This window comes from Solea senegalensis, linkage group LG10, assembly GCF_019176455.1.
Source record: "Solea senegalensis isolate Sse05_10M linkage group LG10, IFAPA_SoseM_1, whole genome shotgun sequence".
Classification (NCBI taxonomy): domain Eukaryota; kingdom Metazoa; phylum Chordata; class Actinopteri; order Pleuronectiformes; family Soleidae; genus Solea; species Solea senegalensis.
Window position 1 is genome coordinate 8,446,814 of NC_058030.1, and position 60,835 is coordinate 8,507,648.

General features: G+C 38.9%; 1 protein-coding gene across 4 annotated transcripts; it reads right to left on the reverse strand.

Moving 5' to 3' along the window:
* Positions 1-9,604: 9,604 nt before the first annotated feature.
* On the reverse strand, positions 9,605-59,297 carry LOC122776081 (copine-8-like). 4 transcript variants are annotated; one of them, XM_044036442.1, is made up of 21 exons: positions 47,716-47,797; positions 46,758-46,798; positions 42,993-43,174; positions 42,818-42,864; positions 41,867-41,970; positions 38,734-38,773; positions 33,893-33,969; positions 31,132-31,195; positions 29,948-30,051; positions 29,221-29,325; positions 28,544-28,585; positions 27,759-27,834; positions 26,812-26,868; positions 26,014-26,075; positions 25,706-25,752; positions 23,985-24,166; positions 20,830-20,957; positions 18,740-18,842; positions 16,466-16,523; positions 15,672-15,751; positions 9,605-15,395 (listed from the first exon to the last, which is right to left on the reverse strand). In XM_044036442.1, exons 3-21 carry the CDS (start codon positions 43,000-43,002, stop codon positions 15,183-15,185), a joined length of 1,599 nt encoding a protein of 532 aa, XP_043892377.1. In that variant the 5' UTR covers positions 43,003-43,174; positions 46,758-46,798; positions 47,716-47,797; the 3' UTR covers positions 9,605-15,182. The 4 variants fall into 4 exon arrangements, with proteins under 4 accessions (XP_043892377.1, XP_043892375.1, XP_043892374.1 ...); XM_044036440.1 differs by lacking the exons at positions 42,993-43,174; positions 47,716-47,797 and adding an exon at positions 58,978-59,297 and having other exon boundaries at positions 15,678-15,751; XM_044036439.1 differs by lacking the exons at positions 42,993-43,174; positions 47,716-47,797 and adding an exon at positions 58,978-59,297.
* Positions 59,298-60,835: the final 1,538 nt, after the last annotated feature.

Sequence of the window (60,835 nt, forward strand, 5' to 3'; positions counted from 1 at the left end):
CTTCAATCTCACAAGCTTATGTAACACGGCAGCAACATCCGCACTCAAGTGTATTTTTAGATTTTAAGAGTTAAAAAATATACAGAGAATCAAGCAAAGGCAAGCAGGAACCTTCTAGAGCACAAGCTCCCGGAGGACCTCATGTGTCTGACTCAATGCTGGGAGCAAGATGTAGGGGTTAAAGGGCAGTTCTCACAGGAAACAGAAGGAAGTGGTGTTTGTGTTCACATGCTGTGACTCAGCCTTTCGTTATAATTGTTAAAACCTTGTAGACATCAGTCGCATTAAGTTTGAAACAGTTGTGACCCTCTCAGACACGTCTTCAGTTTATCATAAGAGCGCAACAGCTTCACAGCCGTGGCAGTCAAACGCACTGTGACTTAAAAACACACAAATATGAACACAATGCTTGTTTCTCTTCCAAAAGATGGAAGACTTTGTCAGTACAAACAAAGGGCTTATCTGTCCCAGATGTGTTTGTTGGTGTTACACATCAGAAGATGCTGTTCATACACAGATGTGCCTTGGACGGGTCACGTTGAAACATATTTTTTATCTCCTCTATCAGGTGTGGTGAAGTGTTGGTTTAGAAACATACTTTAGTGAAAGATTTACAACATTAGTGAACTTGTTTTCACTCCAAAAGTGAAGTAGCCTCCTATTGCCAGCTTTTTTTAAACAATTGACACATCTATTGGAGGTCCCTGAGTGAGAGCCTTGTGGGATGGGCTTGGAGACAACCGTGGGGTCAGTGGCAGAGCAGACCAACCTCAACCTTGTCCGACACCATCTGGCATGAACTGGAACACTGAGAATGAGCCGGGGCTTTCTGACTGAACGGCAGCCAGCTTTCAAAATCTGGCTTCAGTGTGAGAATGGGATGGAAGATGTGTGATTGAAAAAGTGCTGTGCGTTGTGAAAGGGTGAATGGTAAGACTGCAGAAAAGCACTGTATAAATACAGTCAATCATTTTCAGATCAAAGGAAATGAGACAGTGTAATATCCAATATCAAAACTAACTTCAGAGTGGTTTTGATATTAATTAAAACGTTATTTAGCTCAGAGGAGTGTGATATTGCAAAGGTGAATTTCCTAAAGTTTAATTTAATGATGGACAGTTTGTTAATTCATTCATTTTAACATGTTTCTAATCTGCTTGTACGTGTTGTTGAAATTCTTCCTCCAGTTTTGCCACACTACAGCTAAGCCAGATGATGTGAGTGGACCAGAATGAGCTATATACACCTTTTATATATAGTTGATGTTTTTATGACTAAAATACAAATTGTGTTTTTTCTTCATTTGTTGTAGCATGTAGCTGTTTCATATAACACCGTAGATGACGAAAAGGATAAAGGGAATAAAGATAAAGAGAGTGATTTTGAACACAACAGATATTATCGAATGGATAGTAACAATAAAACCATATATATATATGTACATATATATATATATATATATATATATATATACACACACACACACACACACACAACACAGCACCTTTACCTCTTTTACACTTGCATCTGCTGCATAATATAGGCTATACATCATGTCCCAGACACCAAGGTCCACCACTTTTCCATTTCTAAATCCATTCTCTTCACAGCCTGCACAGTGTCCCAACCTCAACCTTGTCCGACACCATGTGGCATGAACTGGAACACTGAGAATGAGCCGGGGCTTTCTGACTGAACGGCAGCCAGCTTTCAAAATCTGGTTCAAAGTCCAAAAGTGAAGAGTGGGTCAATGAATGTCAATGAAATGAACGGCTGCTTATGGGTTTAACATTCTTGTAGCGTGAGGCTCAGAGATGAGAAGAAACTCTTGCAAGTGGACACAGATTCCAGTAGGTGGCAGTGCACTACCATACTTCAGTTACAGCACTCATTTCAACAAAATACATTCTCTAGTATGGCTGCAGTGAGTGACATGAGATGAAGTCGGATGGAATTACCATGAATCTTACATTACATTATATCATCCTGTGACATTGACAGAGTAAGAACGACCAAACTACAGCTGAAAAGATGATCCACAGAAGATTAATCAACTGTTTTAATTGATAATTATCAAAAGTTTCATCACTTTTGCAAACCAAAACAAATGTTTTTTGCACACATTTGTTTTATATCCCGGTCAAATAAGTATTATTAGATTTTAGAGGATTGATGGGGCAAACATGAATGAGGTCAACTTTGCGCTCTTTAAAATTCAATCTATATTTTACACCAATTTTCAGGTTGACATAATGGGTGTATATGCACTGGCAATCTCTGGACAGTCACGGTTGCTGCAATGTGCTTTGTGTATTGCATTTTGACACATTTCTAGCAGGAAAAGCTAAGTTGTTATTGATAACAATAACAATGCTTAGTTCATGGGAGGCCAGGACGGTGTGACAGTAAGTCAGCATGAACCCTGAACTCAGCCGTCATTCATTTATTTACACCGCCTGTTTTCCTACCAGTGTCCTGTCAAAACAAAACACCAGAACAAGAGCAACAACAAATCAACAAAATGAGGACCCAAATGCCAGAGTGGAGTATGTCAAACAACAAGAATGCTGTCAATGACTTATCTGTTAGAGGAAAAAATATCCCAAAAAAACATATATATACATATATATATACACATATATATGTGTATATATACATATATATATGTGTATGTGTATATATACATATATATATACACATATATATGTGTATATATATATATATATATATATATATATATATATATATATATATATATATATATATATTCAGCCATTATTCTCTTTTGCTACTTGTCAAAATGTCTGCAGTGAAAACGGACGCAAACTGCAAACCTCACCCCGTCTTCATGTGAGATCAGGTGTAACGATCATATTTGATCAAACTCAAGTCCTCTTTTATTACTGTTAGCAGAGGATTGAAGGTTGGTGTGAAGTTATTCCTCCTGATATCTGCTGGTTGATATCACATCTCACAGCGTCCTCACTCCCATCAGCTGCTGTGACACCCTGCCAAAGCCTCCCTCCTTCCCTCAGAATTAATAAAAAGGTTTTAACGTGTCACTTCCCTTCCTTTTCATTCCCAAACAATCCCATGAGACAAAGTGGGGAGAAGGGGGTTTAGTAGGCGTGGGAGATGAGCTGGGGCTTTCCATTTTTCTCACTGTGGAAATTATTTATTGCTATTGCTGCTGTGAGGGCCTAAAAGTTTCATGTCCCCATGAAAAGTGGCTTTACATGCAAATGTGGGTGTAGTGCGTGCGTCTGTTTCCCTCTCTTTTCTTGCCTGTCATTTGCCTCTAAAAGCTATATGTACAAGGCACCTCTGACTGGCCTGTTCCACATGACTTCCTCTGCTACACTATAAATAGATCAATTTACATTGCATTTCATGGCTGAGCTCGCTCTCAATATTTCAGAGTCCCACCAGTAAATTGACCATTAATCATTTATTACGCAGTTGTTCGTCTCATTTTGCACATAATGTAGAGCATTATACAGAGCATTTTGCCAACGCGACAGATTGTTATTTTATCTGTATTTTTTGATGTTTTATAAACACCAGACCATTTTAATTCTGGTGTTTTGTGATGGAAGTCTGTCAGTTACCAGGACTTGTGTGTCAACTGATCGCTTCCTGCTCGTGTGGCTCGTGGTCAGCTGACTCAGAGAGACGAAGAGAATTTGATCACCTGTGACCTCTGATATGACGACACCGTAAGATAGCAGCCTGTGTGACTCCTTTAATGAACAAGTCACAGATTTCTATGTGGGGACCCACTTTCCCTCATTCCACTGCACGTACAGCACAACAATGTTCGACAGCAGGTGTGAACGAGGCAGAACGAGAAACGAGCGAGACTGAGAAGATAACAGGTTCTGTGCCAGTAAAATCTGATTTAAAATGCATTGTGACATGCTGCTATACATTCTCATTTTTTTTAGCCAAGGTCTATATATCTTGTACTAAATCTTGGCTTAGACTGATGATGAATACCAATCACTACTAACGCTGGCACGTTGTGTCAGTGCTGGCAATATCTTCAGCCTCCCTTAGATAATTCAGAAATGCCTCAATAGGAGACCAAACATAGATGGAACGCCTCAAGTTGAAACCCAATACTGATTAGTTTTTGTTCACAAAAAATGTCATTATTTCAAAACAAAGTGAACAAAGAAAAAAGTTAGGTGGGTAGCGTCTGAACCTGAACCCAGCGTGTCCCCAAACGAAAAATACATTCAACTAGAACATTTCACAGCTTCTTGATGTCAATGTCGTTCCAGAGCGGGCTGGGTTGACATAACTATTTCCACTGTTTCCCATTCATGTAAATGTCATAGCACACCATTCCCAATCACACATTTTGATATAGGATTTGTCTCAAAGTCTTGGGACTAGTTTTGTGGCGAAATTTGGCAGAAAGGGAAAAATAAGAAGAAACAATGCGGGAGAACAACAATAGATGCTTGCTTTGCATTGCTAAGCAGGCACTCTAATAAACTAAACCCGATGGCAAAAAACGCTAACTAATTAACAAAAGGGAGGAAAATACAGAGAGAGCCCTCCAGCTTAGTTTTTTTTCACTCTTTTTCCTCCCCCTCTTAAACTCCCCCCCCCCCACGATGGACGCCTTCTCCACTCACAGTGCAGGGATGCAATCACTGAAATGAAGCACAGATGAGTGGAGAGGAAAAACAGAGGGGAGAGAGAGAGAAGCTGCACACAGCCACGCATAAGTGTTTAACTGATTATCAAAAGAGATAAAAGAGAAAGTTCACCACCAAACAAGGTCACAGACCTACATAAAAGTAAGAGACACTACTGTGTCATAATGAGTTATGGATGAACGCTGTAACTAGAACATGTTTGTTTACTACATTTCTCTCAGGCTTTTCTCTCAGTGTAACGGTGACACTCCATCCTTCGGTCTCTGTCTGAAGAACCAAACACTGGCAGATCTCAACCGGCAGAACAGAATCCCTCAATGTTACAAACAAAAAAATAATAATTATATCCCTAATTTGAAGAGGTGAAGTCTCACACCTACGGTCAAGAGTGTCCAATTTATCTAATCCCCAAATCTGCATGTTTTTGGACCGTGGGAGGAAACCCAGAGAAAACCCACGCACACACACACACACACACACACACAGGGAGAACGTGCAAACTCCATGTAGAAAGGCCCTTGTGTTCCGACCGGGTGGAAAACCCGGGTCTTCTTGCTGCAAAGGCAAGAGTAAGACAAGGCCAATGTTATCAAATTGTGTTGAAATGATATTGGCATTTTGAACAGTTTTACTCCAGTAAACAATAAATGATCAAAGTTGTGTGAAAGAGTCAAATAAAGACACAGGTCTATGCAGGTTAATATGTCCCACAGGTAGAACAGCATCATTTCAAATGATAAAGGATCAAAAACATGCAAAGCAGAAGCCTGATAGTGTATGTGCGGCTCTGTCAGAACTGAGAATCAAATCTTAAAAGGATAATTATAAATATACACGTGTGCATTCAGGCGTCTATACTCTGTGTTACGATTATATAAGCACTGAAAAAGAGAAAATCCTCCGTGGCACTGTCACATAGTACATTCACTACTTTTGCCAGTTGAGCTGTGATGGAGTCCTACATCTGTGCGCTATCACAGGCGCACAGTGGACAGGCTCTGCCGCCGCCTTGTTTTGCACAATACGAGAATAAGCAGTGAGTCTTCACTGTCCCGAGGCATGTATTTTAATGCTGAATATCAGCATTTTTTTTTCCCTCTTTTGTGTCGTCACTCTTACATACTCAAGATGACATGTCTCCCGGAAGAACAACTCACTTTCCCTCCGCGTCAACCACCCGAATTAGCGGGGAACTGACAAATTGTCCTTTGGGCTATTTAACCCTGTCCAGGTTGTAGTTTTTACACTGCTGCACTGTAGTCATCACAACATAGCCTGCATCAAAACACTTTAAATCTGTCTCTTTTTCCATCTTAATTATACAATGACAATTACTGTACGTTACTTCAGATTCCTTTGTTATGCAATGGTCTAAAAAAAGACTACAACAGCCCAGAAAGGCCTCAGCTTGTATAATAATAGCACGGAAGGCACAAAATGATCTGGTTATTTTTAGCAGCTCCCTTCTCCGTCTCTAAAAATAGCAAAAGCAGCACTTCATATTCTTCCGAAGACTGTGCACTCGCCTGGACATTTCTATCCCTGTTACTTTGTGAGTCAAGCGGACAGAGGCTGTGCACTGCAGGGTTGGTGTATGTATGTGTGCTGGCTGCAGGGTTTTTGGGGTGTGTGTGTCATCAATATTGTAGACACCATTCCTTTACTAATCACCATCTATTTCAGCATGCAGGCATCATACAGTTGATGAGCTTATAAAGGGGAGCGAGGGAAATAAAACTGGAAGAGACGGCGGCGAGGAGACACAAGTATAGCTCCCCATACAGCTCAAGTGATATTATATTCATGCTGAGCTTGTTCAAGTCTGCTTTATTGCTTTTTGAGTCTCAACGCTTCTTGAAGGCGGTCCCCGAAGTAAGAAAAACTAGCACTTGTGATTCCCAGAGGTGCATATTAAAAAAAACGGACACGCGCAAAGAGGTGGAAGCCAATCTGCAGACACTGTTGGGAACTGTAGCCTTGGTTTATTATGGGTCTAAATTCATTACTGATTATTCCCGGTTACACACACTGTCAGAAAATAGCTCCCAGAGACAAGGGTGACATGTTCAAACACAATAACTAAGAGTCCAAATATTGAGTCCTTTAATGTTATTTAGGCAAGATCTAAATCCAAGATCTATGTTTTTACAGTAGCCTGAACAGACCTGCTTTTTTTGGACTGTAAGATTATTTTCCAAGTTAAAAAGAATGCAAATGGAAAAGGGAGAGGTAAGCATTCTCCATTTGTTGCACTCAGTCTCACTGTTAGAGATCATTTACTGTAACAAACAGGACATTTAAACCTTCATTAATGTGTAAACTAATAGACTACAACAATGGCTGTATACCTTAATATAGTCAATCTCTGCAAAGTGGTCACCTGATCACATGTGAAAATGAAAACAGTGATTACAGCTGATTTAAATAAGCTGTTTCACTTGCCATCACTGGATCTTTTAACTTTAATGGGTATTGTTTTTATTATCATTATTATTTTTCTTGGCGGCATTTCTTCTTTAGCTATACAAATAAATGCTTTTAATCACTCAAACACTTTTCTTGGATCTCTTCCAGCAAATGCTATGCCCACCATCTGCACAAATGATTCGTTCTGACAATGATACAGAACATGTGCGTGCGTGCGTCTTACAGTGCCAATTTTTTTTTTTTTGATTACAGCTTCAAGTGGGAGGCAACTTTGATAATAACCTGTCGTGAAGTTAAGTCCTATACAGATAAACATGCAAAGCCAATAGAAATGATTGCTCATTAAAATCTTGGACAAGATTGGAACAAAGAGGAGATAAAATTCTACTGGCTGTAATTAGCACACTGTCACTTGTTACAAAGCAGCCCACGCTCTTAGCATGTAAGATCACTTGCCCACAGCATCCACACATTGTTTTGCTGCTGCTCTGAAGAGCAGAAGACAAAAAAAAAACTCGTATCCATCACGGTCAGCAGTCTCCAACCATTTGGACATTTTATGTGGATCTGTCACGGGACATTTGAGTTAAAGCACGGAACAACTTTGCCAGATAATGAAACAGCCAGATATTGATGGAGGAACAGTGGACGGTGCATTTTCAAAGACAGGGAGCAAAGAAAGCAGATGATTCCACCATATTCTGTTATTACTGTGCTCAAATGTCATGCACTTGTTTTGTCTAATAAATAAATAAATAATAAAGCAGAGACTCTAGGAAATGGGACTGTAAAAACAAACCAGGTGGCTCAACGAGAGAAAGTTCTCAGTGCATTGTCCAACATCCGAGTGCTGTTACTGTCACATGGAAACTTTCAAAACTCCTGAAGAGTCACACTGTAGACTTGTTTGGATTAGTTCCTGCAGCAGTGAGATTTTGAGGGTATAAGTTGGGTCTTATTCCTTGTTTTTACCAAATTGTAAAAAACAACTCTACTGCACCGCTGGGGTTATACCTCAATGAAAGGTTGAAATGACACCTGTCCTAAAGCCATGTTTCTACTCCATGTAAAAAAGAAAATAAAAGCTCTAAAACCACGTCTGGAGAAATCCTCCACGGCACCATCACATTTACAGTATATTGCCCATGTATGCCAAAGTGAGTCTTGATGGTATTTAATTATAAAGGATAATTAAATGTTTCATGTATCTCTTGATTTTTTGTGCAAGTGATTATGTTTACGGTTATTAAAATGTGCCTAAATTAGCATTCTTATTTTAAAGTCACCAACATGTGTCAAAGATTTTGAAGAATATGCAGTTGAATGTTTTTTACATTTTGAACCTTGTTGTGAATGTGCCCTGAAATTAAAAATTAGATTTGAACCACTGTTTGAGCTCGCCTCTTGCATTACTGTGCATTTGGTGTGTGTCACTGCTGTGTGCGGCGCACAGAGCAGATCAGTTCCCAGATCTACTCTGACATTTGGTAGCTTCATGGTTGAATGATTCTGCATGCGCTGCGATTCAGGACGGATAAAACTGAAATAACCGCCATATTCACACCCAAAAGAAAAATGTCCACTGGGTGAAATATCATTAGATTCAGCTCCATGATTTATTACAAAACTTCACTCATGGTGTCTAATAATAAAAAGCTACAGATCATAAAATTTGCACGTGATTAGAAAGAGATGACGAAAAAAAAAAAGCAGCATTATGAAACCACAAGGACGTTCTAAATCTAAAAAAATCTGACTGGGGCTCAACAACAAACTTTCCTTTTTCCACCTGACAAGTACCATTCAATCTAAGCCGACCTTGCACGAACTTGGTTTTCATAATGGCAGTTTTCAGTTAAAAAAAATTAAGGAAAACAGTGCAGGAATGTACAAGCCTCCAAGTCTGGCCAAGTCCGGAAAAGCTAACAATAGCAGGCTATAATTGTCACATCTCTTCCCCCGTCATCAAAGCTATGCCCTCAAAACAAAAACCAATACTGCCTGAAACTCACATCACTGACAACTACGTCATTTCTGAATCACCTGTACGAAAATGTAAGGTTAGCATGTTGTTATAGGTGCACCAGCATATTATTATATTCAGTCTGATTTGGTCATGTTTATTACAGCATTGCAAAGGCTGCACACACTGGATTTTTTTGACCCCAGCATGTAAACAGGATTTACAAACTCAATATTTTTTTTAACAGCAGTACACAACAACTCCTCAAAAAAGGAGGCAGCTGCATTTCCCAGCCTGTCAAAAATCTCAAGATTAAAAGACTTTAAGGAAGATATTTCTTCAGCAGTGTCACCCAGGACAGATGAGTCTCCTGCGGAAGGAAAACGTCAGTTTTGCAAAAGCCCATCAAACACATAAATGATATACATATTAATTAACGTTATGTATAATTCTATGAAAAGCTTTAAAATTGCATACACATGTGCCAACTGACTCCACTGAACATGGAGGAACCCAAAGTGAGTCTTGAAATGAACAGCAATCACAGTTTGATATGAATAATTTATTCAAAGACTTGAATTCTTACAGAAATAGTTGCTTTAGATCGATGATTTGTGGCTTTCATGTTTCTAATTACAACAGTAAAACCTGTGCTGTCTCATAGTATCACTTACCCCAAGAACTGATTAGTCAATGTCATGTACGTGTCAATGGACGACTTTAAATTTCTAATTGTTCTTTTAGTGTAATCACAAGCATCATGCAAAAGCCCAAAATTTCCCCTGTTGAGAATCGAAATGAGAGCGGATGAAAAAAATAACAGTGATGAATGATGAATTCAGGGATAACTGATGAAAACACAGATCTGTGGTTACTATGAACAGGGCTCTGCGAGGACAACATTATTCTCGGCTGATCGATCCCATCTCTTTGCTGAGAATAAGGATGCCCAGAGTGGCTGTGCATCACAGCAACAAAACACAAGACGAAAGAAAATATAAAACCAAATAATCAGTCTTCAAAACAAACATCTGAAGGCATTGCACAATTCCATGACTGATCAGTGAGATTTTTTAAGGCAAAACAGTTTTTTTTTTTTTCAAATACGTTTTTGAAATAACACACAAGGATGTCATATTACAATTTTTAAACCCACTAGAGCATCTCTGTTTACAAAAAGACTGACACATGCAAACTCAATGCATGCTATAAAAACATCAGGGGAATCATCACAGGCATTCAGCTAAACCACTTATGTTAATATCATAAGGTACAGTACAACAACTTTCCTGTAACATGTGTGAAGATTACACGGGCGTTCATGTGGCCTGGCATGCTGGCATGGTACCACACTGGCAGAGGGACATACTATATGCAGCGAGGTGTGAGACAACTTCATTAGAGCCAGGGGTTGGGTTTTTCCTTCGCCTTACAGTCTCTGACACAATAAATGCTTTTGATTGTTACTCCTACACCGACACGTCGTCTCTGCACTCACTACAGCTGCATGCGACAGATGCATCTGTAGCCTATACTTCACTGAGTCCCTATAAAAACAGCTTTCATCTCCTTTTCCTGAGGGCAAACCTATACACGCCACGACTCTAATTCACATCTATACTGGTCATCATAGAATAACACAGTCGTCATGTAGTCGTATGCATTAGCTAAACAGTCACATCTCATTGTACGTCAGTCTCGCACTTTATGGGCTGCATTCATACTCTCCGCGGCCGTCTGTGTCCAGAGACCGAGTGCAAACTTTCAGAAGCACTACAACGTTTTGTGACTTCTAATGCAATGTTTCTCGTCCAGTTGGTGGTGGAGGAAGTTGACGAAGATAACCACTGACACTTGCTACTAGTACCCACACCTGTGTTGAAATTGATCAACATGAGATCAATTACACATGTAGAATTCTAGATTGAGATAGACCCTCATTTTAGTATTAATCTAAACAACCATGTATATGCAAGCACAGATGCAAAGTGACTCTGCGTACATGGAAAGAGTATAATATAAGATTTGGGGACATCTCGACACCTGGCCTTTAGAATGAGGACTTTTTTTTTTCAATATTTCTTATGTATTTGAAAGTATTTGTTAATTCTCATTCCCAGGGGCCTCATTTATAAAGCTTGTGTATGCACAAAAAAAACAATGTGTTCAAATAACACACTATACAAATTAAATGTATCATTGTTATTGCTATTATTAATGTCATCGGGATGTAGGGCAGTCTGTCCCGTCCAAATGAACTATAAATAAAAACATTCATGATCAGCTTAACTGTCACACCTGTAGATGTTCAGATTCAAGTCAGATGGGGAGGGTATAAAATTAAGTAATAACGTAAAATGGCTGACAGTGCCAGAGGGTGTGGCAAATAGAAGTCTGGGCAGGGAGAGAATTTTCAGACACCAGCAGCTTAGGATCTGCTGGCCAGCGATGATGTTCTGACTTCCACACGGTGACTTGCTGGACCAACAATGCCCTTACAGAGTCCAACCCATTCACTGACCTTGCAGGCAACACTATTGCCCACTGGAGCAGTGGCTACTCACTCCTTAATCCCTGCAAATATTTTACGATTGTCTATCAATGTGTATTTTGATGAAATTTTGATGTTTCTCAATGGGTATAAATTGTGTCGGAACCTTGACTTTAAGGGTTTAGATGTGAATATACATTTTAAAAAATACTTTATCTAAGAAACCACTGTTTCTCGGGGGAAGAAAGAAAAACCCTTAATCTCCACTCGACCCCCCCACCTTGTTACGCAAGTGTCATGCATGTTTCATATACAAATACATGTAGTGGATGCAAAGTATATAGGAGAGTGTGGACGTCTTGTCGTGATAAATAAATGAAAGGCCCTGCCTTGTGTTGCAGGACTCAGAGTCCCAGCAGCTAGCTGCAAGTTACTTTTCCAGAAAACGGACTACAGTATATACAGGACATTATATTTACAGAGACACAGAGAAAAAAACTGTTCCTGCCTGATCTGATCTAGTTCAGCTGGCTGAATGTCCAGTGCTACATTGTGCAATTCAACACCCCTGCTGCCGTTCAGGGTCCCCATGAAGAAACAACAGCACATAAAAGTACAAAAATCTGTCAGACAACCTCTCCCCACACTCCACAAATCTGATTCTTCAGTCAAACTGAATAATCAGATCTTCCAGGTCGAGTCTCAGCAACAACAGAGAGATGCTACACTTAACGGTAGGTTAAATTTGGCAGAAAAAACTTGCTACGGAGTGTACTTGATCACCAGGTCTACTTAAAAACGTCTCGCTCACGTGGAACATTGTTATCGAACCGTTGACTTATAAAAAAATACAGGCCTGTCATTCATGATTTAAATATGAATAACATATGTATAAACACGAATAAGGCCTGTTAGTCATGATTTAAATATGATTACAGGCCTCTGTATAAAATGTAATACTTCTATCAGCAGTAAAGAAGCAGCATCACACTTATAGTATATCGATCAATACACTAAAGGCAAACATTTGTACAGTGTATAAAGTAAATGCCTAAGAACATTTTTAACAAGCAGATAATGTGTATTAATATAGCATCTGTGCAATGATTTGAAGCACGAGTTTCAAAAAATGTTGTAAAACCTTGTTTTACGCCCCAATTCTTGGCTGAATACAGGGCCCAAAGAGAGCAGTGATAACATGTACAGTTTAGAGTAAAATGAATTCACATTGTTCTTCATACATTTGCCATGAGATGTAATCTATCTGGATAAGATGGCTCTAGCCCGACAGAAGAATGATTTGTGCTTTTCTGTAACGTCACATCAAAGTTTTCATGTGTACACTGACGGGCAACTTGAGGTTCACCCTGTTAACGTGGCTGTAAGTGACAAATGTGCAATTTAGAGTGTTTTTGTTTTGTTTATACAAAACTCCACTGAAAATGAAGCCTTTCATTATCAAACACTGAACAACAGCTCTGAAAAATCCTTGGTTTTGGAACTTTAATAGCTGGAGCATATAGACGAAGTGGAAGCAGATCATTTTGCAGGACGCATTTTAAAAACTTTTTTTTACTCATTACTGAACCTGAGGTAGTAGTTGCTAAAAGACCCAACCTTGAAGCTGATGAAAATTTTGTTTTAACTTTAGTTTTGAATAAAATACTTAAAAATGTGGTGCACAAAGTGTATATGTGTCACATTTTCCCCCAAAATGAGACCCAAACAAAGAAAAGCACAAAATTAAAAAAATAGAAACTAATGTCAATCTGCAGCCATTTTAACGTTTTTTTTTGTTAACGTCCTTTTTTAGGCTCTGTCACAGGAAGACACATCCATGTTTTTTTTTAATATTGCAATTTTTTAAAAGGGGCTCATAATCAATACCTTGTGCCAGGTCAGTGTTCTTGTTGTTATCTTCACACTTTACCTTGTGACAAACATCGTCCCTGCACTCAGCAGAAACAGCTGAGACACAACAAACCCTAATTTGTCAATTTGAATGGAACACAATTAATCATTGCTTCTTTTCCCACCTACACAGCTTGGTTATTTTTTCTTGTTTGTAAAAGAAGTAATTGATCACAATACTTAGCCATAACACACAAACACAAGAAACTGCCACTGTAAGTAACGGTTGTAAATCACTGGAAGAACCACTGCTGTCATCCATCCTATTCAGAGCCGCCTTCTGAATGTTCACATCTTGTATGTTTGATACTAAAGGCACACATTTTCTGTAGAGTTTTATCTTTACATATATGATAAGCTGAACACTACTAAACCTCAGGGGTCACTTATTACTAGCTTCAAAAACTGGCATTAAACTGTGCTTCATTTGATCCATGTGGGGTAAACATTGTTTTACTGGTTTTCTGTGCACATATTACAGTGTGATGCTGCCACAAATGTGAGTGAGTCACCTGAAGTGCTGTAATTCTCTGCCTACAGTTTGGCAAATGTTTTTGTGAATAATGAGACTTGTGAACTCCCCAGATTTAACAAAAAGCACTGAGACACCAACATTTTGTTATTTATCAACACTTTCTGGCAATACCAAAGAAAGTGAGAGGTAGAGAGACATAAAACAAAATGCTACGATGCTAAATAACGATGTTATTTCATGAGCGTAAAGAACCACACGTAACACACAGTTAGGTTCGGTAGTGAAATGTGTGTTTTTGACTTCTGGGCTTGGAGATCCACATTTCCAGAAGCGATGGATGAGTGTTTCCCGTTAATGTTATCTGACAAAAGAGTAAGGCTGGTTTAAGTCCCTGCTGCATTTGAGTTGACCAGACTCCCAGGAAGCACCGCTTCCTATTGAGTCAAGGCAGGTGTATGGAGCAAAAGGTAAGAGCGTGGGAAGCGGTTCAAGCGGTTGATGGGTTTGTTCTTAATGCGACATGGCAGTGGTGATGGTGGGGGGTTTGTGTGGGAGGGTCAATGCCCTGAGTGCAGGACAAGAGCGCATGCTTCTCTTAAACTAGCACATGCTCCATTTATAGTTTAAAAAAACACTCAGTATTGAAGATTGTGGCACCAGAGCCTAAATATGTTTGTACAAATTCACAACCTCCAGTTTCTGCTGCTTAAAAATAGGAATCTGAAAGGTTTTCACATTGATTGGTATAAAGTTCATCCTGAAAAAAATCCTCCATACCTGACCTCACTTATGTAAACATTTACATCTTCGAGAAAGATAGGATTTTTTTTGAGTAACAGAGGAAGTAGAAATAGAAACAGCAAACAGACGAGAAGATGATTTAAAAACAAAAGGCCGGCACAGCTTGGACTCTTTCGGTCTGACTGCTGCGAGTGGTCAATTATTGTCCTAGCCAGTCGTCGTGGTGCAGTTAGATGATCTCTTTCCAGCCACCACCGTGAACCATCAAACATACTTTTTCCAGTAAGGGAAAAGTCCATTCTTCTAAAAAGTGGAAAGCCAGTGGCCATATCAGGATGATCTGTGTCACCGCTCATGGCCAAACATTCCTGAAAGTGCAACTTCAGAGAGTGGGCAAAGTTCACCTTGTTTGCAGAAAACTTCCAGTGAAGAGTAGGAAGAAGAAGATGCAGAGAGGACGATAGGAGAGACCAACAGAGTTGGCTGGCTGACTTTGGAGCAAGGCCTTTAAATTCGGCTTACCCGTCTGGCGAGAAGCGGGTGAATAGCTGGTGGTGGACAGGGAGTGTAAGGAGGTGGCAACGGCCCAGGTTTGATGCCTCTTGTCCTCATGTAGGACAAAAACTGGTCTGGGATTTCAGCGAGCACTTCTTTCGCCAGGCGAGCCATGCTGAGAATGTAGTTTCCTCGCCGGTCAATGTAATCTCTGAAAGGAACAAACTGGGAAGGAGGGAAGGAGACAAGACAAGGAAGCAAGATTAACAGAAAGACGGAATAAAGAATATATGTTATATATAAACTTGGATATGAGAAAGTTAAAGAGTGAAAAGGACATACAAGGGAAGAGAGACAGAAAAATGGCAGCCCGAGAACAAGAGCACAGCAGGTCAAACGCCACAGCCTTTTCACATTCATTATAAATGCTACATTCCTCTGAAAACATTGTGCTGAAGGCAAAGCTTTACAGCCACTCAAAGCCATTTCCTTTAGCAGTACCTGTACCTGAACTATGTCCCTCTCTGCGTATCTTCCTTGGGACGAGATCCTCTCCTCATCTCCGTCCAGCTCGATCATTTCTGAAGGAGGAAGGCACATCAGTCAAACCATGCCAGGAGACTCCATCTGTCATTACAGCAGCTACAGCAAGCACACCGTCACATGACTAGCAATTTAAGCAATATAATTTGCCAAAGCCACAAGCGTCCTACTGGGCTACATTGCCATTAAGTGTTGACTAAGCCCAATGTGAGTACAGAGAATGTGATTAGAAGCCATGTGAGCAAGTTGCACTTGGGAAAAATAGGAAAAACATACAATATATAACAGTCATTGCACACAATGCACAGTGGGACACAACGCAACCATGCACACAGACTTCCCAACCACGATAATTGTTGATTCCTGTTGACTTTGCAGGCTAATTGCTCATCATGAGGGTGCTTGTTTTTATGGAGGACTACTCCAAAACATGAATGCCTTTGCAACAATACAGGAAAGAGGTGAGGAACGTGGCCCTTCATTAACAAAGGGAAGAAAACACCCCCTCTGCGCTGAGAAAAATAAGAATTTACACATCCACTAAAGCCTGGATTTAGGGGAGGAGATGAAGGAAAAGTGAGGGGAAGGTGAATGGAGGAGAGAAGAAAAGAATCTGCACAGGGAAGAGCTAAACCATGTGGGAGGCGAGATAGGAGGCAGAAAGAAGGCGAAGGATTACGGCATGCAAATAAATACACACACCTACACACACGCACACACACACAAAAGCATCTGCACTTCACCCAGCTTACCATCAAATTCCGCTGGTCCAACACCGACTATTATAATTGACATGGGCAGAGATGCAGCCTACAGGGGTGGAAAGAACAGACAAATTAAACGCTGCGAAGAAGCTACAATTATTCTTTTCACCTTTTGCCATCTTAAACACTGCAGGCCATCAGTGAAATAACCCCATGGATTATAGTCTGTACATTCAAAGGGCTTAGAAAAGGGGCTCAATAGACCAACACAGAATTAATCCAGGTCCATCTGCCCTCAGTAGCCACTTTTATAAACCCTATATTCCAGCCAGTTCTGGAGTTCATTTCATGCATCTACGACTTTGTCTACATCCCTCAAAGCTAGATATCTTAAAAATGACTCTGAATATTTCTTTCTCTGCCCTGAGCTGCAAATGAACCGCCACCCTGCATCACAATATTGTTTATTAAATTGTCGCTGAGTGGGACGACAACGTGCAGTTTGAGTGACAAATGATTTTCCAGTGTTTCATAACTTACTGTAGTCATTAGACAAACGCCAAAATTGAGAGATATGAGGGGCATGGATCCTCTGAAGACGAGTAAATAATTACTCTCCAATCTTGCTCTACAATAACATTGCATCATGAGGGCGAAGGGAGGGGAGGGAGGCAATAATACACAAGCTCACCCTAAAATAGTTATACACATGAACTGTGATCATGAGGGTGCAGGGGAGTTACCAGACCTCTCTCTCTTCCCTCACCCCCGTCACAAGTTAAAATGAAAAAGAGGAGAGGGAGTGAGGCATTAAAAAAGAAAGACACCTGATGGACTGTTTCTCATTATGCTCCCCTTCATATTGTCAGTTGGTATATTACAATTTCCCTTATTGGCTCAATCACTGCTGGATCTCCAGGGCTCCCAACATCCTCGACAGTAAATTAACCGCATGAATAAAGTCATTCAGTACATTCACTGCCGTTGCTGCTGATATTAACAATCATTTGGTAAACAATTGTATGGCATTTTGAAAACTTTCTTTTCTTTCCACAACAAATGTCTCTTTCCTGACGATGTGTGCACTCATGTGCATGTTGTTCTTAAAATGAGATGTGGACAGGAACACTGTCGGTGCATTACCGTGAAGGCAGCAGAAAGTAGACTGGTTTACCATCTGTTTTTCAGTTGATGAGGATCAGATTTATTTCAAGGCTGTGACCCCAGAGATGACTGATCACCGCATCCGTGCAACTTGATCAAATATATATCGAATGTGTCCTTGTGACATGAATGAGAATGGTCATGTCAGAGTCCACGTGGCTTTTTCCCCAATATGCATGCGCCGAGTGTCGTTGTCTTAGACCGGCATCGGCAGTGAGCAAGCCCTTAACAACTCAAAAACTCTAAGTTAAAGAAAGCCAAGTTAAGTTATGAAAGAAAGTACTTAGGGTAGGCAAAATAAGCTTTTCAGTCTATTTATTTATGTGCAGGATGATGCAACTTCATTTATGAGAACATGTGTTTAATGTGTGTCAACATAAATGTGTGACCAAAATAAACTTACGAACATAATTGATCTGGCAAGTTTCCATCCATCCATATTGTACCACTTTATCCTCCACATGAGGGTGACGGGGGGTGGTATGACATGTTTATGTTACTGAATTTCCCAAAGTGGAATCATTAAAGGCACATCTTATCTTAAATACATCCGAGTCACACAAATTTGTTTTCTGTTACTGTTGACGCATGCAAAAAGTTACGTCATGTTCAGATACAAGACACTTGTAGTTCTGAATGTGAAACTTGAAATGTGATCTGTAAAGAATCACACCGAACAATGTGGCTGGTAATCTGAACATAGCCCGTTTGACTTCTACTCTGTTGCATATCCTGCATAATCCTCATGCAGCAGTAATAATGAGCGGAACAGATTAATTACATGATCAGTTGTGGCAATAATCATACTGTAGGTGTTTAAACAAACCCGCTCCCTCTGGAGAGAAGTGCTCTCACTTACTTCCTGGCAAGGACCATAATAATAGCAATGTGTCAAGTTGCAAGTGCACTTGGCTTTTAAAAGGGAATGGGAGATGACACGCTGATTGGTTTATTGCATGTTACGCTCCTGTACAACCATGAATAATTAAGAGCCTCAGTACAAGCACTTTGAACCATGCACCTAACACAGTGATGTCTTTTTCCTCTAGTGTTAACATAGTAAAAAGTTAATTTGGGAATTCTGAATGGACTAAAAACACACTTGAAGCTCAGAAATATACACACATACTGAGTCAGAGTTTAAATGTGATACTGTACATTGACTATAGACTCCTTGGTCTGTGCCATGTCCGTGATCACGCCGTCAGAGATAATGAGCAGGATGAAGTACTGAGAGCCGTCCGTCACTGCTGATGCATACCTGGCATGGAAAGACAGATCAGACGACAAATGAGCAAAAATCTTAACTAAAAAGAACACATTCATTTAATTTCAGTACTAAAATGTGCAATTTGCCCTTATATTGAGAACAAGTGGTCCAGTTAAAGCCTGGAGTCATTTTTAGGCTCAGTCTTGGCTTAGCTTTGGCATTAAAAAGCACAAAAAAATGCTTACATGAGGAAGACTAATAATTATGTATTACACTTTTTTTTATGCAGGTCACACGGTGTTGTAGTGGTTAGCACTCTCGCCTTGCAGTGAGAAGACCCGGGTTTGAGCCCCGGTTGGTACAAGGGCCTTTCTGCGTGGAGTTTGCATGTTCTCCCCGTGTGTGCGTGGGTTCACTCCGGGTTCTCCGGCTTCCTCCCACAATTCAGAAACATGCAATGTGGGGAATAGGTAAATTGGACACTCTAAATTGACCGTAGGAGTGAGAGTGAATGGTTGTTTGTCTCTATCTGTGTGTGGCCCTGCGATGGACTGGCGAACTGTCCAGGGTGTACCCCGCCTATCGCCCGAGATATAGCTGAGATTGGCACAGCACCCCCCGCGACCCTCTGGTGGAGGATAAAGCGGTAGATGATGACTGACTGGCTGGCTGGCTTTTTTTATGCCACCCAACCTTCAGGTATTGTGTGACACTGACACGGACAAACTCCTTTCTATGTATGCCTCATTTCAGCTGCACCCACTGCTTCAATGTCTCTCAGCTGCATCGAACAGGTCGCCAACATCTTTATCTGTCATGTGTGTCAAAAACACATTTTTTACTAATTTCAAAGTAAATACACGCAATTTTTTTCGAACAAGGCTTTTATTGTTAAATATTTGCAGGACCAACAGATCCATGGTTTCACATTTAGTCCTGACATGTTATCAGGTAAAGAGGAGCATTTACAGCATTTAAATGTTTATTATTTATCAACGTTTTATGAACAATCCTCTTTGAAATAGTCGCTATGTAAAGTGGATGCCTTCATTAAAAAGGTGACAAATGACATGGATTGTCACATTTAATGGAACGACATAATTCTATGGAATTAAAGAGCTTTGGAAACATTTTGGCTAATGTAAGTACACTACTCAAAAATGTCTTATTTAACAGTCTTTTTAAAAAATTGTCATGCAGAAATGTTACATATTATATATTTCATCTTACACTTATTTTGAATAAGTCATATTACAAAAGTTGATGTGATTTGACAAGACACACCATTAGAAATGTGATTCAATGTCATTGTACTCGGGTTTTAGTCTGATTCTCCACATGAGTGAGTGTTGCACAATGCAGCTATTCTCAGGCTGAGTGGGTGGATGGTACTCAGAGACAGAGAGAGACAGAGAGAGAGAGAGACAGAGAGATGGAATTTGAAAGTCTACAATGAAAGGTGGAGAGAGTGCTCGTTACAGTCGCATATTCAAAATCATGAGAGGATCTGACAATAGAGGTCCGATTGAGGTCAGAAAATACTACAAACTAGACCTTTCATATCGGATGTTAGTAGAGTGAATTGACTGATATAAGCTCCTGTAAAAATTTTATTTCACTATGTTTTGGTCTTTAAAAATCCTCCAGTGAAAGCATTTTACTTCACTGACCATGATGTGACAATTATTTACAGCAATGAGGATTCTCAGTTATGTTTAGTTTTTTTTGCTCTTGGTGGCAAGCCATTAATCACATGCAGACCGGTAATCATCTGAAGGATGGTCACCACTGCATGTCTTCAAACCACCCCTGTAAATTCAGCTTGCACTCAGATGACACCAGTATGAGTACATGTATTCGAATCCCCCTGCCTCTGCACACCAGATTACTGCACAGCGGCCAACACAAACTTCCACAATTTCAAAATGTATCGATCTCACAGGAGTTTGCCCCTATAGTGCTGTACTTGTCGTCGGTTGTGTGCATTTGCGTCTGCCCACGGGTTCCACATTTCTGGCTGTGATTATAGTGGACCTACCTGGCCACATGGTTAATAACAGGGGAGAAGTGGGTTGGTCCGTAGAGACGCACAGATTTGAGACTCTGGTAATAGGCCTCCATCACCCCCTCAATACCACTGCAGTAGGGGTTCTGTGGATTACCATTCTGCACAAAAACAGTAAGATCAAGAGTTGTTGAGTAGCAAAATAAAAAACAAATACATTATGATACTTATTATGCATGAGGGTCCTTAGTATCCCATGCGATCTAAATCCAAACTGCACTTAAGGATATGTACATTTATGATTTTTATGAAAAAACAAGTATTTTAAGTTAAATGTAAATCTGCAGAACATCATTGTCTGATAATCCCCATGTCAGTAGAAGCCATGTTAAATTAGATATAATATAAGAAGCTTCATATCAATTAAAGGTTGTGGATATAGTATATTAACCTTAAGATGGACGGTAAATTCTAATAAGACAACTCTGAATTTGATGAGTTTCATAAAAGATTTTTAATTTCAGTAACTCTTAAAAACTCCACAGATGAAGCTTCGGCACTGTAGTATGTGCCGTCTTCAGCCACCATCTGGTAATCGTTAGTTTACATACAGTTTTGTCTTCATTGATTTAATGTCAGCAGGCCAATATTTAGAAAAATGTGTTAATTATATTCAAGGACAATTACAATAACTTGCTTCCATTACATTTGTTTGGCACACCTGGGACCTCCACACATTTTCCAAACTATGTATCAAAGTTAGAAATGTAATTAAATTGTTTTATGATTCTCCAAAACAGTGCAGCTAAAATGAATCATAAAAAACATCACCTTGAAGGAGAAAAATATAAAGTATTAGTAGATTTTATATGCCTCTCATTACATTTTATTGGCAAAAGTTCAGGATAACAGGATTACAGGCCTACTTAGACGCCACAAATTGGACACCTCATGGCCATAACATTAGCATCACATTTGTATATTATGAAGAAAAATATATTACCAAGTGTAATAGGCACTCTAAGGTTGCAAGCCCTTGAGGATGCACAATCCAATCTTACAATAGAGCTATTACACATACTTTAGGAAAATGTTGGCAGTTACATTTTTCTGCTGCAGCATCTCAGTAAAGACTTTCCCTGAGGCCATTTCACATTTCAACTGTGCATTAGGAATGGCCAACAAGAGAAACATTTAGGTAGAATCTATTCAAGTGAGATGCAATTTGTTTGCACAAGGTTACAACTGCACACGACTCAGATCTACATTCAGTTCATGCACTGGCTTGATGTTTTGGTAAGTTTCTGTTTTAAAAAACAAAATAGTTGCAGTGTTTTGATTTTTCTGCAGCCCACAAATCCTTTGAGCAGAATTAAAATTGATGTCTGGTTGACTAGGTTTTATATGAAGCAGCAGCACAATGCATTATTTACCACCCATATGTTCTGGGTGTTCTAATTATCGCGGCAAGAAACCATCTTGAGTCTTGACTCTGCTCGGTTGCCCATGAGTACAAACGATGCACATGAGACCCTTTTCCCGTGAATCTCACATAATTACAGATAATACGGATTCAGTGGTGGTCTTCTCCCACTGTAACGAACACAGCTGGAGCCTTCCTCCTGAGGAGCTGACAAGTCAAATCCTTAATGGTTACATTAATGCATATGTGGCCCGTCTCGAGCTTTGGCACCTCAGGGGAGACGGTTACTAAACACTAAGCAGCTGTAATGGTTTCAACCACCTCTAGAGCAACATCTGAAAGTGGCAGAACAAGGAGAGAATGATAGGCAGCTGAGGAATGGTCAGGATGTCTACACGCCCAAAGTCAAATGGACCAGACTCCAAGGATTAGCAGCACAATCGTCATTTTTTTACCATTAATAACCTAAATAAAATAATTATAGAATCTTCATTAGCTCGGAATAAGACATTCATGTCTTGATTGGGAGCTGGTGCTCTTGAACCACCAACACACTAGGTTATCTACAGTTGGTGGAAACCTATTAGGAGATGTTTTACCCTTATTAGTGCTAATGCGGCACACCCTTGATAAATTGCCGTGGGAATAATATAACTCCTTATATGGACATGCTGGAAGTGTATGAGGTCACATCTTCAGACTTTACAAAATGAGTTTTTCCATCTTCTTGTGTGATTAATTTTATATTGCATATTATTTTTTACCAACCAGGAGTAGTGATAATTGTGCAGAAATCACAAAATAGGCATTTTTATTTTATTTTTTGTTCATAAAAATGAGCCAAGCAAACTTTGAACTGTGACGCATTTCAAGATTCAAAAGAATGTGAGTACTTTTTGCTTAGGTCAGGTGCGCTCATAGAGTTGTTGAAAATTAAAAATAAGATTGCCTAGATTGTGCTGAAAAAGAGATAGAAGACACTATAATGCACATTCTTATTGTATAGCCTCTGTACATACACGTTTTAACATAATGGAATGGAATGGGTTGGTGTTCAGGGTTAAATGGGTGAATGGTTGAATGCTGAATGAAGGGCAGAGATACTAATGAATTATCCACAATGGATATGATTCCCACATACAAGACCTTCAAAACCAAAATGAAAATTGTTTGTCCAGTTGGACTGTACACTGTATAGAATAAATAAATGAAAAGAGTTGAGGTTTCTGTGCCTGAAGGATTTGTTCTTGTCACTGCCAGTGACTTAACAGCTCGTTTGGCTTTCATTTGTGAGCAGGTTGGTTGGCTGAATTTATTCATGTTTTTGGACAGCAGCATTCACCACCCACCAATAGACTGTTGCCGGTAATTGGTCCAGTGTGTAGGGAAATGCCTGTTGGGAGGATGTGTGTGTTCCAATGTTCAATTATAACTTTGTTACATGTTTGCTTGAGAAATAAGTAAACAAGTCATGTAAGCTTTGACAGACGTGCTCCTCCAACAGGCACGGAAGCCTTTAAATTGATTAGTGCCAATAAAATGGATCCACTAGGATACAGTTGGATGAAGAGGGGGAGAGTCATCTTTTCCTTGGCTTTGTTTTAAGATAATTATACATTTTAAATATCACTTGTTTACATGTTTTGCAAGATTAGATTCCAAGGTGGATAAATAAATGATTTTAACCATGTTTAGTGTAAAGATTAATGATAATGAGGTTAAAGAGTTTGATGATGCCACGAATGAAACAAAGCTTTTTCCTCACCAGAGCAAATTCATGAGAAACCCGTCCGTCTGGGGGGAGCTTGGCACCAAATCCCAGAGCAGGAAACATCTTGTCACTGTCATAGTCCTGAATGATCTCTCCAACCGCCCGCAATGCCATCGCGTAGTCATTCAGCTGGTATGGACTCATGTAATGTAGTGAAGTGGGCTGAGATGGGTTACCTGAGAATTATTCAACAAAACAGAATCAACAAAACACTGCCTGTTTTCCCTGTACTGCGAGACTTAAAACTCAGGAACTAGAACAGATAAAAATAAAGACATAAAAATGACTTCAAAAGAACTGGGACTACAATGGCACCATTAAAGATGCTGGTGTTAGTTATTATTAGTTCATCTTTAAATAAGACTTTTTTTTTTTTAAATATATAGACACATTTTTTTTTTATTTCTTAAAAGAGAGTCGGTAATATATTCAAACAGCTGGGCTCAGTGGTTACAAGTAGATGTTGCTAAAAGCGAGAACAGTAAATAGTGCATTTGTCGGGGACTATTTTTAGCTGCAGATAAATACACGTATGGTGAGCTACAACAGCAGCAGGACAGTGCATGTGGGAGAGGAACCCAGTACAATAGGGTGCAGATTTGGTGTTTCCATATTTGATTGTTAAGAAAAGTGCAGAATAGCACAAGCATTATCTTTAATATGAAGCCAATGTGTTTGGACTGCTGTGTGGAGTGATGCATATGTAAATAGAGAGCTATCAGTCTGATTACATCTGTGTTTGAATGAAAAGAAAAACTAATGGAGCTAAAAAAATAAACTTCACACAACAAAAAAAGTACAATTCCCATCTGTTCAGACATGAATGATTAATGTGAGGAAAAGCATTTTAAATCAGCCCAATATTGATGGTAACCACCATCAGCTAAAGTGTAACATTCTTCAGTCAAAGTCCTGATGATTTTAGCAAATTATGCAATGTCCCTTTACTCTTGAAATGGCCTTTTCTTCAGAAAAAGTGCTTTGGTGTAATAATGTCTCAGTGCAATGTATGAACAGAAGTCTTTACATGTTCACACAACTCATTTGCAGAACAACTGAGTTCCCGTACCCCAAAGTAAATGTTGTGAAAGCCTTGCAGAGCTGTGAGCTACACTATCAAGATTTCTGCTGTATATTAAACACATGTGTGGCTCTGGAGAAAGCACATGCATAACATTCTCTGACACGTATAACAATTTGAATCTGTCAGAGGGAAGAAAACACACTCCCAGTCAAACACATGCCCTGAGGAATTAAACAGCAGATGTCGGTTATGTGATCTTTCTTATCTCTCTCTATATTAGTTGAATTAAAATGTATATACATGTTTAGAGCCATTAAAAGGAAAGCCACCCATCTTATCTGTGATGTTGCAATGAATTATTGTTATTATCATTCCTTTGTGAATTAAAAACATCCATCACAACTGGGACAAATCGTCATTGGCACCTAAATGTTAATTTTGTTTAATGTCGTCGATGGAAAATTTGGTCTGTGGAAAATATTTGTAAGAAACATCAAACTGAGCACAAACATTAAAAGCAACAGATAATATTCAAATAAACCGTCCTACTGGATCAAAGGAGATGGTAGCGTAGCGATTAGAATAAGTAAAGATGGACTGATGAGGAATTTGTTAGGTCTCATCAAATTAAAATGAATCACTCAAGTTTCATGCACTGATACTGATAAAAGCAAAGCTTGAACACACTTACCATTCGATGCCGTGAAATCAATCGCCACTGTGAAATTAATCTGGGTCCTACGAGAAAATAATCACGAGGAGTAAGGTGGAATCATCAGTCATGCCAGATTATACCACAGCATGTTTAAAAGCATACAGCAACTAATCAGCGGGTTATCGACAGCAGTCCGTTTTCATATTGGAGCTAAGAGATAAACACGGTGCAGTTACACTGAGATTACGCTGCATCGTAACCGCAGCAGGGATTAATATGATGGGAGCGATGCTGCCGTTTAATCGCAAAATAATCTTATATGCTGCCATTTACAGTGAACTTACCCGCCTCTGATGTAGTCCAGGAAGGAGAGCTCAGTGTCCACCAGGCAGGACAGGAGGGTGACCTGACATGTGGGAATTAAACAGTCAATTTTACAGTGACACCATCCTCACCTTGTTATTCTCTCCAACATTGTCACACATAACATAGGAGGCGGGTGTAGATCAATAATTACACAGTTCATTCATGTGCTCTATTACCCAGATATGATCTAACTGTGTCTAACTTAATTATATTCAAAGAGGGGCCCCGCTTGTTCGAGCGACAATAAATCTATGGGCTTTTTTTGCCCAATTATCACTACACTGCAATTTGTTTGACGTACTTTATGATCCATCGTAATAATTTGTTTAACAGACTGAGTGTTGAGAACACATTTACATATTTTCTACTGCTGACTACAAGACAAACTAATGGACAATCTGAAAACTCACTAAAAGGCTTCTCTTAGGACTAAAACAGCATCCCTGCATTAATCGTGCTGGAATTGTGACATCAGAGAAAATGTTGGAAACGGAGCCACAGCAAGCCCTCAGTGGTTACTATTTTGCATATTTTCTGAGGTCTTTTTTGGATTAATCATTTAGATAATCCAATTGATAAAGTAAACATCATGTGCTGTCCCAAGCTTTAAAAAGGATCACTACACACCTGGTATTAACACGTTCCTTGACCATTGGGAGTGGGTATTACAAAGATGATTTCCCTTATGTCTTTTACCTGCATCTTTGATATCATGATCAGTGATCACTATCTACTGGTTAATAAATAATAAACTCTTAAGCAGGCTGTCAACTCACCGTGCCTGAGTTTTGGTACTTTTTTTTCTTCTTTCCCTTTTTCTTTGGATTTAGAACCTGTGGAGAAACAAACACTATAAAATTAAAGTAAATCCTTGTTTTAATAAATTGTCCCGGAGAGAAATTTTTATCACCACATTTAGTTTGAACAGGAAATTACAGTTTAATGCTTCAGAGGGATCACAGCATGTATCAAAAGTGCTAATTCAATTTTCTTCATAAAAGATAATATTCAGAGTCAGCACAAAGCTTGGCAAAATAGCAAAGTCAACATAAGAGTGAGGAAAAAGTGCCCTTCTTGTCTCCTCACTAAAGTGATTCAGACTGTGCTTCATAAGCACCTTTACTGACTGTTGACCTTCAGTGATTTATGGTTCAGACACAGCTGCTGCAGGAGTTCATGGAGGTGGACAAAGTACACTGAGCATGAGAGAATGGAAGAGTCTTCTAAAATAATCATGAGAGTTCTTTCATAATCAATGATGTATTCATTTGGGTCAGTGTGTGTCGGACAAACGGCTATAGGTGAATTTAGTTAGTGATGTGAAAGAAAGTAGAACACAATCATCTGCTTTAGGAAACAATTTCTTATAATAAAATACATTAAAACTTAGAGACCATGTTGGGTACAAGTACTATTCATGGGATGTACAGAGGGCTGAAAGATTCTAAATATCAAAATGCGATTACCAGAGGGAATGGAATTTTTTAATGTAATTATTCTCATTTTCATTTGAATAAACTCTTTAAAATGATTACTGTGATATTTGTGCAGATCTGTGAGAAACAAAGATGTTTTCTCCAGTCTGTAGAATATGATGTGTATAGATCAGGACAATATTTTATCTAAAAATGGCAATTTGACACACATTTAGGCTTTAAGAAAATATTGCACCTACTGCAATTTGAAAATTGCACAACTCGCATTTGTGTATGAAGAGAATCACCTCATAGATGTGGAACTGTGACTGGTTTCTTGACATTTCTCTGTAGCTGGTGCTGAACTCGCCGATAAAGTCGTGGCTGTGAACAGAGCATAGTCTGATAAAAAAAAACTCCACATGTTCTGTCTAACAATACTGTCGTGAAACAACTTTAGACAAAAGCAAAAATAACCCATAATAACAGTAAAGCTGCCTGATCAAGAGCAAGTGATTGTTCAGTCATTTGTCATGTGAAGTGTTGCTCAAAGTACGGGAGAAATCAAGGAATGTCACTAACAAGCTCCTTGGTTACCAGGGGTGTAGGGCACAGCATCTAATTTCATAATTTCATGGAGATAATCAGTGTAGTTGGCATCAGGGTCAGGATTTAATGAGAGCTTGAGGCAAAACGCCCTTGAAATGTCAAAAACAGCCTGTGAAATTAACAATGTCAAACTGCAACTGCAGGGGCAAACTGTGGCCCTTAATAGCTTGACTTCCCTCACTCTGAATGATTAACACTGTCTCCATTTCGCAATGTGAAGTTATCTGTTCAGACCGTTTAAACCGTATTAATTCTTGATGTGGAGTGATGTGGTGATATTTCCTCTACACCAACAGCAGGCAGTTGACATGCAATAACACACACTGACATACATTTTTGAAAAAGCTTTGTAGGACATACAGAAATTAAAGTGTGAAAATCACAATATCAAGCTCAGAGGTATTTAACACATTCAAACTGCTCCGGGGCCTTGTGGGATGACTTATACAGCAGGACGTCAATAAAAAAAGCATGGTCGACTCACCCTCCATCTCTGTCCCAGTCATACACCTCCACCTTAATGCTCCTGCAGGGGAAGAGAAATAAAAGTGAGAGGAAGATTAAAAAAACAATGAATACTACTTATTTACAGTTGTTTTGCTTAAAAATCAGGCAAATTCCCATGGAAGACCAGGGTCAATGTGATGATAATTTATTTTGATGTAATTATCATTAAATCCTGGTGTAACATACAGACAACAGAAAAAGACTTAAAAAGCAAACAAACACAGAGGCCATTACAAATCCCAGTTTTCTGTCATAACCCAAGAAGCTATTATCTGAGGGGGAAAGAAACAATAGGCATTGTGGCATTTTGTTTGTACTTGAACAAAGTCATCATAAATGTATAATATGCTCCATTACATACTGGCATTTGAATGCACCTGGGCCACAAGTATCAAATATCACAGATTACACCTTTAAAGACAAGAAAATGATAGTTCTGAAATGCTATGCTGTGCCTGATGTCTGAGTAAATATGTAATTCTATGTAAACTCTTTGGTTTCTGGCTGTAAAACTAAATTAAATCATTTAATAGACTAACTGCTGTGTCACTGAGAATGTTCTGCACTTTTATAAACTCTGTAAAAGAACATCTTTTTTGGTTCAACTCGAGTTATCATCACCGTGAAAATGTTTCCTGCGGTATCTTACTGTACCTGTCATAGTCTCCGTTACACAGTGCCCTGACTGGAATTTTAAAAGCCTGCCACACTGGATCCAGAGTGTTCTTCACCACTTCTGTTTTGTGGCAAATGGTATACCTATGAAATATACATTAAATACTGTTAACAGATGGCAAATCATCTTTAAAATTCAAACAAACCCTGTGTGTGGAAACATTTGTCCCAAGTATTTCTTAAACTTTGCTCTTGGCTGTTCATTTTAGATGTGCGGCTCTTTGCTGTCATTATGTCCCAGGGCTGAACATTTAGGCTGCATCAGTAAATAGCCAGCTGCACAAATAGAGAATGTGTAAAGTGCGAGATACTGCAGCCGAATTACGCTGTGGCATACACAAACACACAGTTTTCACTTAACTCCATCTTACATATCCATTTCTCCAATTATTTTTCTCATGTCAACGATGTCCTTTTAACTGTGCTCAGTTTTCCTCTCGCTGCGTCCTGCTGATGGCTGGATGGCATTTGTCACATACTGTATACAGCACTGACCGTTACGTAACAGCACATCAGCGAGACCGTATATCCTGTGCATGTGTGCTTTTTTGAGCATGAGAAATTACACTAAGGACCTACATACATTTCAGGCATCTTTAGGTCCTATGTGTGTGCGTCTCTGTGTGTAAAAATTAGAGAAACACATTTGTTTACTGAGAAAATTGATGTCCGTTGATAGCAAAAGTGAAGCCGCACGTCAACTTACGATCCGTCTTCGTTGCTGCGGTAGAAGACGAGGAACGGATCAGATTTTCCAAAGAAGTCTTTCTTGTCCAGCTTGTTGCCACAAAACTGCAGCATCACGGACTCCTGAGAATGAGACAAGGGGACAAAATATTGAACTGTGCACCCACTACACAGCCTCAAGCCCAAAACAATGACCCACAGCTTTCAGACCAGGTATGGTTAAACAAAAGCTATAGAGCTGTATAGAGATGTCACATGACAAATATCCCTGTGTTTATTAAGTCAAAAGATACGTTCTGGAGAATAAAAATCATCATTCCTCTATCAAAGAAAAGAATAGAACATATTTGTATTTGTGTTTAAATACTTCTCTTATCTTCCCATTGCCCCAAAACTGAACAGAATTGAATCAAGCTAATCTGTCATAATTCAATCCTCTCAAGACATACGGATTCAATCTAAAATAGGTATCTAAACTTAAAATAATCTAAAACTCAAATGAATGATTTGCAGGCGAACACAATGGTGTGGTTCTTTTTGAAGCAAATTCTTCCGTTTCCATGCAGGGAAATTAATAATTATAAGCTTGTGTCATTTAGCTTTGTATAATTAAACAGAAATAAATGGATAATAACAGCTTTCCCCCCATTTTCATGGTTATTACATGTGTTATATTTTGAAGGAACAGAAAACTGTGGCATTTACTGTTTCATGGTTGAACCTCACATAAAAAAACTGTGCTTTCACACTCTGCATGAAGTTATGTGTCATCTACATGTGACCAAATTACCAAAATAGCCTTAGCTGTTTTGGTAACAATGTCAAACAGTCCACTGCGGTTTTAGCCGACAGCTTGCACTCTTAATCTGATTGACAACTTGAGAAAATTTCAAATGAATGTGATGATGTATGTAATGACAAACAGGTGGGATTTATTGTTTGGTTTTCATATTATATGTGATTTGATTTTACTCGGTGTATCTGTATACTGTCTGGCTCTGTTAAATAAATATCACATAAAGTTGGTGATTACAGCATTTTGAGAACAAATTTATGGTAATCCAAACAGATCTGGGTCAACAAAATCAGTTTTTACTTTCACCCACGTGGAGTATGAGAAGGGTCAGACTCCTCACAGTAGAGGAAGTAGGACACTGGAACATGTGAATGTCTCCTACAGAGGAATCTAACAAACACTCTTACCCTGCAGTTGCTCAGCTCCTCTGCTCTCACTATGATGGTGCCACATTTCTTCCCAGGGATCCCACTAAAAACAAGAGAGAGCATAATAGTTCAATTACATTTAAGTCCCCACATAAAAGGGTTAATGAAGTAGAGTTTCATGGAGTTAAAAATGTGTGTGATTTTAGCAATTTAGTTATGGTCAATCAAAAATAAAAATAAAAGGTTTTTTGATAGACAAAGATGAAGAAGGGAAGTATTTGCATTAACCCTTTAATTCATTTTAATACCTTCTGTTGTCTTTCACATAAATTGACCCACATTCAACCATACATGGAGCTTTTGTACATAGTTTGATATTAGCAGTTCAGTGTTTACATTGAATATGTCACAGTTACAATGATTGCAGTGCAAACACCCTCAAAGTATATGAGTAGTATCAAACATTTAACAGATTTTGCAAAGATATACCACTCTAACACAATGTAGATATATAGAAACTGTTATTTTCCTTGGAAAAGTGACTGAACATTTTGTATTATATCCATTTAAAATAAATGACAGCAGTCACAAACACCATGTCACTGGTGAAATGTGATTTTGTGACCATAGAACAATAGAAGGTCAAACCTCAACCTGGAATCAGTTAGTCTCCCATGGTTTGTCTACATGATTAAATAAACTTCAACGGATACAGATTGAAAGCTTTCAAAAAAATCGTTATAATGTAACTACAGTGTGTCATTTCAGCCGTGATGCTAGTTTACATGAGCTGATATTCATACAATAAAGCTGGACTACCAACTTAAACTAGACCAAAAGAATATCAGACTCCAGGCTTGACTCGGAATGAGGAAGAGCATCATTATCATTAAATAGAACATAATATATTTAAGATTACATTGGTAAGACGGTAATTTATGGCACCAATTTTGTAACTTGTTTGAGCTTTTGTCAAATACTAAAACAGTTTCTAAAAACTTGGCTGTTTTCAAAAGGAGACCACACAATGTTAATAACAAATTTCTCAGAGCAGCAAAATGCTTTCTTTGTCACTAAGGAAACATTGTCAGTATTTGTGAAGTGCCTCCAAATGACTGCTTTGTACATTTGACTGAAGTTTTGTTTTTTCGAGGCAGCTGAATGAATTCAAACCTACACACACACACACACACACACACAAATAAGTACTAGATAAAAAAGTGTCCAGTAAAAGGATAATAAAACTACACATATGCATGGACTCAGATGAATGACTGCAGGCTGAGGTGATTACATAACCCCATGACAGAAACACAGTCTTACATCATATTACTTGTGTCATTCTTCAGCAGACCCATTCAGCTCCAACTCCTGCCATACACACATTGACAGAGACAGTCATGGATGTCCATGTCAGTACATTCATGAGGTTTAGACGACTGATGGCTCGTTGCCTCAGGAGGAAAACAAAAGCAACAACAAACTGTTCTCTTCACTGAGCTCGAGAGGATGCTACAGTTCAGCTCAGTGTGTTGGGCGAGAGTTACAGTGTAGCTGAGATAATATAATACAGTGTAACCCTGTTTATCAGTGCGCTTCAACATACACGTAACTGTGTCTTTTTAAAGACTTTTGTGGATTTAATAGAATGTGCATGTATTCATTAGCGTATTACCTCAGTACTTCTTTTACTGTACTTAGAATTTTTGGTGGGTTTTTTAAGGGATTGGAATCATGTCTGTCCGATACTACTTAAAATCACTGGATCAGATATCGGACAGATAAAAATGTTGAATCCAATACAATCCAAAAATCCTATATATTGCATGCTTCACTAAGCATAGACTGTAAAAAGTTTTTGTGTTTTTGATACTGGTATCAGACACAAAAAAGTGGTATTGTCCTATATTTTTGGGTTGCATTAAAAGAGTTATGGCTCTAATAACAAACTGAAATGGAGAGATAGGGTTTCTCTCACCATTGCAGTCTTGATTGATTCCAAACATGTGAGAGAACACATGCAGAAAAGGAGGTTTACAAGCCAAGAGCAACCACACAGAGCAGCACATGTGAGATATTCCTTGAGCTGGCTACATGTTACTCACTGCTTTATTATAGTGGTCAGAAAAAGAACCAAAAAAGATCAGCATTGTCAAAATAGTCACTAGGAGTTAAAAGGTTTAATTTAGCTAATGGGTAAAAGTTGAAATAAACAATTAATTGTGGTTTAAAACTGTTATAAACAAAATGACAAACACTTATTACACAGATAAACATTTCTCCAACATGAGGTAAAATAATTAAGCAATACTATGTTTTATCTCTCCATTTACCCAGTGTATAAACATTATATTGAGCTATACTTTTATGTTGCTATTAGAGGAAAATCGTGTATTGGATTTCTGCATAGCCCAATCAGAAACATAGTCGTTTAGTCAGAAAAAGTATCCCAGATTGTTGGTTCAGTTAAAGCTTCTTCATCAATGATGAACTGTCCATTTTCACTTCATGCTGTTTACCACCTCAACATGTTTACAGTCTGTCATTAGGGCTGCTGCTGTTTAACTCTCTATCTCATTTAGCTGATGGAGACAGTGTTCACTTTCATCAACATCATCATCGCCTGAAATCTAAGCATGAGCACAAACAGCTTCTGTGTGGCACCTAACTCCCTGATCAGAAAAATTTAGTCTGCCAGCATTTTGCACTTTTCAGTTACCTCATTAAAATAGCGTTAGACATATCGTGTGAGCTTGTGTGCTCTCCTGTCGGTGCGTGTGTGCGAACATGTGCCACTTACATCAAAGGTTTTTCCAAGCGACTTCCAAGAGAGCCAACTATTTCACCCAGTGTGCAGAAGGCCTGGCCCAGGAAATCCTGCATGCAAGAAGACATGGATATGAAGCAGGTTAGGAAGAAAGACACTCATTAAGATTTTCTTCATTTTTGGCACCAAACACCAAAACGTCATAAAATGATGATGCAGTAAGACAACTATTTTGACATTCCATTAATTAACGCTTCAACACCTAAGCCTCAAAATGTCTGTCTGGACTTTGAGACTTACTTTAACCACAAAAAGGGCCAGAAAATGTCCTGTGAGTTAAGTGCTTTTGCCGATTTTTCCCAGAATAACCTTCAATATCTGGCAGTTATTTACAATTTACTGCTTTTTAAAATGGCGCATTAACAATTTAAAATTAAGAAAAATTAAAAACTTTATTTAGAAAAAAAACACTGTACACCATTGTACGCAAACACGTTTAACCTGTGTTAAATTTTAAATTTGAGCAGTATAAAACATTTAAAATAACATTTGGTTGAGTCTTTGTCTCAATGTCCAAAAACAGGCAAAAAATGGAAACTATGTACAGGTGTTCTTCCAACACTCTCCTTTCTGGTGACAAAGACGCTGATTCACCAGCTTCCTGCAACAGCATGAGTCAAATTACCATAATAACCACATGCTTTCAGAAACCACTGGAATTATTCTGATAGCACAAACTGACGCGTAAATACAGTGATGCAAAGTGAGCTTGTGCAAACGTGTCGCCAGCAATATGCTCGGTGTTAAAGGGTTGACAGTTGAGTCAGCTGTGTGATTGGCTGTCACTTCAATTTGAGGGATCAGACATCATACAGGTCAATGGGGATATGGGTCGAAAAGAGTAAGATGGTTGAACACAAGGCTTAGTTAAGCTGCTACTAGTTATGAAGTTCCTGCTCAGCTGAGGACACAATAAAAAACAAATCCCACCCTGGACAAACAGAAGGCTCTGAGCAGCAGAGCCTTAAACGCACCTAATGCTGCGAAATGTCTGATATTTGTGTGTTAGTGCGTATGTGTTTAGAGTTTTCTGAACATATTTTATAGCAGCATACAGTATATTAGCTGATGTTGCTCAGTTGTTGCATCCAATTTCATTAATGCTTTTGCTGTATGTATTGCATGTTGACATCTAAACTATCAGGAGGAGAAACACAAAAAGGTACAAAGCCAAGAAATAAAGGGTGTTAAAAAGTGTTTGAACATATTCTCATGGAGCCTGGTTTGATTGTTTCATGCACGGACACGGAGGTTTCCTCCGAACAGATTGTGTTTGTACGTGTGAATGAGTAAGCATCTACACAAGTTTTTGTGTCATGCCTCACAGATGAGCCGAGTTGAATCCTGTAGGTGCAAAAGCTGCTCCGCAGATCTGTGACAGTGCTGACAAAATTCCTCCTCCTCTCACATTCATCTACGGCTAAAAGCTCAGGCATCTCAAACTAACATGGCCCAATCAGTGACAGTGAGAAAATGGTGAGATGCTTATCTTCAAGTAAAGTGATCACTGCTCTGTTCATAGTATCAATGATATTGTTGTTCATTCCTAGATACTGGACTTCACTAGTCTAATTCTAAACTATATATACATTATATTAATCAAAGTAAGTCGTTAACTTTTACTCATGATACAAAGTTGATTCTGCGTTACACCTGACTACAGGTGGAAAATGGCAATCTGCTACAACCTGGCACAATGCATATTCTCCTGTTGTACAAGATTAATGTTTTATTGTACATTGTCCCTGTCTTGAAAAATAAATTACATTACATTACACAGCTGCAGAATACATGAATAAATGTGTACATCAATAAATCATCTCAAACAAGTGTTCAGTCAGATACAATATCACACCGTAGTTCACGAGAAAATCCTGTGGCTGTTGCAGCTGTTAAACTCTTGTTCTAATTTGCAATTAACGTGGGTAATGGTGGGTGAAATCCTATCGACCAGTCAAGTAATGTAATAATATGCAAATAAAAATAATAAAATCTCAGATAACCTCTTTAGTGCTTTACAAACCAGTTGCTGTTTTAATGCCAGTAAAGCTCAGAGTTAATTTTCTGGTCTTTTTTCAGTATATGAACAGACTAATAAGGAAAAAACATGACAAAACATAGGATTAAGAATGCAGATACATCTGCCTAGCAATAGTACAAAACCACATTTTTAAAAGGAATGAAATGTTTGTCGCAAAACTCTGTATTTGTGAGAACACACAGCTAGTTAACTATGTGGAAAAGCAGACGGGATTTCCAAGGCTGAATTAATCTACTGCTGTCAATTCTAAAGAAGCACAAGACAACGTTGATTCATCTAGCAGTTCCTGCTTGGGTGTTGCCATAAAGACATAACAGTAGCGAGACTTAAGGATAAGTATTTTTCTTCGGAGCTGGTGTTACATCTTAATAAGCAAACAGAATAACAAAGTGAAAGCAAGGCTTATACGGATCAATATAAACATTACTTTGCATTGTTTCTTTACCCTCACTGTATTGAGCATATATTTCAGCTTTAAAACAATTAAGAAACACTTTAAAATTAGATCATATGTTTTCTTCAATAGAAAAGCATTGCTGTGTTGTACCAAAAAATAAAGATAGTTTTGAAATGTGCAAAGGGATGAATGAAATTAATGAAAAAAAGCAACATCAATCTCAACTATATGGAGGTTGATGCTACCTTCAAGCCACAATATATGCACAAGGTATGCAAAGTATATGGCAGAGGGAAAAACATCGATGATAGGAAGAAGGATTCATCCTCAAATGCTGGCACTGACGTTGTCATTTGGGATACTGTACTCGTGAGAAGAATTCGCCATTTTGTGTTATTTACAGACATGTGAGTGGTGATGGACTTCCCCTGAACAATGGAATGTCCCTGTGTGCCAGATCTTCAATCTCACACATCCACCACTATGACAGAATGCATCCAAGCATCCCCAGTCTTCATGCTGAGAGTGGGTCACTGTGCTCACATTGCTTAGTGCTCTGAGAAGAAGCCCAGGGGCATGCTGGGGTTGGAGTGAAGGGAAAAGAAAAAAAAAAAAAAAACTGCCTGCAGTTGGCAATGAGCATGAGGCTGGTAACAGGGAATTGGGCTGGGGGTGGAGATGGTGCCCAGGTTATAGACAGAACAGTATATTATGCTGAAAATACTCTTTAAAATGAAGCTGACATGAGCCTGTAGCACTGATCTGGAGCTGAAGGTTTGAAGGGAAAGCCTCGTAGTGGGCAATCTTTTATATATTGCCTATTCCAATCATTTTAATACAACATCTTTCTTCCCAAATCTGAAGTTTGTCAAACAAAACTTGTGAGATACAGATAAGCAGGGTTGGAATGAGTTAAGTGATTCCATTTTGACATCTCCTTTAAAGGTGGTCAAATAAATTTTCCCTCCTGGGTGTGCTCACAACTACTTAAGATTTAAGAAATATGCCAGTTATAGGCAGGTGTAGGGAAAATACTCTAAAGTAAGCATCACAAGACCAGGAATTTTTGTAGGATTATAGTCGGGCGTATGATTAGCCAATTATACTACATATATGCTAATGATCATCATGTACATATGTAGGCTGAGACACAGTCATTATCTGAAACTGAAACAGCTTGTGTCGGATGATTAATACTGGCTGAGGAACAGCCAGACCTTGTGCTACCAAGGCGAGGTGATGGAAGACAGGTTCATGTCACAGGTCATACTGTTACACCATGTCAAGACCGAGTACAGGAACAAGACACCAGGTAGTTTTATACTACATCAGCAAGGTCTCTCCCAGCCAGAGATCTCAAAACACACTGGGGTTTAAAGATGTGATATCAGTCTGTGTGATGAGCCCTGTGCGTCTGTAAGGCGACACTGAGGGACGTGACAGGGACTTTTAACATTTTGGTTTTTTGTAACCCTTTTTGTTACCCGGATCCATGGTAAATTGCCGTGGGAATAATACACAACTCCTTATATGGGGCTTTAAAAAAATGTTTTTCTTTGTCTTATGTGTTGTTGAGTCAAAGCTATGATTCATATTATACAGCCTTTTCAGTAGTGATATAAAGTAGCAATAATTGTGCAGAAGTCACAAAATAGACTGAACTGTGACAAATTTCACAACACCAATCCGATTTTAAACCTTTTGAGTACTTATTGCTCAGGTGTGTTTATATAGTTGGTGAAAATAAAAACATTTTCATCAGATTGCCTATATAGGTTGTGCTGAAAAAAAGGATATAATAAACTCTGTATTGCACATTCTTATAACCTCTTATATACTTTGTTTTACTGGGAATAGGCAGCTGAAATGCTCTGTGTTCTAAGGGTTAAAAGATAATGTAAACTATGTCACATTTAAGTGAAAAAAAATGTGTCACTATATCACATTTAAAAACAATCCCATGCAGTTCACTAAAGTGATATATAAACAGAGACAAGCAACACAAATTAGAAATACTGATATTGTACTAACAGAATTGGGTGTAATACTGAGTCTTTTATTTCATATCTTATGTCTTGTTCTACAGGTTGCAAAGCTTTTAAATTTCATTGGTTTGGGTCAGAGAGATACAAATACCACACCACATTGTTCCCATTAGGCCGCTCTTGAATATCAGCGGTAAGATTGGCCTAACTCACTGACTCAATGTGTTTTGGATCACGGTGACCTGGATGACAGACTCTGCACAGACTTCGTGCTGACATTCAGATTCAAATCAGACTGCTATTGTACAAGAGGGGGTAAACATTTGGATGAATAATATCTCCATGAATGCATGATTGATTGTTAAATAGTCAAGGTGAACTAGACACTCACGTGTTTAGAGAGGTTGTCGCTCTTGCAGTCTAAGTCATACCTGCAGAAAAGAGAGCAGAGATGACACATCATAGTGGAGGAGCACAAGGTCTATAACACAAATTATTCAGCTTATCTTTCCCTTTGTCACCTTTCATTAATAAAATGCACTTGTCCACTTATCACTAAAAGAGAGGCAATTGCAGTCAGCCTTAATTAAGGCTCAATGTTGCAGCAGCAAAAGGTTCACTTGATTGGATTATCAGTATTGTAAAATACCATCACATGAAAATCTTATCACATACAAAATTTGAAAATGATTGAATCAGGCTTGATATTTTAGTAGCAGATGTTCCTATGTAATTGTAATTGCAAAGTGATTCATAATTTGAATTAAGAAAGAAGACAATGTGGTATTCCATGACTGACATAACATTAAACATAAATAAAAATAAAATGCCTATAAGTAATCTTATCACTGCAGCTTCATTGAGAATAGTTTGGGATCGATTGTCAAAGACAACATGTGTCCATTTCATTAGAATGAGCACTTTATGTCTATTTAATATACGGTTTAATTTATATTGCACATTTTAAAACTTGCCTCATATAAAAGGTCTACACAATTATATTTTATAAATCTGTAGCACTTTGTTGATGTGACAAAATGGTGAATTGATTTCCCATTTACTACGCTATTAGATGTGCTTTCTATCATTGATTCCACAATATTACAATGGACAATGTTCACACCATAATACAGAAAAATAACACATACATAGGACAAAGACCCTGAAGTCACATTATTCTATACTTGTAAACACACATTGTGCAGATGTTGTCTGCCTCCACCCCCAAGCTGTGCCACAGATGTTGAGTCAGACAGAGCCTCAAACATTTTTCCAAACCTCTTTGAATTGCTTTGAATTGCTTTGAATTGCTCATCATTGTCTTCAGACTGAGGTTCCCCTTTATGTTGCCCATTTTAAAGACAGATTTATAATGAAAAGCAATACTTGGTTTAGTTAAAGGAATAAGAGTAGCACTGTTACAAGAAATCATGACAAAACAAAGAAACATTGTGCAGCAAAAACTTTATCCAGCTTTCTTGAATTCCCCAAGCAAGTCAATGTCTTAGTCATCTCAGGTGTGCGTGCGCATGCACTTAGTGTAGTGAGGAAATGGGAAAGCCTGTGTTTCTGCAGGCAGCGTGCCATGTACAATGAGGCGCCTGCTGACAAAACTGGGAGACTGCTGTGCATCACTCCAGGAGGGGGTGGAGGCCCCAGTACAGTGCTTTTACTAATGTATTTCCATAAGAGCAAGGAAACACACTGCTGTTACGCAACGTGCTGCTGGCTAAATGCACAGGTGCGCTTCATTTTCTATTCGCCCTCTCGCCTTTATCACTCCCAAATGTTCATTAAACATTAATTTAATCTTATTTAATAATGAGAGACCTGGGGGGAGGAGGAAAAAAAAAAACATACTACTGGTTGATTAGGCTGCAAATGTTAAGTCACACGCATACACAAACATACAAGAGTGTGCGTTTCAAGATGATACAAACAGGGTCCGTCAGCGTGATGACACGTGAGTGCACGGTTGCTGTGTGTCACTGGATGAAAGTGTGTTTACATGGATGACATCAGTCTGCACTGGCAAAGTGCCAGACAGGATTTCTCTTGGTCGTGAGCTGGCTGTCTGCTTTAAGGAGGGGGGTAGGAGCTGAGGGAGGTGGGGTGCAGCTACTCAAATCTTGGTTATAACTGAGCGGTGATGACTAACGATGCATATAAAGAATGGTAGAGGGTAAAACGCACAAAATCACCAGGTTTTTTTTATACTTTTAGAGCAGGACGCAATTCATGTATTCATATTTATACCTCCACAAATAGATAATACTGTTTGTATATATATATATATATATATATAAATATATATAAGTACATATACATATATACACATAAACACATATACATACATATACACATATATATCTCCTTGACTTTCACTACAGCCTCCGACAGTCAGGTAAACAGCTTGAGGTCTTACTGACATGCCAACAAGTAAACAAACTAAAGCCTTGTTCCATATTTCATGAGCTATCATGGGCAAAAACAAAATAAATAAATACAGCAAGTGCATGAGGCCCGAACACAGAAAAATCCAGATAATCATTAATTATTTGGAAAGGTCATCTTTTAGAACATTTTAAACAGGCATTTTAAACAATAATGCAGCAAATCAATCAGGACAGTTTTTATTTTTGCCACATGCCAGTTCACTCACATTTGTTCTAGAGAGTCATACATAGACTGTTGCCTATTTGACAAACTGATACAGAGATGTGATGTAAAAGCTTTAAAACAGTGTCTGGGATCCTCCAGCACACAATGTATGTCACATTACACAATTTATCAATACAACTCAACTCAGTAATACAAGAAATGGCAGCAGTATAATAAAACTGAAGTTTCTGTCAATTAATGCAGATTTGGAATCATTCAGTAATACAAATACTTAAATACTGTTTTTTCTTGGTTTTGGAGCTGTGGTAAATGTATTTGGTTTTAAAAATGGGTTAATGGTTAATAACTTAGTTGTAATTGTTGTAATCTTTTTTCATTATTTCTATCCCTTGAATGTATTCATTTTATTCTGGCACCAGGATTGCCTGTATTAGTCTATGCATTACACTGGTTTCCAGTGTTCTGATAAATCATCTTAAATTTTATTACAAAACAAACATTGGCTCAGAGACATTTGTAGGTCTTTGCTGTGGAAGCTAAAAAAAAATCTTTAGCTTCCAAGAAGTCCAAGAATAGTTTCTGCTGACACAAACATACGGAGCTTAAGGCTGTGAATTACAGCTGTAAGCAATGCTCGAGATTTGCAATTGTATTTTTTCACTGGATACTGGAAGTGAACTGAACACAACATGATTCACTGTGGATATCTGACCCCGTTTTGTCTCAAAGCATTGTTTGCTAGTGAAAAAGTGGCACAGAAACTTTTATTTAATGAGGACAAGACTTGCCTCTCCTCCTGCACAGACCATAAATATTTCAGTCTTAACAGCACTCTGTCTCTCCCACGCCTGGAAACACATAAATACACACCAAAACAAATGCACACAAGTAAATTAACTCACAGGTCAAAGCGGAGATTCTGCCTCTCCTCAAAGAAATAGTCCACCATGAACTTGCGGACAAAGTCGGGGTTGAGGGTGTTATCTATGACTTCTGTCCTGCCAAACTGGAGAAAAAGACAGAGGACGTTCTGTTAATGGCTTTGTTTTACAAAGGCTCAGACTGTGGCTCTGTAAAAGTAGCCAATTAACAAAATTATGTGCTGCAGAGGAAGCATATTAAATATTCAATATCATGTTTGATGATAGTTCACATGTGCATGCTACTTGTTGGCATGTTAATTTAAAGCAGAGCTGATCCAAGTTCACCTAAGCTTTAATTGAAGTGCCAAGAATGTGATGACCTAAAAGAGGATAAACCCATATGATGAAAAGTTTTTCTTTTTACATTTTCATCTATCTAGCCATTTTTCTTATACAAACAAACCTTAAAATCCATGGTCTGTTTTGGTGGAAAACAGCACTCTGAGTGTCATTCTAGTTTTTCCCAGTAAACTGGTAAAAACAATGCTTAATAAAGCAAATGCCAGTAAACCAGAGCTGTGTGCATTCTGCAAATGAATGTAGATTACCATTTGTGATTTGCATTTCAGCAATACTAAAATGTGTATGTGTATGTGAAACAGACTCCTTTAAAACATAAATCATGCATAATACAACACTGTCATTTAACACTTGTACACTCCCTGGAAATAAATGTCTGCATGTCATTGTTAAGCAGCATAGCACAAAACTATTAAACATTAACAAAAGCTGTGCAACAAATTCAAACCAACACACTGAACCAGCAGGGATTTGGCATTTTCCAAGATGAAAAAATACAGTTTACAAGCCACGCTGCCAATATCTTAATACATTCATTCAGTATGAATTACATGATGCTACACTGCTGCCATTTAAAAATCTCAGTAAGCATTGGCTGGTTGTCAATAATTCCCCCACTCCAGTACTCACCTCTCTCCATTCCCTGTTGACTATTCCTTGAGTGTACAGCACACAAACTGTTGAATCAGAAACAGGAGAAGGTTAGACTGATCGACGGATATCTAACAGTACAAAACAGAAGCTTGTTGCTTTCCCAGAAACCAACACAAGAGAGAAAAAAAATTAAATGTCACAAAAAGCTTGCCTTGCAGCATGATGATATTTCAGAGGAGGAGAAAGGGGGGGAGGAGAGACAGGGATGGAGGAGATGACGATGGTGTGAGTGGAAGAATGGTTTCCATATCGACATCCCAGCATCTGAGAGTCTTGGGAGTGTTTTCTGATGATGAACCACAAGCAACAGGACAGCGGGCCGACCATCTGGCACTAAAATGACATTTAATTTGCATTCTAGCAACCGATAACGTATTCACACATGCCTGTGCCGCACTGACTCTACAAACCTCTGGGATGAGACGCCTGTGAGTCTGCTATAACTGGTAAAAAAAAAGTGTTTGAAGGAAGAAATCTTAAAGATATTTGACAAAATATGATTTCTTCTCTGTGGCAAAGGATATATTTATCTCAATCAGATTCAGTACGTAACATTTAGAGAAGGGAAAGCGAGCAGGAGTCCATTTGTCCCACCTATTGATGTCACTACACACTGGACCTGAATAAAAGTGATATAGTACATCTGTTTGATAAACTGAGGTTCATAGTAGGGCTGTGAAATTGATCAAATGTTGTGTTTCAATAACAATTATGGCCAGAAATGATAACAAAATGGGGGCTTTTATTCTGATAATGACGCATTTAATGTTGTAATGGTGTTTGACTTCCTGTCCTGCTCGTCATCCAGCAAAATTAGAACCCAGGCATTCAGTGGGACCCCTGGGTTAAACACGCAGCATATTATTTTAAGGTATTTTCAAAAGGTTCATTCAAAATCTCATGTTTAAAGTCATGCTTTTCATTATGCCATTTGTTTCAAGTACAAGTCAATGAATTTGTTGGGTATTTATTAATGTTACAACCCATTTTTGAAAACTTCTAGAACAACTCAAATGCATAAAAGTTGTGATGAACAAACAGCTGGTGTTTCCAATCTAATTTGATTAATATCAAACAAATTCAGGATTGAAAAAAAAATGCTTATACACCATTTATTTATTGTTTGTTTATTCATGTTTTCTTTGAAGCACAGTGAAATAAAATGTTCACATTCCTTGTCAACTGAACCACGTGAACTGAAAACATATTTGAAAGATCACATTTTAATAATAGTTTTAACATTTTACACCATCTCCTGATGCTACGTTACAAAGAAAAACACCTATAGTTGATCCTGTGACACTTGATTATGAAGCCGACAACTTCCACTGCAGTGACAAGCATATCATTAATTACTGCATTAAATAAGTGAAATTATGCCTCGGTTAATGTATGAGCTAACTCAGACTGATGAACAGATTTAATTTTTGAATTTAATCATGGACTCATTAAGGGTTGTGATTGTGGGTGAAACTCACTGGGCCTGTCTGATCAATTCCTCATGTTTTTCTTCTTTTAAACTGCAGATACACTAGCCTACACCAGTCATTCATTTACTCTGATGTGTGTGTATATTTCAATAATGCATGCAGAAAACATACTATTGTAAACGGGTGGTTAATGTATTCAAAAGGGGAGTTACAGAAATGGCAGTAAAGCCAAACATGATGCAAAAATCCGATTTTTTTTTTTAAATTCCAATTGATAAAATCTTACGTCACGTTATAAAAGCGAGAGTAGAGCTTTGATTAAATATTGATTACCTGGATATTGTATATCTCCATTCAGCCAAAATATACCAGGGAAATATTTTTAGCTCATCCAGCCCCCAAAACACTGCTTTGTATTACGATTAAAATTTAGTGGAACATTGTTCTTTACTGACTCATTCATGTTTAAATTATCAGGTCAATGAGAATAAATATCTTTTAGTGCACTGCGTCAGGTGCGGTGGCAGGAGTCGACTAGTTTTGTTTTGGCAGATTGTCAGTGGGGATGGGACAAACAGTGTGCATTGAATTGTGGGTGATGTACAGCAGGACGGGGCTCAGCTGCTTGAATATAAAGCTTTCCTTTTATCTTGCCATGAAGCATCTGATGACACATGGTCTCTGCATTATTGTGTGTCGGGGGAAAGAGATATAGCAATCACACACCTATAAATAGTGATGCATCCTTGCATCCATACGAATGCACTTTTAACTCTTTTCATCATGCTGATGACGAGGACAGACATTTGACAACAGCAGGAGATAGACGCTTCATACAATGACGATGTCTCTGTTTGCTTAATGCCCTTTTTCAATCTGCTGAAGCTCAATGATCAAAGCATATCATCAGCGACAACAGTTACCACACAACACTGGATTGTCCAGCTTCTTAAGCTAATATGAATATGGTACATGAGCACGCCCAAGGCCGTAGATGTGTGCATTTTGCGTGTGCGTACATGTGTGGCTCTGCTGAGGCGATCTAATGCTGTGTGACTGGGCCGAGTGCTGTCAGCAGAGCTCAGACATGGACGCAGCACAAGTGCCTCCTTGCATAAATGTTGGGATGGGTAAGGATGCTCATACGACTCTCCTGCCGTCTGACACTCAAAGCTCCAATGTGAGCTAATCACTTATTGAGTTCACGCAGTATAACCTGCTTAAAAAAGACACAGGAAAAGATTAAGGAAACGAAAGCACAGCTGCATGCAAACCAACTGCTGAATAAATAAATTTATATCTTAACTTTATCATGACTCCTTTTAAAACAGAAACATCAAAAGTCCATTCCAGAAAACAAGTGTGCAGGTACTACTTCACAATCTGAGTGCACAAGTAGAAGACGGCCTCTCACTGTATTTTACATTTCCCAACAATGGGGCTGATAGGGGGAATGTCCTTTATTATTTATTCATACATTATTCCTTTACATGTCAAAAAACGTTAAAGATCTTAAATTCAACAGAAAAGCAAAAGATACAAGAACAAAACTGGAATCATTTAAATCTTAAACTACTCACACAATCAAAACACGTTTCTTTAGATGGTCACTGTGTTAAATGTGAGGTCACAATTATTGCAGAGACTTGACCATCACAGCTTCATAACAGCTGTGACCGAATCAAGCGATTGTTAATTGTAGGTTCACATTTCATTGGTACTCTTACATGTACCTGGCACTGTTGTCGTGGTATAACACTAAGTTAAACTGAATTAATCAAAGATAATATATATTACCCCTTTCTCATATAGACAATAGAATTCAATACGAGTTTTACAGCTCTTGTGAGGGAATAAAAATTAATAAACAATTGATTTGATGAATGTACTTAGGCAATTAGCACTGAACAATTTATACATCCAAACCCTAAGGCTGTGTGATCCTAGCAAACAGGGTTATGCATGTGTTAAGGTCTAATTGAGTGCTAAAGGTTTGACACTTAGCCCTAATGTGTGAATATTAGCTAAACACAAAACATGTGAAACAAGAACAGTTTGCATATTTACAAGGGGGAAAAAAAAAAGTCTAGAATTCCATATTTTACATTTCTATTCCCAGACAAATGACCACTCAACAGTGGACTGTGCCTTTAAAAGCCACTGGACCAGTCACCAAATTAAGCTCCTGATGTCAAGGAAGAGTAAAGTGTGTGGGTTTTGCGTGGGTGTCCTTTAATCTGTCAGAGAGAAGAGATTGGTCTGTGTGCGAGGGCGATATGGCTCCCCTCACGTCGGAAGCCGACAACACTGACAAATATGACCCCTGACATATGCAAATGTCGTCTGATTCACACTCGCGAGGCAGAGTGACTGTGTGCAGTTAAAGATGTTTGTTTGTACGTAGAGGATGCATTTGGTTGTCCGCAGATTTTAAGGTACAGAACTTCACGCGTGTGTGTTTGCTTGTGTGTGTGATGGGAACTTACTTGGATCAGACTTGGAGAACGTGTCTCTGTCCAGGAGATTTCTGAAAAAAAAAACAAAGACATTTAAGTAAGCATGACATCATCCAAAATGTACCTCCTGTGCGATAGTCATTGAGGCAGCAATATTATACAGCCTATAAAACTGAGCTTTAAGCAGAACCCATTTATAATTCAAAAGCACAGAGAAAACAGCGGAAAAGACCTAGTTTTTCACTCTTTTGCACTCCCTAGGAGCGAGCAACAACAGTGGAGGCTGACATCAAATTTACATGACACTCTGGTCTCCACTCCACATTGCATAGAGAAGGGGAAATGCACAGAAGTGTCCCACCGCAGAGCAGATGCTCGGTGCCACCAAGGTATACTCCACCGTTAAACAGCTCTGAAAGATTCATGCAAAGATGACAAGTTACAGCTGCCGAAGTAGAAAGACCACGAGGAGCAGTTTGATCTGGAAAAAGGGAGACCCAGCCTGATACGTCAGCAGTGGTGGGCCTTTTTCTTTTCCTTGTGTCATTAACAATTTTGCTTACAGTGTCCAGGTCTGAGAATCAGGTACAGGAATCAGCTTGTATTCCTGTCAAAGCCAACCCTAATAATATCTTCTTTTTTTTGCACTTTTAAAATGCATCAGTCTATGGCTTATGGCTATTTACTCCACGCTGAATGATTCTTCAATTTAACATTTCAGTATGGTTCAATTCACATCTCATACTTTAGCTTAAACTAGCCCATGGTGCAGTCAAGACGGCAGATTTGTTTAGGACAACCACTGGGAAAGAAGACTGGCTTTGTAACATCTAAAAGCAGGACACCAGTGACACTGTTAGCGTAACTGTTAGCAAAGATGGCGGACACTGGGAATGAGGTCCCGTCCCCCTACGAGTGGGTCTAAAAAGTAACAACAAAAGTAAACATAGAATTACACAAGGGGGAAAAATATAAACATGAAGCTTACCAGGAGTTGACAAGGCAGAGAGAAGGACAACACAAGTCACAGCTGAAAACAATTAGGAGCAGGTGTGTGGGTAATCAGGTGGCCATGGAAAGGTGGGAAATAATATGAGATGAGAGAAAACTTCAAAATAAAACAGGAAGTGAACTCGGCAGGACACAGAAAGAACACAAAATAAGACGAGGACACTACCAAAACTGAAACATACAAAGTCATGCAGAAAAGAGCTGCAACACATCATTTGAACAGGTTTTTGTGGTGATGTCAATAATATACATGTTGGTACTAAAGCTGTTGAACATGTATTTTAATTGGGACTTTTTTAAAGGTTTTTTTCAATCACCAAAAACTTGCATTATGTGTTAAAATTTGCAAAAAAAAAAACAACCACTGCCAGCCAGTATGTTTACATTACATTAAAAAGAAAAACAAATTATTGCGTAAGCTACAGCTATAGCTTGACTTTACCGTACATAGAAAAGCACTGACCGTCAGTCCATTCAATCACCAGGTTAACTGCATAATAAAATTGTATTTCCACTCTGTGTGACAGCAATGTAAGAACAAAGCAAGACGAAAGGAGAGAAATACTTACAGGGTCTGCATGAAAACAGGGAATCGAATCACAATCAATACAGTTTTTAATCAATTAGTATTATTTAAAACTAAACTGACTTCATGACTACCATGAATGAGGGGACAGTGGGACACTTCATCACCAAACTGTTCCTGTTTAATTGCGCGTGCAAGTGTGAATCCTCTTGAAAGTAAAGACCTACAGGCTTTTGTTATGAACAGACATTTATAAAGTATACTGAAAAGTGTCAACTGCACCCTCATCCAGCCTCACATTTATTTTGCAAGCACACAAATTTGCAATCCTCTATACGGATTTAATTTATCTGACCTGTGGCAGATTTACATGTATTTTTAGAGAAGTGTTGATATGAACACAAACACAGCAACAGAAGCTTAACAAGGTCAAGACATAAAGACAGAAGGTATGAATTTACTCGTGGTGAATATATTATATTTGTGTGACAATGAGGATTAAAGCTGTTTTGCAAAGGTGTAGTGTTGTGATAAATATACATGGAGTTACCATTTCATTTATAACAAGGTATTGAGATTTATTTTAACCCTTTAATACCGAGCGTATTGCAGACGACACGTTTACACAAGTGCACTTTGCATTATCATAATTACACGATGATTTCTGAAAGCAAAGAAGTTGCACATCAAAGCCAACGTGTGTTTTTTACGGTAAATTTCACTCGTGCTGTTGCAGGAAGCCAGTGAATCAGCGAATCAGGGAAAAAGTGGGAAAAACGCCTGTACATACTTTACATTGAGCCAAAAAATTGTTAGTTTGTTGTTTTATACTGTTTAAATTTCAAATTTAGCATGTTTTTTTTTGTAATAAAACTCTTGTTTTTCTTTAATTTAAATTGTTAATACACTATTTTAACATGCAGTAAATTGTAAATAACCTCCAACTATTGAAAGTTATTCTGGAAAAATTGGCAAAAGCACATTTTCTGGCCCTTTTATGGTTAAATTACATTTGTGGAAAAACATTTTTGTGTGCTTAAATGTGTTGAATACTGTTAGATAATGGCTACCACAGAAGAATGAGTGGAGGTGGGGAATAAGATAAACTAGAGAAAGCACTAAGAGAGCACATACTGTACGTCCACCAAGGCTGTTATCTGGATCACCACCAAAAACGTATTATTTCTTCCTTGAACCATAACCTTTCGAGAAAACCTTTGTGGGTGCCCCCTAAACACGGACAAACAAAGCCAAATACATTAAACAAAAACAGCTTGCAAATGTTTGTGTGAGTGAGTGAACACAGACAGGAGAGTGCAAACACTTGGATAAGGTAACCTCCTCCTGATTCATGTGCACTCTAGGGCTTCCACCTGGTCCTGACAGAGCAAGGCAACTCTTTAAGAAGCCCTTTCCACCGCAGGCAGCCCGGCAAACGTGTGGAGTGGTCCGAGCAGAGAGGCTTGCGGCTCATCAAACATTCATGAAAACGGTCCCTCCTCGACAACAGAATTACATTTGAAATCCCACCAGTTACATCACGAGTGCCTAAACATGGCAGCAGGGGCTTTAAATACCTGTGTGTGAGGGAAGCGTGAGGAGGAGAAAGGAGGGATTCTCTTTCTCGCTCTACAGGAGCCATTGAGATTAAAATTGTTCTTGGAAAAAAGGCAACACTGAATATTCTTGCACTGTTATGTCTATATCTATGTCTATATCTTTCACACAGCAACTTCCTGTCTCCACACAACAGTGAGGGTGGTCACTCAAACCTCACAAGTACACAAGGTTGACATTTAGCCCCTCAAGCCATTAAGCAGATTTGTGTGCAGTGTTGACTGTGAAGCTATAAACTAACTAATCAAGAGGCCAAACGAAGTCACAGTAATGAACAGCACAAGTGAGTCCTGCTGGGAGGATAACAGCGGATCAATAAGGTCAAAGGAGTCTCAGAAAAAAACCTCTGAGCTTTTACAATCAATCCACATTTGAAGCACCCGAAGCTTTCTCTCAACTCACAATGATTTTCTCTGTGTTTGTTGTTCAGGGGGGAGACGCTGTGCTCTGATAATGAAGCAAAAGGAATCCTGTTTTACTGAGAAGAACACACACCATTTATCACATTTCACCAAAAAAAACAAACTAAATCACTGATGACATGATGTTGGAACAGCTTTCTCCACTAAAAAAACTGGAGGAAAACAGAGTAGAGTACACTTATTTATACAATAATGTTTCATCCATTTCTGCATGTAGATCTCAGCCATCAGCTCTCTGCTACACCAATAAGGCTGTGAGTGTTTAGGGTTACACTACAACTAATAGTTACTAATACTAATACTACAAACTAATAGTTGTATTGTTATATATTGGCATTTTCAGGAAATGAGGGTGATTTCCTGGTTATGAGTGAGATGGGTTTAAGTACAATGAGTAACCTGTGGTTAGAGACACCTGGTTATGTCTATAGGAGAAGATTATGGCTTCTCGCCGCCTCCCTTCAGACTAGGGACTAGAGACTAGTTCTATCAGTCACACTCGTGCCACTAAGCACAAAAAATGTCAAATACTAATATATTTATATTAGAGATTTTAACAATATTAATATGCACGAACACAGACAAAATGATCAAAAGACGAAGGATGAAAACAACCGGCCTTAAGGGTTATGTCACAAAGTTAGGAGTTAAAATAAATTGAATGTCCTCATAATAATTTCACATGGTTTCAAGGCATTAAAATGCAACATTGCAATTCATACACTTGTGAACTATACCTCATTATTGTGATTATGTCAAAAACAAATTAGTTTAGTTGTGAGTTTGTTGTAATTTAATTTAATTTAATAAAAACTTTGGGTTAAGTGCATTAATATTTGTATTACAACCCCAATAGGCTGTTTTTGTTATGTTATTAATTGCCCATAATAACCACATTAACATTATTTAGATTTACATTCTATGTATTTCAGTGGAGTTGTGCAGATTAATTCTAACATTATTTAACTACTGATGTAAAACCAAGCACAAGGTAAAGGTGAATATAATAATATACTGAATCTTACATTCACTTTGACAGTTCATGCAACATATTCTTATCAGTTTTTATCAACCCCTGTGTAAAAGCACAGGCACATGAAAATCACATTTATTTGTCTCTAATTCCTCGTGCTCCAGGTAGTCTTTAGGGACATGCTTATTCCACAGCAGAAAATGAAAGTTTGACGTATCGCGCGGCACTTATGCCCTGAGATTTTCTGAAACATGACATTCAAATCAAATTGGATTTCCAGAAATATAGAGGACACGAGTCATTTGCTGTTTGTACCTCATGTTATCAATCACTTTATACTGCCAAAATAATAAAAACCAAAAATGTCGTCTATGTGAGGCGGCACATCAACTCTTGATGCTTAATTTTAAGGGTCAGTGAATGTGACTTTTGTGGATTTGAACAAAATGAATATGCAATATTCTTATACGTCTCTGCCAAAGCTGTGTATGGCTGATGCAGCTGAAAGTGGGCATGACGTCCAAGATTTTTTCAAAAATACAAAAAAAAGTAAATGACATGGAAATCATTGCTGGTGTTGATTCAGAAATTGGCTCCTGTAGAATTATACACTACTTGAAACCAACATTTCGCTCATTTGAGGTTTGCAAGGAGGAGCTGGGGTCAAGTCCAGCTAAATCTAGGTTCAAGGAGGGGGGGAGGTGAACTCTGGACAGGTGACCAGGCCACAATTTAGAGTCAAGATCCCTCTAAAGGTGTCCACAGTAATCATAGAGATGGAGGAACGAGGCTAAAGGACAGATGATGGGTGCAGGAGGGGAGGGTGATTAGTAAAGCGGTGTAGCCATGTCAATTCTCTGAGGTAACCAGGTGAGTGTAGATGGCTGACTGCTGCTTTAATAAGGTTAAATCACTCCTTCAAAAACTCATTAACAGAGCCTGCAGTTTGAGCCTGCCGCTTGAGACCAATTTCATCTGTTGGCTTTAGAATCTTTCGCCAAAATGGACTAGAAATAGTAGTGAGAGGAAAAACAGGAAGGTTTCAAAGCAGTTAGCAGCATTCACCTTAATGGAATATGGAAGGAGTTCTAGTTATTGGTGAACTACATCCACCGAGCAAACCAATAAACAGAATAAAAAATAGTGAACTTCGTTAACAGCAGTGTAAATGAACAGAATGAACAGAGAGATTATAAAACAAATAAAAAAGAGGTGAATTTTTAAGCACCTTCAATATTCACATCGACGACTTCACGTCGTGATTAACTGAATAAATTATAAGTACCGGGAGAGAAAATCACTTCACAGGAACAAACAGATGGAGTCGGCATCTGGCATTGATGAGCTGGTGTTCAGTCAAAAGAAAAGAAATACCTGGATATACAGTAGACAACACGGAAGAAGAAAGAAGAGAGCAATCTGTACCACTTCACTGCTGCAGAATGGACTTTAGGACGACCGTCACACTGTTTGAACATATTAGCAAGGGCCGTTTGTTTGTAAACTGTGTGCATTTGCTTATATGAATATTTTTAAGGCCACATTATTAACAACACTGATGGGTTGGATGAGTACCAGTCGGACGCAAGACATTGAAAAAGAGAAAACTATCAATGACAATTATTAGCTGCAAACCTATTTAAAACTACGCTGTCCCTGAAGATAATTCTACTGTGACCCTGACATTTTTAAATGTATATACTCTTTGTGCGCAGAACTGAAATTCAACAAAACACACACAACAGGATTCCTTTTGTGCTACAACAAGTCTTTCTGTCTTTTTGTTCACCTTCCTCGCGGAGAGTGCAAAATCAGCCATGACACATCGACTGGTCTCTCAGCGGGTCAGCGTCCGGCTTCTATAGAGCCACATCACAACACATTGATTCTTTTGGCGTGATACACTTGGTACCTTTTGTGCCCAAAGGTCACGACTATCCTTCCTACAGTAGACCACTCAGATCAGACGACACTGACATCTTTGTGCTAGAACATTCTTCGCGGAGTGACCAGCTGTGGAATTCAGCTGCAGGCCTCGCAGCTTCATGTCCACAACGAGCTGTGTCTTCTGCCGAACAACAGTTATTCCTCAGTTCAAAGGCTGCAGGATTTTCCTTCTCACTGATGCACAATATTGGACTTGAGTTAATCAATCTGTCACGTCCTCTACCTGCCTACACGTGTGAGGAGTTTGGGCTTATTGAGTGAAGGAGGGCTCTCACTGAATGATGGGAGCTCAGGATTGAACGCTCCAGTAGCCTCGCTGACAGACACGAAAGTGGGGAAAATCACACCAAGTCCAACAGCTCAGGGAAATTTTCTCTGAAGGTGTCCAAGCTGCGTTTATCTTTATTCTTCAGTCGTAATTTTTTAAAAGCAGAATCAAACTAAACGGCTAAGCGATGGACGTGTCTGTCAAATGGAGGAGACGTGAGTGCACATACAAGTCTCCGGGATAAATGAAGGGTTGTCACAATTAGGACATTTAGCTGACAAGTAATTGTCATAGATAAGTTGAAAACATCTGAGGCACTGAAGAGGGATCATTCTTGGATCCCAAATCTAATTTACGTAGCACTCCTTGTTTTTTGTTTGTTTGCTTGACTAAACAATTTAGATTGGTGCATATTGTTTGCGACAATGTACTTTACTTTGTTGTCTATTCTATTCTATTCATTGCCTTCTGTTCATTTTATGTAAAAACTATTCTTCTGTTTTTAAGTAAAACACAAATATATCAAGGAATTCTCAAGGAAAACAAATCCAATGCACAATATTTGTGCAAGAATATTATGTGACCTGATCTGATAGGTCACTTCCGTTTCCATTTGCCTTACTGGAGTAAGAAGCAGAAAACAAGCCGTAAGTCGGATAATAACAGTATGAAAGCAGCTAATGGGCTTTTACACCATTAATGTCCTAATTACCGGTGAAGATAAGGCCGCAGTAAATGTTGTTGCATCACAGTCTCAAGATACAGTGAGGTAACACGACGACACATGGGGAGATACACACATGGACACGTGTTTTTACAGTAAACCTGGTTCGTTCATGGGACAAGTTCTTATGATGACACACAATTGTGGTGCCTCATTTCGACGCCTGAGTTGGGGGTTGAAGCATTTGTATGTGTATTTTGGGAGAATACAGAAGATTTTGCACAGTTTTGTTCTTATATTAAACAATTTTAGTTTGATTACCTGCACCATGTGTGAAATCATTACCTTTATTAAAAATATGCAAATGCACTGCAATGCAGACATAAAATACAGCCTGGAGGAATAAACGTTAAAGTTTTAAGTTAATACATTTTTGTTATTTTATATTTCTTATTATTAAACAGTGATATTTTATTGTGCGGCGTCAGCCATGGGAAAAAACCCATATTGCTATTATTTATTGACATGTAGTGGGTTGTTTGTTTTGAAAGAAAAATGAGCCTCTGATCTCAAACTTCTTACGGTCATTACCAGACTGACTCTATCTACTGAGCAATTATGAGGCTTTTATATCAGACCGACATAAAACAGCAGCAGAGGCTTGTTCCCTGGCATCAGCTGGCTGATTTTAGGGTCAGCAGAAAGATAATTCTGTTCAAACTCTTTGTTCTACTCGTCATTATGTGGCACAAAACAACACTTACCAAAAATTTAGTTTGAAACTATAAAACAGTAGCATTAAAAACCAGAATGTGACCACACGAAATAACACAATATTTAGTCTAGTCGTGAATAACCAACATCTATCTGAGATTATAATATCAAAGATATTCTGTCAAAATTATTATGCCCAAAATGTGATTGACAAGGGGTCATGAAGCAGCCACGCCCCCTGACCACAACACCTGCACACCTTCCATGGTGTATGTACACAATGAGCCCTAACTTCAGCAAAAACGTTTTCTCGTCGTTGCATTTCCTCATCACATCGAATTCTTCCGTCTGACTGTACAACGGACAAATGACTACACGATCCCCGACAGGCCTCACCAATTTTCCCCAGTAATTAGCCTTTACATTTACGTTGCATTGACTACTTCAGGCTCACCGATCATTAAAGGTCATCGGTGCTGCCGTACCAGCACTGTGTCCTCAGATACAGTACGTACATTTCATGGATAACACGATCGATCCGGTTAACTGATTTCAGAGTCTCTGCGGTGATTTTGACTTTGGCACCATCCGCACCAGACGTGAAGTGTCTTTCTGGTGTTCCTTGCTAATGAAGCGGAGCAGATGAAGCGCGGCCGATTTTACACCATCAATGAAAGACAAAGTCAGCAACCCATCCCATCCATCCGTCGCCTCTAATCCAGCCAAATGCAGAGGAGAGGGGACGGTCAGGGACGCTGCCGGTGATGGTGGTGGTGACCGTGTTGAAGAGCCCCCAAATCCAGAGTCCTTATTGTCAATTGAGAGAGGCGGCAGTGGTGGAGGTGAAGCGGGTCGATGGAGCTCCTCAGGTGCAGTCGGTGAGGGTGGAGAAAAAAAATTCCATCTGAACGGAGAAGTGGTTCGTAGGCGTCGGGGTTGAAGGGTTCACCTGCTAGTCTGCATGTCTTACAATGTCTTACAATGCTTGTGATGTCTTTCATGTCTTGACTCAAATAGCAGAATAGTCCCAGGCACTTGGTCTTTATAATATCTTGTGTGTGTGTGTGTGTGAGAGAGCGAGAGAGAGAGAGAAAGAAAGGGGAGTGATTCCTAAAGTAGAATATTTTTTCACTTGATCCAATTACGACAGTTGCGAAAGACAACGCTGAGTCTTGCATCCATTTCTTCCAGCTTCTCCATCCAAGTGGCAGGGATATAAAAGTCCGACATACACCACAATCAGACGTAAAACAGTCCACGAGAATGTCCTCCGCACCTTCCTTTTCCTCCAGAGGAGCACGAACGCTGACATGTAGAAACCACTGTCTACTGGGAGATGTTTTAGACTACCATGCAGCGCTGAAGCTGCTTTTTCTTGGAGTGAGTGCAGGATCAGTCCCGTTCTTACCCACTTAGCGTGTGGAGAAGCGGTCTCCTCAGATTCATCACCACATGTCCACTCACTCCCACAGATGTAGTGTATTATCATCTGTCTCAGCAGTGCCCAGTAATTGGAAGTCCGCGTCAGCATGGCATTGGCCGGTTGCCACGCTTCATTCTTCTCCGGCTGATATAAACAAGAGTTCCTCCGTTTCTTACTTGAAGTCAACTCCAGACAACAGACTGTCCGTAGGGTTCATCTGGACACACCGCAGATACACCACGTGTTTCTCTGGAGCCTCCATCACCGTGGATGGTACTTAGATGGTGACGGGCTTCTCGCTGATGTAGTCAGCACTCTGAGAGGCTTTCTCAGACATGATGTGTCTTCTAGGTTTTTCTTTTATCGCGCTGGATGATGGGTGAATAATAGAATGAATAGAAATGTATATATATAATCTGAATTATAGCCGCCCCCCCTCTCCTCTCACTGCTTTCTTCGTTCTTATGACGTACTGAGGCTCCTTTTCTCAGCTTCTCTAACAGCGTCTGCTACTTTCTCATGCATATACACAAGACTCTTCTGGTGACGACAATCACAGAAGAAGGGCTCGGCATCATATTCTCCAGTCTCACACTGAGTGTTTTCTCCAGTTGACACACTTCAATTAAATTCAATTCAATGAAATTCCTTGCGATCCATATCCTCCTATTATTTGAGTATTGGAGTATTCATAAGACAAAGAGTTCTTTGAATTTGAAACAGGATGTTGAGAGGTGTAGTGTTGGACATGTTTATCAATTGATGAACTTGTAACACTTTACATTGCAGTACAGTAACCACATGATAATCCTATGGTAACATATTTGTCATAGGGAAATAATATCACGGCAATATCATCTTATTTCAATCGTAATCACCGAGTGAAGCTTGGTGGAAAAAGTGTGTGGAACATAAGGGAGAATGAATTTCAACTTCAAAATTTAATTAGGTAATTATGAGTTTTGATTCACAATCATTTTCACATGAATATTAATTCCCACTACCAAGATATACCAGAATATTACTTTGGAAATAACATTGAATAACTGCAATATTATCTCCTTATATTACCAAGCTGGAAATTGGATAGTATGACCATAATATTGTCTACCTTTTACAAATGATACTCATACTAGTGTTTTCTTTAGTTAACACAGGAAACTTGAAAAAGACCATTTGTAACGGGGTTGTAAATGTATTATAATGCAAAATGTAATTATATGATATACTGATGAATTAAAGAGAGAACAGAATGAGCGCAGATGGTTTCATGGGAGAGAAGACACCACTGGACCACATAATATACATAATATACAGCTTAATCCTTCATTATTCTCCAGTTTACCACAGATGGACAGCACTGATAGTTACTTTACAGACATTTATATAAATATATTGTAGTAATAATAATGATAATTCCAAAACAACAAATGAGAGGGAGTGATCATCACTTCAGAGAGCTCAAGAATCTGTTCCTAGGAGCACGGATGCAGCGTTTTATAAGACTTCAAATTAATCAAATTATCAGCTAGATCATCAGAAAATGAATCAGCAGCAATTGAGCAAATACTCTCCTGTGTTCCAGCCATTCAGCACATACTGCTTTTTTTATGATATTTGATCATGTCATCAAAATTCAAAACTTAAAGACACAAAATAACCATAAATAATAATAATAATAGAGTGAATAATTGGCTGATGAATCGATAATGTTGCTTGCAGCCTTACACTGAAGCTATCTTGTGGTGGATCAACACCTCCCCATATTACCTTCATTTGTCATCTTTCCAAATGTGCATGTGCAGATGTAGATAGATATGTAGGAGGAAGTAATTAACCTGAAAGTTAAACTTGCAGCTCATTAATTAACGTGTCTAGATACTATTAACTCTAGAGAATTTCACAATATGGACAAAATGACTTATTTCAAAATCAAAGAGTGTTTACAGTGAGGTCCTATCATTTACTTATTGTAACTTGGTTCATAGCTTTCATCTCAAGGTATTGCTCCATCATAACTGGCAGAAAATGTACTACTTTCTCAATATCGTCCAACCCTATAGGATACAATTTGCTTCATTGAGTCCAAGACTAAACTGCAAATTATGGTTTGTCAAAACAGAGAAAAAAAAAACCCACAGATTCTTTTTAAGGTATACAACAACAAAAGGCAGCAGTCCCTTTATAGGTAGAGGAAAAGCTGCTGCTGAGTCTCATCATCACACAGCTCCAGCATCTCTCCTCTTCACTTTCTATTTACACCAGTGTTTCCCTCTCTACTCTCTTCCCTCTGCTACAGCTCTGGAAATGATGCTGCTGCAGGTGCAAAACGGCCACACTTACAAGCAAACACGTCACCCATGCATAAACAAATGGAGCTTCCTTTTTTAAAAAAGATAACAAAAAACAGTATATTTTAAGACGGGGCTGAATCACCTTTGACCTCATTCATCCAAACTGTTGCCAACAGAACTCCAGCTCCATGTCCGTCTCCTACGTTCCCCCAGGGATCTCAGAGTGACATGATGCGTTCATTCTGATATCAGTGCATTTTTTAGAATAAAGGGAAGCCACTGGCGCGTTTCCTGTCCACTACATCATCCATTCATCCATCATCCACCTACCGCTGGTCACCCAGTGTCAGCGCGTGTGTGCGTAAAGCAGCCAGCTTTGGTTTGTACTCACCTACAAGACACCGTAAGTTCAACTTTAGTAGCGGGTATGGCAGCGGTGAAAGGGTCTGGGTCTCCGATGCACGCCATATTCACTCAGTCCCTGCTGCTCTCGCTGCTCTCGCTGCTGCTGCTGCTGCTCTCGCTGCTGTCGATCACAAACAACCGCGTATCCAGCGCCGCGACGGCGGCATGAGAGGAACCGAGGGAAGAGGAGGAGGAGGAGGAGGCGATGGATGGTTGGATGGATGGATGGATGGTTGGAGGGGGTGGATGGATGAGCGAGGAAATCCGAGTGACGAGGACACGACGAGCTGTTTGCTGTGTGAGGCAGAGGAGAGAGGGCGCGTGGACACGGAGCTGCAGCTGCAGCACGTCAGAGAGGAGTCTGTGTGTGTGTGTGTGTGCGCGCGCGTGTGGGTGTGTGCGCAACAGAGAGAGGACGGTGGACGGGGCGCACTCACTCACACACGTGCGAGAGAGAGAGAGAGAGAGAGGGAGAATCTAAGACCAAATAGCTTCATTTAGAGTTAAAATATTGCATATTCCTGCCTGATGATATATTATATGATATATAATATAAAAGAAGATGTTGTTGATGCATTGGAAGCAGAAATGCTGGAGAGAGTGAAACGTGAGGGTGTGAGTGATTTTGAAGGGTCAGATCATCTAACTGCAGCTCCTGTGGGACATTCCCGGTATGCAATTCGATTCAGTTTTATTTGGATAGCACCAAATCACAACACACACAAGGCACTCACATAAATATTGTAAAGGCAGAAACCACACAATGTCACACAATGAGCGAGTACTATAGGCGTCAGAGGAGAGAGACAAAACAGGAAGAAATCTCTGACAGAACCAGACTCAAAGATGTGTGGCCATCTGCCTCGACCGGTTGGGGTGAAAGGAAAAATGAGGGCAAGAGGGAGGTGAGGTAGAGACAGGAGAGCAATAGAAGTGTCTGTTAAAAATAAAACTAGCTGTTCAGATTGACTTTTTAAATGTGGAATATCTGGCTAATCATCTTCATCCTCTATATTCATACAACTTGACTTGTACCTTGGAAACATTATTACCTGATGGCAGTGGTCTCTTCCAGGAGGAGGATAATGTCCCCTACTTCACTACCAAAATAGTTCAGGAATGCTTTGATGAACACTGCAAAGAGTTGGAGGTGTTGAATTGCCTCCACATTCTCCGATCTCAAATCCAATCAGGCATCTGTGTGATGTGCTGAGGAAAACAAGTCCCATCCATCAACGGCTTTTAATCGCCAAATACCACATTTAGCTTCAGAGGATGAGTGGAGTTCATGTCTGGATGGCTCAGGACTGTTTTGGCACCATAGGGAGACTCATGCCCAATATCAGAAGGGTGAAGTTATTTCTTGTTTGCGGTAACACAGCCTAGAGGCATCACATCTCTTCTTTATGATTCGCTTTAAATGAGGTGTATTATGGTATGTAGAGTCTATGGTTAAGGTTGATGTGAACCTGCAGGGGGTGAATGAACATCAATATAACGTCTTTACAAGTGTGAAAACCTGAGGAGAAACTGAATTTAAAAACAAACTAGATCAATAGACATAATAGTTACAATATATCTGCGAAAGATAAACACATTTATTCATCTGTGAGCTTGAATACATGCATGTTTACCCTTAATTTAGAAAAAAAAATCAAATAAATAAATAGAAAATAGAAAATGGGTCAAATTTGATCCGACTCTGCAATAGAATGAAAATAAACAAACACAACAGCATCATAGTGATTTTAAATTTATACTTCATTTGACCAAGAGGGGAAAAAATAGGCGAAGTCACCCTTTAAAATATTGACTTTAATCAAACTAAGAGTGTCTGATAATTC

Bases quoted from the DNA above. Each gene is read 5' to 3' on its own strand.
- LOC122776081 (XM_044036439.1), bottom strand. From the start codon at position 59,054: ATGGCGTGCATCGGAGACCCAGACCCTTTCACCGCTGCCATACCCGCT. The intron at 42,865-46,757 runs GTAAGTTCCCAT...CTGATTCAACAG, and splicing joins GTTCTCCAAGTCTGATCCAA to TTTGTGTGCTGTACACTCAA. The intron at 16,524-18,739 runs GTACAGTATCAC...CCACCCCTGTAG, and splicing joins CCAAGGAGTCTATAGTCAAT to GCTGCATCTCTGCCCATGTC.